The sequence below is a fragment of the Thalia democratica genome, chromosome 4, assembly GCF_965202585.1.
Source record: "Thalia democratica chromosome 4, ktThaDemo2.hap1.1, whole genome shotgun sequence".
Lineage (NCBI taxonomy): Eukaryota > Metazoa > Chordata > Thaliacea > Salpida > Salpidae > Thalia > Thalia democratica.
In genome coordinates, this window is record NC_139168.1 from 21329742 (window position 1) to 21382920 (window position 53179).

Here is a 53179-nt window from a genome sequence, read left to right on the forward strand (position 1 = left end):
ACGTTGTTGTGAATGATAAGTAAAGAAGCAGCTACAGAAGCATCAACGTCTGGTGTTTCATATGTGCAACACTCAAGAGGGCATTTAATCACAGGCATTGTAGATTCAATTCAGCAAGATTTTATCATAAATAAATATACCTTTCTTTGTTGAGTTTATTTACAAACTATTTAAAAGAATGATAAAATCTGTACAAGAAAACATAATGAAAGCTAGGTAAATACTTATACACTACATACTTAAGCTAACTCTATGTATTTTTTTTGTAATCTCAAAATTTCATGCACCTCTAAATGAGGTTCGTGTTACCTAAAATCTTCGTGCACCCAAAAAAAAGTTTCGTGTACACTAGTGTGCACCAGTGTAAACATTGACGACCACTGGTTTAAATTACTTTTATTCCTTACTTTGAAATAATAGTTTTTAAAATTTTATTTATATTCAGTCGTTGTAAAAACTCAAAAAATAAGTTTTAGTTAATAAAAAATGACTTCTAGTAGTTTCTAAAGTTGAAAACTAAGCTTACTTGACAAAACTCAAGAACGTTCGATTGTATATGGAAAGTTACAAAAAAAACTTTTATGTAACTCTTCTTTACATAACTAACAAACTTAGCTTTTTGTAAAACTAAAGCCATTATAAACACAAATTGACTTTAGTAACTATCACATAAAAACTAGAAATAATAAGTTTTTGTGTTAATCACTAATAGCAGTTCTTTAAGGATTAATACACAATGTTTGTTAGATTGTGTTAATTTTTTCTAATATAGACAATGAATATTAAGAAATTATTCAATTAGTGATTACTTAATAATGAAAAACTTATGTTTTTGAAATCTTACTATTTTTTTTTAACTCTAATACAATTTTTTTTTATAAAGTTGTAAAAACTATTTTTCAAATAACCAAAACATGTTACCTAAATGTTTAATACGAAATGTCTAAATTTTTATATCAGAATAATTTGTTTTGATTTTATACTTTTGTTGTAAAAAGTAGCTTAACATAAACAATCTTATTTTAATTGTGAAACTATTTAATTATAATTTGGTTTGACAAATACAAGTACAAGATTTACTTTAACCAATTAAAATACGCAGTTTAAAGTAGATAACTATAAATTAATTAACTATAAAATATAGATAACAGTATGGTTCATCAACATTGCAAAACATAAGTTATTTCAATATATACTTTTACTTAAAAAATAACAAGCGATAACTTTCTATTGCAGTTTTGGCGCTATTAAAAAAACAAAAAAAAAAATAATGTTTAACCTTACAAAAAAAAAAGTTAGTGTAATTATTAGTTAAGCAATTATTAAAAATTAAAAACTAAGCAACAATATACGTGCCGGCTCATATAAAGGACCTTAAAAGCCGCTCGCTTAAAAACAACTAATAAAATCACTACACTGACAACACGTTGGGAAAATGCTGAAAACTTTCCGCTGACGAAAACGAGAGAACGTATGACGTCACTACATTGTCTCTCTCGAATGTGCAGCGTATGAATGAGGCAGCCGGTTATTGTTGTTGTTCACATTGGTGTCGGTTGTGCATGAATAAGTATTGTTTGCCTGGGCATTTAGTAAACACTTCAAAATATTTTTTTTTATTAAATTTGCATGTTTTAGGCTTAGAAATTAAAAAATAAGTTTATTTTGTTTTAGTTTTTTAGTTATTCAAGAAAAGAAATATGCTTTATAAAGTATACTAAATATTTTAGTCTGGTACTTAATTAAGGTTCACTTTCTATAACTATTTATAAAGGGCTCTGTTAGAAGTTCAGTCAAACGTTTATGTAAAAAGTTAATACCAAATGCCGTATTTTTAAAGCTAGAAATTCATTACTTGTAAAATATGTTATTTATAAACAAACTTAATTTATAATTTAATTAATTGTAGGTATTTTGTATATATAATAAGTTTTTTAAAGAAATTTACTTTTGTTTTATCAGACATTGAGTATCTTTGCTGGAGTCAAAATTACTAAAAGGTAGTATATTTTTTAACAATCCATAGATAAATTGATGAAGTTATTAATTAGAAAACTTACTGAACTCAGTAAAACAATCAACTCAAATATTCCATCAAGCATAAAATTTTCAAACTTCACAGAAACTTATAAGTTGCATCACCTAGCTAACAAACCAGTAATAATGCAAGTGAAAAAAGTTTTGTTGTTGGACAATGTGGACCCCACTGCCAAGACCATCTTGGAGGAAAACAACATTGAGGCCACTCTGTTTGCTGAAAAATTGACTGTGGACCAGCTAGTGCAAAAACTGCAGGTATTTATTTCCATATTTCCAAAGTTGCATGTAAACAAGATTTATACTAACACTTTTTGATTTTATATTTAAATTATAAGTTTTAGAGAAGGTAATCAAGCAAATATAAAAAAGTTGTTTTTTTATTTTAAAATAGAAATAACTTATATACTCAAACTCTAAGATTTATGTACTTAAATTAAATAAGAATAACTGAAAAAATTACTAATAAAATTAGCGAAAATGGATGATATATGATTGTAAATTTAATCATATTAAATCTTTAAACTATTTCATTTGTAAAACTACTCATTTTTAATACTTAACAAAATAAAACTTTAAATACTTTAATGTTTTGTTTTTACAATGTTTCACTATCAAGTTTGTTTGCTAAATTGTGTATTATGAGTTGAATACTTACCTTTTTTTTAGGACTATGAAGGAGTTGTTGTGAGGTCAGCAACAAAGATGACTGCTGAGATCATTGAAAAGTGTCCCAACCTTAAGGTGATCGGAAGAGCTGGTACTGGCGTGGACAACATTGACTTGAAGGCAGCTACCAAGTGTGGTGTTGTTGTAATGAAGTTAGTAATTTTGATAAGCACTAAAGTTTCACTAGTTCAAGTATATTACAACACAATAAGTACATATAAACACTTTGTACATTTTTATTAATATTTTTTACAACTTTTTTCTATTTTTTTCTTATTCCAGCACACCAGGGGGAAACACCTTATCAGCAGCGGAGCACACTTGCACCCTCATCTGCTGCATGGCGAGAAACGTCCCGGCAGCCAACATCTCAATGAAGGCTGGAAAGTGGGAGAGAAAAGCTGTTAGTTTTGCTTTAATGTGAAAATAAACTGAGTGATAACACTAGTAATAACATTAAATCTGAAGTTCGTTAATTTTAGACGTTTATTATTCTTTGCACTGTGGAGCTGAGCAATAAAAGTCACACTACCAGCTAAATTAGCATATAATTTTTTTTAATTTATTTAATAGCTATCAGTGCTTAGTTTGATTATTATTTTTTTTTATACAGTTCATGGGTCACGAACTGAACGGAAAGACACTGGCGATCATTGGTTTGGGAAGGATAGGAAGAGAAGTCGCCTCAAGAATGCAATCTTTTGGAATGACTGTAAGTATTAGTTGTGTTTGTAAACAAAAAATGTGATTTTGGTTAAAGTTTTTTTTTTAAACCTTTTATTTTGATACTGCTAGTTTGAAATAATTATAAGGTTTTTTTACAGTGTATTTACATACTCAAGTTTATTAAATGTCGATGACAAAAAGTTTCAACTAGATTTTTATTTACTTGAAAATATACTTTTAGTTTAATCTTTTTCCTGACAATCCTTTGCTTCTTTAAGTATGTAGCACAGTACCTCTATGTTTTATAACAAATTAATTAAACAGACAATCGGATTCGACCCGATGGTGACGAAGGAGAATGCGGCACAGGACAACATTGAGTGGCTCTCATTGGACGAAATATGGCCACGTGCCGACTACGTCACAGTACACACCCCGCTCATTCCTCAGACTAGAGGTAAGCGTCTAATTAGTTGTCTCTTTAAATAAAAGCGTAAAGCTTAAATGAGAAAACATTTTGTTACTATTAGCAGCATTTTGGCTTTGAAGCTGAAACACTTTTGCTATCGTTCAATAAGCAGGTGCAGTATAGTAATTATCATAAAATTTTGTGTTTTTTTTTGCTTCTTTTTTGTTATTAATAAATACAACATAAAATTGTAATATTAAATAGCTATTTCAATCTAACACATTACTCTTTTTAAACTAAAATAAACTGCAAAAATATACAAAGCTGTTGAAACAAACTCAAATCAACCACAGGCCTCCTCAACAAAGCGTCATTCGCGAAGTGCAAGAAGGGAGTGAGGGTCGTCAACTGCGCGAGGGGAGGAATCATTGACGAGGCAGATCTGTTGGAAGCGCTCACTAGCGGGCAGTGCGGAGGCGCAGGACTCGACGTGTTTGTAGAAGTAAGTGCAGTAATTAATACTTATTATTACTTATATATATATATATATATATAACTAATACTTATTAATACTTATATATACTGTTTGTCGGATGCGCTTACTATTGGGTAGTGCGGAGGGGGGAAGGCTTGAAGTGTTTGTAGAATTTAGTAAAATCTAGTTTTTTTTTTGATATTCAATGAAAATGATACTGCTGGTGTTGCTGTTGATCACAATTATATGCTGCTTAAGACTTTTTTGATAGTACTACTAAGTAATGTTGAAATTTTTTTGGAGCAGATATCTATCAGTAAAAGGTATTTTAGCACAAACAATTTTTTAATTTAGTTTTAGAGACTACTTAATTCACAACACTTTAACGAACTGTTTATTGTCACCTAATCATATAAAAAACGTTTATACTTAGCTATCATGCAAATAGACTTTATTGAAGTAATGTTTTCTAGCTTATAAAAGTTCATTACTATTATTTTTTTAATACCTTAACTTTATTTAACTAATTAAACTTCTAGTTTTAGGTGTAACAAAACTCTCCACCAAACAGGAACCACCGACGAACCAGGACCTGGTCAACCACCAGCTGGTGATCGCGTGTCCCCACTTGGGGGCGTCCACCAAGGAGGCGCAGTCCAGGTGCGGTAGGGAGGTTGCCCAGCAGATCGCCGACGTGTGCAGCGGGAAGTCCTTCTTCGGAGTGGTTTGTTGCAGTTTTGTATAAATGTAACAAATACAGTATTTTGGTTGCTTTGTTGGAGTTTGTTTGTTTGATAAAAACTAAATTGGTTAAAAGTTAAAAAAACTAAGCAACTTCAGGTATTATTAACTTTAAACTTTTAACTCGTTATGTTTAATTTTGCTGATGTCTGCAGTGGAAAATGCTTCTTTGGAGTGGTTCGTTGCAGTTTTGAACGTTTGAAAGATTTTGAAATTATTTAATTACAAAAATGTTATAAACACATTGGTTATAAATCTTAAAGTGTTTAGTTTTTTAAACTTTAGGTGTAATGCTGAAATTTGTCAAAAAGCTGTTTATAACAGGCAAGTTATGAAACCTAAAGTAAAAAAAAAGTTTAAAAACCTTATTAGAACAAATAAATATTATTAGATTATTTAACTTAATACCTTTACTAAAATAAAATGAACTGTATGAAATAGGTAAAAATTTAAAGTTTGTCACTAAATATATTTGTTTAGCCAAACTTGTTGGGTTAAATATTATTATCCACATAGTATTATATAATCATAATATATAAGTTAATAATCATGTCATTATGTTTGTTTATATGCACTAGTATCTGTTTACTAATTGAAAATTTTGTTTACTTATGTTTAGCTAAACCTCAAAACTAAAATAAAACATTCTTCAAACCATTTGATTGTTTTTTCCAAAGTTTTCCAAAGTTCAATAAAAATATTGTCTTATTCAATATTGTTATTTATTTTGTTTAAAAAAGCATTAATCTTAATTGAATGATCTACAAATATGCTTTTTTGAAACAAATAAAAGCTTTCAGGTTTTTAAACTAAAATTTAACTTTTTTTAATATAAATTATATGTCAAAATAGTATTTTAGGACACATTAAGGTCAGTTTATACAGTTGTAGTTATAAATTTGGTGTAGAGTTTTTTTTTAATTAGAAATTGATATAGTTTTAAACTTCAAAACAAAGACAGTTTATTACAACAAACCAGCCTAATTTTTCAAATTTTAATTTGCCAGAAATATATTTTTTAATTAATACTAGCACAAAAAGGAACAATCTTTTACCAGTTACATGAAACATAATAGAAAAACTTCTTTTTTAAACAAAACGTTGTAAAGCCATTCTCTTTTGCACTTATTTAACCTTGAATGAGTGAACTTTAGACTTTCGCGCTTGTTGTGTTTTTTCTATTTAGTCTAGAACATGCTCCACATAATTGTAGCTTAAATAAGCCAATAATTATTTTATGTATACCTTATGCAACTAATACACGTCAAAACTAATTAATAATAATTTTACCACTAAATCGAAATTTCACAATAATTTTGACGCAACAAAAAGGTCCTTTAGCATTGCATTATTGCGTCACTAAGTTGATGTAATTTTCCATCGTAAATGCAAGTATATTTTCCACTCTTTTTTATAATAGTACTGATAAATTAGTTTAAGCACATTTTATTTGAAATTTTGTAATTGATTTTTATTACATCATAATAAAAAGCTTTTGCAAATATATTATTATAAAAGTTAATTGAATTCAAAAGATATCCAGAAAATTAAATCTTTAAATATACTTATTCAAAGTAAGTACTAGCCATACTTATAATGTTAACTTAGGTGTTTTTAATTTGATAAACCACAATTAGTTTTGAATAAATTTGAAGTTTTTAAAGTCAAATTTTAATGCTGCATAATACAAAGTATTATTTTAGTGTTAAACTAACTAAACTTTTACTGCTTTTAAAAGAGCTAACATACAATACACAATCTACTTGACTATGAAAGTTGTGTTTGTCAAGTGGCTACGCTTGTAATGCAGTTAAAAATCATTTCTATTACGAAATATTATTAATTTTATTACAATTCTACATAATCTTGCATCAGAGTATCTTTAATAGTTCAAAAATAAAACATTGCATTGGTGAGATAAGTCAATATGAAAAATCGTTGCATCAGATTGCTTTTGTGTAATTGTGAGAAATGTTGCGTCAGAGTTGTCTGCCTTCGCGCTTCATTGATTTTTGTATTGCGACACCATTAAGCAAACATTGAGTGCTTTGCAAAACTGCACGAATAATTCTCTCAACATTTGTAGCTTGACATGATACTCTATACCGGCCGGTTTATCAATATTTATTTAATTTAATTTAAAGTTTACTTTGTTTCTGTAACTCATATTTGAAAACCAAAGAGCAATTTGTAAATACTTTATATATCTGTTTACCGTTTTTACTTGCATGAACAAATAAGCATCTTAGCTTAAACATAAAAAAAAATTACATTTTTAAACGTTTAAAATTTTTTCAAAAACATTTTTATTATTTTCAATTATCAAAACATTGTTAATAACTTTTCAACGATCTACGTCGTGTAGAATTTATAAATTTGCTATATAATGTCTAACGATTTTTCAATAAAAGGTAAAAATCACGTTAGTTGTAAAAATGCATTACTAATTATAAATTAGAGCTTTTAAGAACTAAAATAAAAGTTCTAACACGCATTTTTTTATACGTGAAACTAAAACATGAATTGAAAGGTTACTTTAAAAATCAAATACAATTTCCTTACAGTCATTTTGAACTTTTTGTGTTTATTTCTGTTATTCTCAATTTTTTTTTTCCATTATTTAATAAAATTAATCTTTTTAAGACTTAAAAGTCGATATTGAAAGTTGTAAATAGTCTTGAAGTATTCAAAGTGAAACGACTAAAGTCTACAGTTTTAATCTAAAGTATTTTATAGTTAAAAAATAAAACAACAGTTTTGAAACACTTTTATAGAAAAATGCTTATCGTTTTAAGTTTAATCTGATCTAAACACTTTTCTACTTATAAATGTTGTTGTTTACTTATAAATCGTCACATTTAAGATTTTAGTTCTCTGGCTATCATATCATAAATTATCCTAAAACCCAATGAAAAACACCAAGTAAAACTGCTTGTAAAAACTATATTTATATGTACTCATAATTTTTGTCAATAACCTCAGACTTTAATAAAAACAGTATAGTACGTTTTAACTTTTTACAATAATTTTATTTAAATATTTACACAGATGAACGCACCAGCGTTGAATCAGGTGCAGTCCACGGAAGTCGGTGACAAATGCAAACTGTCCAGGTTCATGTCCTGTCTGTTGGCATCCGTTGCCAAGTCACCCGCTACTGTCAACGTTAAGTTGTCAGGTTGGTGAAATTAAATAATCATGCCAAGTAAATAATGATGAAAAAGAATAAAATTTAATTTTTAAACAAAACCTGATTTATATACCCAAAACGCTTTGCAAATCAGTAAATTTAGAAAGTGTTATTATAATTATACTAATTTTTTTGTTTAAGTTCAAAACTTACAAGTTTTTTCTTCTACTTTTTCAACTGAAAAGATTTTGTCACAAATGAATATAAAGTGTTTACTTATACAAAAGCTTACTTAATACTAAAGTTAAAAGCTTAAAATAGTTATTTATGTTATTACTCTTGACCGTTTAACGTTTATTTTTTTCTTAGTATCTAATTTGTATTCCCCTCAACAGAGAGTGATATAAAGAAGGGTAAGGCAGGGGTGAGCGCTTCAGTCTGCGCTGGGTTGGTTGCTAATAACAACAAGAATGTAAACGTGGTAAATTCCGCCACACTTGCTGAAAAGAGTGGCTATAAGGTTAGTATTATGATTAAAAACAGTATTTTAGTCTCATGATTGCAGTACATAACTTTAAAATAAATATCATTCTTTTTGTTAGACTACCAGTTTTTAAAAACAAATCTTAACAAAAACAACTTATGTCAATAATGCTGACTGATTATTGGGATTTATTAAATTAATTAGCACATCTGTTAAAGAAAATGTTTTGCAAAAACAATTTTTCATTTTTTGCACTTTTTTTCAGGTTAACTTAGAAGCCGGTGCCTCTGACTCAATCGAAATGTCTATGGATTCTTTAAGGTTAGTTGTTGTTTTTCAGAAGTGCTAAACTGTAAAAGAAAAGTATTGAAAACCTATTTCAGTAAAAACAATAAACAAATTTTAAACAATAACGAGTTTGATACCTAAAACTAAATTAAAAAGTTGTCTGAATTTTGAATCATTTTCAATAAAAAGAATTACGTAGATGAATTGCAGTATTATTAATGTTCTATCATTTGAAGAATTAAACTAATTAGTTTACTTTTTGACTTTTTGTCCAGTCAACTAACTTAATAAACTTTAAAAAGATTATTGCTAAAATCATTTAAAATACTCTAAAGTGTGTGTTCTTTTTATAAAAGTAACATTTGATCTGTAACTTTACGTAGGATCAAAAAGATATTTTTTTTTTTTTTCTTGAAATATCCAAAAAAAAAACTCGATGACATAAAAACATCTTAAGTGTTTAATTTTTTGAAACACTTTTGCTATAAACTTCAAACTATCTTTTAGTTTCCAAACACTTTTTACAAACTTTCTTAAGAGCTTGGATACAAACTATATGTAATCAACTTATTTTTTATACCGCTTCAAACTTCAACCTAACCTTCGAAAATTTCCACAGCATTGTCGGATCAACCAAGGGAGGTTTGTTTATGCTGGAATCAATGGACGGATGCAAGTTTGCATCTCCAGTGCACCTCGACCAGAACTTCTCAGTTGTGAAGTCAAGCAGTCCATCCCAAGACTTAGGTAAGACATCGTTTAACTGAGGTTTTAAAACAAGTTTACATTCAAGAGCTTATTTTCAATATTTTAAGTAGAAACGGGTTTCTCAAATGTGTTACTTAAAATTAACAAAAGTCGGCACTTTATTTTCGCTCGGAAAAGTGCAGGCTTACATAAAGATAATATTATACATGGCAAACTAAGTTACTTGGCAATTGCATCTGTTGAGTAGTTTTACAAATTCAGTTTGTCTAAAAATAAACTCAATTAACTAGATTGTCTGAATATTAGCAGTTGATGACTAGTTATTAAAAACATGGTAAGTCTAGTGATCTGAGTGCACAAACAATTTACGTAACGGTGAAACTAACCTTTTTCTACTAACTAATTTATTAAAACTTAAGCTAACAAAGTCAGTTGACTGCTAATATTTTTCAGCAAGTTAAACATACTTTAACTCTAATAACTGTTTTATTAAGTCAAACAAAAACATTAAATAATACTTATCATTAAAAAAAATTAAAATTTTAAAATAAATGAAAACTATTGTAACTAACTTCAAGGTTAAACTTTTAAACTTGTTTTCGATAACGTGCACATCTAACACCTGCTTTGTGATTATGACGTAATAAATACGTATGTACTTTATCAACCACTTAGAAACTTTAACGCTTCATTAAAACTACACTTGTGTTTACTAACTTAAAGTTATTTCATATACGTCTTGAATTAAAGTTATTAATTACCCTTTAAGATTATAAAGTTTTTTTTAGAATGAATCCGTAAATAATTATAGTTACAAGCTTAAGTTAGTTTAGGTCTTAGAGGTATTAAGCTTAATATGAACAATTTAGTATACAGCTTAAAATTTTTAGTTAAGCTTTCTGATAAATTTAGTATTAAAGTTCTTTTTACTACTTTATATCTACTGGCAGGACATCTTGTTTTAAGTTATAACAATGTTTACTAAAAAATTAAATGATGACTTTAATTTTATCTTTTTATAGATTTTTTTTTCAGTTATCCTAATATTCTGAAAAAAACTTTTCAATTTTTACAGTTAACGATAATCTTAATATATTAACTTATAGTTTATATAGTTTGAAAAAATTCCTCAGAGTTTTAAATTAAACTGTCAAAAAATGTTATAAATAAATAAACTTTTGTCTGTGTAAGTGCAAGAAAATCTTAAAATATCTTGTAAAATTACTACTTGTTTTGACTTGTAAACTTTTATTCTAGTAAAAGAATAGTTTGAGATAAAAATACTTTTTAAAACTTTATTAATTATAACTTTTTTTAATTGTTTTAATAAATATTTCAGATAGCTAAAATAGCTATAGAATATTTACTATGTTTAGTTTTACTTATAACTAAATTATTTATTTTTGATTTCAACCAAGTAAATACACTTCTAAACAAAAATTTAAGGCGATAACTGTATGAGATTTATTTTATATGACCAAAACAATCATAATTAGTAAATATTAATTTTCAGCTAAAATTTGTGCATCTGGTAATGTACAATCAGTGAATTTGGCGGGAAACTGGATTGTGTTTAGTGGGGGAAATTTCGAAGGTGCTGCTACTTACACTGCTCATTGTTTTTAAATATTTGTTTGGAAACACTTAAAATACAAATAATTTTTCACATTAACAAGTTAAATTTCAACCGCATCAAACATAATCACATAGTTTTAACTTTTAAGCTTACTCAAAATCTTCGTTGTAGTTGGATATTAATCAATTTATTTTGTCTAGTTCAATATTATACTTAGTCAATACATATATACGTATATTGAAATGCACTTTTTCAGTATGATTTTTATTTTCCTTTCAGTTACACTTTAATAAATAATACTTTTCAATTTTGTTTAAACAAACTTCTTCAAATGTTTGAATCTTCAAAGTAGTTTACTTTATGGTCGCTACTTTTTTTATAAGTTAATAAATTATCAGTCAGTTTTCAGTGTGTTGTTGATACATACTTTATTTAGTTTGAAGTGTGAACGATAAAAAATTTTCATAGCTAATATCTGTATAAGGTTCACAGATTGATATATAAATCATAATGTGCTATGTATACAAAGGTCATAAATTAAATAAACCTATGTGAAAGTTATTATTTTGTAATTATGGAGTCATAAATTTTGTTGGTAAACTTAAACGTATGTATAACTGTAAAAAACACCTTACAAAGATTATTGAGTTATATGATTTAATAATGCAGTCTGTTTGTTAAGTAAACAAGAAATCTTAATTTAGATTCTCTAGCTGTTATTCTTTCTTTCGTTGATATTGACAAAGTTATATGCAAGCAGATTTGAACTGAAGCTTTTCAAAATAAATTTTATAAAAGTAACGATAGAAACACAAGACAACTACTAAAAAATAAGTAATTAGTCAAAAAATAAAAATAAAAAAAGCACTAGCTTTAAATTGTCATACAGTACTAACTAAACTAATTCATACTAATTTATCAAAATTAAACTTGGCAACATCAGCCTGAACATTGTTTTAGCAACTTTAAGGATTTTACTCGGCTATTTAGGAATTTTTTTAAGTATACTAAGCATTACTAAACGGTTTTTTTTAATTTAGTTATTTGAATTCATACTACATCGAGTCCCCTGTTTACAATTCAAGACTCACAGGAATTGTTGACAAGCAACAAAGCTAAACTTCATGTTGTGAAATCACAAAAGTTGTTATTTTTTTGGGCTTTTCTGCACAACGTTGATGGCTTCTATGATGGTTTTAAGTTTCTTTCTAAATTTTAAGAGACATTCGACTTATAATAAATTTGTTATAGCTTTTTGTTTATCAAAAAATACAAATAAGTTGCTCAAGAACAGATTGAATGAGAACTATACAAAACTTACTTTAAATTTCTTAAGGATTTCGCTCAAACTCTGATACTAGGAAATATAAATTAAAAACTCTTGCTTAAACCAATGTGAAATGGTACTTTACATACAGTGTTAGAATGTATAAAAAAAAAGTGCTTTCGAACCTAAAAATTATGAAACATTTTAAAAAATGGTTAGATTTTTATATTTTAAAACTACGGTCACTTTATGTCTTGTTTTAATCTTATAATTTAAAGTTTATAACCTTTCTACTTTCTCAAGCTGATGCACTTAATTTTTTAATCCTCTTTATAAGTTAAAGTCTTATACTACCTTTTTTTTTAAAGCATTTATGACTTAAATTTTTTCAGAGCGGTTTTTATTTTGAAAGATATAAATAAAAAATATTTTATAATTGTTGAAAATAAACCAGCTGTAGCTGAAAAAGTTTTTAGTAAAACTCAACAAAAGTATCTTCTTATCAAATAATTCTTGACTTAAACATTATAAAAGCAATGTTTGTAAACATTTTATTGTAAAGAATTGAATGTATAATAGAAAACTATACAATAATTTTGTAAAAACTCTTTAGAGTAAAGAAAACTTTGTCTTAAAAGTAAAATACTGAGGCTAAATTTAAATATAATAACGTTTTTAAAACGAACTTTACTTAGTTTAAAGTTAAGTTAAATAAGTTTTCAACTAAATTTGAGTAGTACTTGGATTTTATTTTAAACACATTATATACTGTTTCAATTAAAACCAAACGAAGATGGTAGTAGTTTAATCTTTATCAGAATTATCAAAAAAAATCTGTTTAGTCTTAGAAGCATTGCTATTTAAAAGTCATATAACAAAAAAAAGTGATTTGTTTAAAATAAAACAGCATTTTAACTTTAGTTCCGATCACCATCAGCCAATGTGTCAATCCTACAAGTGTCTCCATCATATCCAAGATAGCAAACGCACTTCTTCTGCCCGCTGCTTTCAAACAAACATATTCCCTTGTTGTTGCAGTAATCTTCTGTAGCGCACACGTACTCATTCTTCGGTTTCACGTACACCTTGATCAGTTCGTCGTATTCTTTTCTGTACAATTGTCCCTTATACGAAACTTTCGCCTGTAAATGCGGTTCTTCGTAAATTAAGAAAACCACGTTACCTTGATAATTACTTTACAAGTATAAAAATTATTTAACAGCGTTAGCTTTTTCGAATACTTTTAACCTCATACATTGACAACCATTTAGTATTTGTGCAATTAAAAAAATGTATTTGCTAAAAAAAATTTTAACATAATAAAACAAAACTACCTTGACAGTAACTCTGCAAGTGAGATGCAAAATCATATATATATTATGTATGTATATAACATGTATTTTTAATAATTTATTACTTTTGAGAAAAACAATTACTAAGTTTCACCGCAGAGCGGATTTTCAAATTGTAGATATGTAGTTAAATAATAATGGTAAAAATGACAAATAATTAAAAGTTGGTTTGAATTAAGTTTTTTGTTTACAAAAAAAAAATCAATTAGCTATATTATATACATTTCACAAAGTTAGTTCTTGCCATACAAAGTTTCTGTTGCTTGGCAGTTACTTTAAAACTAAATAACAAGTAAAAAATTACAATTTATCCGCTTTTCTTTTTAATACCAACTTAAGAGAAACTCTGTAAAGGTAAAATTAAAAAAAATATATCTTGCAAACTTGTTTTCATTCAATTTAGCTTAACTGCAAGCGTGAAGTTACAAAAAAAAAGTTTTTAAAATTTAAAATTTTTTTTAAACTAAACTCACCTTGCCGGTCACTTTATACTCGTTAGTGTTGTCTGATTCGTACTGCTTTTAAATATTATAAAACAAAAAACTGAAAGGTACTCTGCAGTTGTGAAAAAAAAAGCTTGCAGTTTTAAATAAATCTACCTTGACAGTCAATCTGCAAGTGTATTCGTCAGTATGCTCTGGTGTTGCCTTCATTCTTAACTCAAATCCTTCCTGGCCCTTGTAAACCTTTATGGTTTCACCGTCAAACGGAATAGGCTTGCCGTTCCTCAATCACTGCATTTCCCACTCATCGTCCTTGAAAGAGGTTTGTACTCTGCATCTTATGATGTCGACAAACCTGGAAAATTACTTTTGTTTTAAATTTTGTTTCAACCTTAAAAGAGGTCTGCATCCTACAAATGATAAAATTGATCCACCTGAATGAATTAATAATAATATATTTTAAAATAGAATAAACTTAATGTTTTATTTTTTAAGTTTATATGTTTCTCAAATAGGTCTGAACCCTACAGATTGTGATGCTGATACATCTGAATCAGTTTTTAATAAACCTTTGTAATTAACCTTAAAAACTTTTTTTTTAAGTTTTCAAAAATATTTTTTTATAAAATAAGTTTACTGAGCGAAACATCAAAAAAATTTTTTTTATTTTTGTTTTAATCTAGCCATACCAGAGGTTAAATAAGCACCAGTTTGTCTTTAAATTTGTCGCTGTAATATGTACTTTTGTATAGCAGTTAAGTATTTTATTCGAAAGTGTTTAGTTATGTATAGTATGTTTGTTTCACGTGTTTATTTTTACAATTTTTATTGCTTCCAATTCTAAACTTTTTTTCTGTACAAATCAAACACAAAAGATATTTTTTAACATTTAAGCTTTTATCAGCGTTAAAACAAAGTTTAAACATAACTAAAGAACACCGGTTAAATATATCTACTTGAACTTGTTTCACTTACCCCTCACTCGGCATTACGGTTCTACACGGCACTCCGATTCCAAACTGTCCGATGTACGGACAGTTACTACCACTGCAGACTCCCTTGTATATGTTCCTTCTCATGTTCGGCATGGAAGTTGAAACTACCGGCTCCAAAAGCTCAAAGTCCACCTTAAGTTTGAGTTTTAAAAATAGTTATCTTCCCAAAGAAAATGAATGTTTTTAATTTCTTCCAAAATTTCCAAGTCCACCTCATAATGGATGGGCATCAATTATGCACACATGGACGCTTTTGCATGGGTTATTTTATGTTTTTTCAATATTTTTTTTTTACTATTCATGTTACCCCTTACCATTGATCAGTAACTTTATTTCCATCTCTTAGTTTTTTATAAGTTATTGTTACGTCTTTTTGTTTTAGCTATCAATTGTTTTTACTTTTTAAATTTACTATCGCTCTTATCCCTAACCCTTACCCTCGGTAGGTAACTTATTTTTCTTCTTTTTTGTTTTTATACAAGTTTTTTTTTCCTTGTTTTGGCTCTCGTGCAAAAAGGTCCCTTTGTGCATATTTAACAGCATAAGTATATACCAGAATTCTTGTACATTTATGAATTTTAATACTTTTCATGCTCATCCTTGTTACGATTTTGTGCTTTGGTTTTTTAGTTCTCTTCAAAGGAACTTGATTTGTTTCGTAAAATTTAACACTTTTCACAGAGCTAGAACTTGAAAACAATTAATTCACAATACACTTTTTCAAAAAACGTTCAAGAAGTATTTTTAAAAACATTCTGATCAAAATTAAACTTGACTTTTAATTTTTTAATTTAAAGTTTTCTTACATATTTGTTATCAGTCAATTTCCGGAGAATCAGGTAATAACGTCCGCCCTCGTCGCGGTATGAGTGGGGCGCGCAGTCGAAGAGGTCCCCGGTAGCCCTGACCGTGAACCATGGGGGCGTGTCGGACACTTCGAGGCCGCCCTTGTAATGGGGCCACGTCTCGAGAAGGCTGAAGCTGCAATGGTTTTTTTGTGATTTTATAAAAAGTATTCAATTTGTTTAGTAATTGCTTATTTGTCCACTCATAGTAAACAAGAAGAGCAAAACTGTAAAAGTTTTGGAATAAATGATCGTTAAAACAACTATTTTTTAATCATTAGTGTTAAAAATTGTTAAGTAGTTGTTTTTAGCAGGCCGAAGCTGAAACGGTTTTATAACTGTGTTAGTGTTTTACATGAAAAAAATTCTTAATTATAAACGGAAACATTTAAAACAATAAAAATTATACGTGTTTTAAGTCTACTATACACTTTTAAGTTAATGTTTACAAAAAAAAAACACATAAGTCTTATTAGCTGCTTAAGTTTAAGAACTTTGTGTTTTATGCAGAGATAATAGATTTAGCTCCTAGTGAAAAATGCAAATTTTAACAAAAAGTGATATTTTTACAATTAATTTTATATAAAAAAAGCAGTTTTATAAGGTTACCAAAGACAACCTTGTTTTATGAACACCTTTTATATTAAATTACAATTTAAGAAAACTATACTACAAATTTAAGTAGTTAATGCTTAAGCTTGAGAGTATAAGTAGTTATTTTTACGTGGAAATTAAAAGTATTGTTTTTTCTGTAACTTTACAGTAAATGAAAGAGGTTTTGGCAGTGACCATAAAAGTTTTTTTGAGCATGTACGACCTAGTAAACAGAAAAAAATTCGGCCTTTATAAAATTCGGCAGCAGCTACGTGAATGCAATATTAAAAATACACTATTTTTGCAGAATCACAAAGACCCAAAATAATCACAAAAATGTTATGAACATGCATGATTTAGTAGTAAAATTTAGTGGCTGGAAGCTTTGCAGCAAATAAAATTTCTAAATATCAAAAATACTGATAAACATACGTGAGAATATCGTATGATCTTTCCAAAAACATAGCAGATACCACAGCGTCAACTTCCGTGTCTGCACTCAAACCTGATAATCTTTTAACTTGCGCTTTCCTAGCGTCTGTTTTCTTGCATTTTCCTGTTGCGACACTAGAAGTTACGGATAGTAGAAGTATCAGAGCGGTTGTAATGAGATTTTTTAATTCCATTAGTCGTGTGTATCGATTGTTTTGTAAAAAATCTTTCTTTTGTCAACTAAATTTTTTGTAAACTAAAAATTTTTTTGAACATAAATACAACAGAAACATAAGTTACACTTTTGTTTAAAGCTGATTATGGTTTTTGAGGTTTAAGTTTTTATTTCAATCAACGAAACATAAGTTGTCTGCTTTGAATAAAGTTGTAAAAGTATATATAAAATGGTTTTATTTAATTGAAATATTTTATAGTTGATTTAAAATAGTTAAGTATTTTGCTTTGTATAAATTTACATAGTAGTTTTTTATTACTTTGTAATTAAAAAACTTGAGCTAAGTAATAAATTTACTTCTTCTAATTTAAACTTTATCGTTAGAAATAACTAAGCTTATATTTTAAACAAAATCATTTAAAAGAAAAAAATATCAAAATTTTATAATCAGCTTTAAAGATTTTAATTTAAGCCTTTTTTATACTTTAAGTTTTAATGAAAAAAAAAGTTTAAAAAGCTGCTCAAACCCTAAGTAGTCTTGCTTTATGAAATTGGGTTTACATCAGGGGCGTAGCGTGGGGAGGGACGCTGGTGCATGCGTGCCCCCCAAAAAAAAAAGCAATATTTTTATCCTTTATTGTTTATTTTTTCTGCTTAAATTGCCTTTTTTCAACTATGGTTTTCTAGTATTAGAAAAGTAAAACGAAATTTCTAATACAAATTAGTGACAAGTTAGGGAAATTACCCAGTATATTGATTCGGTGCGTAATTAAAAATGCGCACCGTTGTTGATGAAAAACTCCATAAGGAAAATTTTTATAACTTTATTAACTTCATAAGAATTTAGACTCAAACAGTACGCAACTTGTTTGTGCACCGAAGTAGTATAACCTTATGACAAGGACAAATGCTAACATTTTGTTAACAAACCGTAAAGCTAAACCTGTTTTATAGTGATAATGATTCAAGAATAAACAAATTTTAGTAAAAATAGCAATAAACAACTGTTAAAAAAATAAAAATAAATTGATAATAAGAATAAAATATATTAACAACATAATTTAAAAGATAAATAACAAAAAACAGAAAAAAATAATTAAAACAAATAATAAACAAACAGTTCAGACTGTGATTACAGTTTTAATCTTACTATACAAAAAGTATTGTTTAAATTATCTAAAATTAAAATTTATATTAAAAGTAGTTTCTATTTTTATTAAGATATCAAACAAATCAAACTTTGTTATTTTATCAGCCTTAAAGTTTAAAAATTAATCAACTTTTGTAGCAAGATATTTTAAAATTTCTTTAGTCACATTGTTGGACATCGACGTGAAAATTTTATTATTTTCGCTTCGATAGTCCAAAAGTCGAGTTTATAAGTAATTTCATATTTAAATCCTTTTCTTTTACTACTAATTTTTAAAATGATTAAAACACTTTGGTTTTTAAAAACATTGTTTCGAAAAATAATAACAACCGCTAGTTGACGCATTTTTGCCATGTAGAATTAACTACCGATCACACCGGGTTTCATGCTTTAATCAGCATGTTACATCATGCAACCATGTCTTGACCAGGCGATTGTTATGTAAGAAAGACGTATATAAACAGCAGAGCAAACGAGAAAGCAGATCATTTGGATTTCAACGTTAACAAGAAGCACCACTACGCCAGTTTCCAGTCCGAAGCGTAAGCCGCCATCTTGGAAAAATAGCTGAACTCATGGAAAACTTTCTCTTGGCGCTGTGAGTGTAAGTCGCCATCTTGGAAAATCTAGATGATTTCTGGTGAAACATTCTTACTCAAGTATTTGTTTTTTTGTCTGAAACATTTACTTTGTACTTAACTTCATAACTTCGTAGTTTTTATATCTTGTTCTATATACATTTTGTATACCTACTTTAGCAACGTCGACGGGGCGTACAACTTGATTTAAGTTGTTAACGTGCCATACTCATAAGCCTACGCATACTGCAGCAGACAAGCAGCAACAACTTCATGTTTGGATCATTTTGAACATTGAACTCGACCCATAAGCCCAAGCATTCGGTGGCATAAACTTATTATTCTTATCTTTCGTTTTCTTTATTTAAATATTGTATCTTTTTATCTCGCGCGCTCTACATCCAGTGTCAACGAGGAAGTATAAGTCCCTACTTTCTGAACCAGTAAACTGTACGAGCAACCATTTGTTACAACTCAACTAGAATTGTGAACTGCAAGAAGCCTTCTCATATAATAACTTTTATTATCGTTCTTTGATTGTATTGTATAATAAAGCATATAGATACTTGCTAGTCTATATTTAAACTTAAACTATAAGTAGAATGAGAAGGGTATTAGCTCTTACACACTCTTGCACTCGGTCGCAGACCGAGGTAGCAACTAAAGATAAAGATGGCCCTGAAGCTACTGCTAATCTGGCTCCTGTCGAAACTGCCGAACCTGTTACAGAGGCGGTTTCCCACAAAGCTAGAGACCGCAGTAGTTCGGAGTACATCAATGGCGTCCTCTCCAGCTCTTTCACACCAACCATTGAAGACAACACTAAAAGAATAAATGAGCTAACTAAAGTAGTAGAAAATAAATTTGATGAAATTTTAAAGGCACTCTATTTACAGAACAGTCAACCAATCAATACCTCTGCAAGAAGTGTGGTAAGTTCAGTTAATGATTTTAATTCACAAATAAACTTGATAGACTCGCCCTCAGCTAGTAAATACATGATGACCAAAACAACGGCTGCTAACAATCCTACGCACTTTCAAGATTCTCTAAACATAAGAACATCGCATATATCCAGCTACCCAGTAATATCTGAAACAGAAACATTCCTTACTACAAATATGAGCCCAATTAATACACCGTTGGACAATTTTTCACAACCATATTGTCATCAACAAAATCCAAATTCTCACTTAAACTCTGATCAAACAAATTACAGAAAATTAAATAACATTTACGGCAATAATTTAACTATTGAGCAACTTAAACGACAGATCGACATTCTCCAAAATAAGATAAACAAAAATCCTGAATATTTTAGAAATTTGAATCAAATTAATGGCAATTATATTTCTGTCAATCAAGAATATTCGCCCGAGAATCAAAACTTCCACCAAACAATAAATTCAAGACAATTAATTCGTTTTCCAGAGCAAATGTTTAGGAAAATTAAAGGGAAAAACCCTAGAGAAGAATTCAAACTCTTTGAGCTTCAGTGTAAAAGCCAGGGCATTTTCGATGATATAACTCTGTTTGAAATTATAATCCGAATATGGCCAATTGATGATGTACTTTACTATTTAAAAGTTGATAAACCATCTAGCTATGTCTGTTTCAAACAAGAAATCTTAAGCATGACACCATGCTTACCGGATATACACAAACCTCCACCTATTTGGAGTCATACCCCAACTTTTAAAGACATTCATCAGTTGGTATCGAAAAGTCTTACTTGCTCACCAGATGACCTCTATAAACATCTTACTATTAATTATAGTCCCAAATGGGCGAGTAAAATTCTAAAAAAAGACCTCGAACTTCCTATTAGAAAGTTTAAGAACCGCCTTAAGTGGGTTGATAGAACCGCCCAACTGATTTGAAAATAAATTATAGTAGTAAGAAATCAAATAACCAATATAAGTCAAATAATAAATTTAGAAGGACATTTAACCAAAATCGAAATAAAAATTGTTCGCAACTTGATCAAAACATAAACAACTACTCAAAAGACTATAGACAATATCAAAGTAAATTTAGTAATAAGAACCTTAACAGATGCTGCTATCATGTTCGTTTTGGTGAGAAAGCTAAAAATTGTAAAGGCCCGCAATGTAAAATGTACAAAAAGTTTGTAGAAAATAAAATGAAATATGTTAAACAAAAACCAGCAATGTTAAAACAAGCACTTTTTCTAGAAGAAGCGTTGGAAAAGGAAAAATTGAAGTGCACATGTGAAGATAAATCAATGAGAATCAAAGAAGCAAATTCGGGCTCAACCTATAAAACACTTAACGAAAAACTTAAACAAAAGTCAACTGAACGAAAAAGAACATATAGCAAATTTCGAGAAAATAAAGTACTTTGTGACACAAAGTCAAATATAAGTACCAAACTACTAGTTATTACTGATAAAGATAATAAAATACCTTATTTATTTGATATCAATGCACAACATTCAATTATTTCTAAGGCAATAATTAGTTCATATAAAGAAGATGAATTAGCACCTGAAATTTGTGACGTGAGGGAAAATAAATTAAAAGTTTTAGGATATACAGCTCTAAATGTTAAAATTGGTTTACAACAAGATTTATCTCACAATTTTTATGTAATAGATTCAAACAACTCTTTTGTTATTCTTGGCATAGATTTTATAGTAAAAAGAAATTTAATAAACAATGCAAAAGAAAAAATAATAACCAAAACAGAAACAGGAGTTAACCTCGAACTAACAAAAACTTTTTGTAAAACAACCATAAAAAGTGAAGTGAAAAAGCTGAAAGAAATTGTAAAAGAATCAAGTTATAAAGAAAAACTTAAGCATAAGCATGTTCTTGATATTAAACTTAAAAATGAAAGCGTGCCTCGTCGTCAAAAAGATTTCATAACAAATGCAATAGCATCAAAAGAAATAAAAAACAGCTTCAACAAGTTGTCAAAAGGAAGCATTCCAAAAAATTTTAGAAACGTTAACAAGAACCTCCAAATATCATTTTTATCAACGGTCGAAAATTATGCAAACAAAACAAATATATTATATAAAGCTGTGAATTTTTTTTCTAAAAAGTGGAACAGTATTCAGAAAGTAATTTCGTTACATAGTAATCAATCTCTTAGTTGCCTAATAGAAACAAAGAAAATTACAAGAGACAACTTTTATCATCAACAAAAAAACGAACTTAAAGACTACACCCATCTAGTCGTTTAACGATGATAAGACAACAGGAGTTCTGTCAACCGGACTAACGAAAACTCTTAATCCTGTCACATTTACGTTCATTTTTTCAAGTTTCTTTTATCAGTAAATAAGGAGATATAAGTTTTAAACTCAGATACATTACTCTTATACTTTTATATATGTATATATGTTTATATTAATTTCATTCTTTTCATAACATGAAACATGACATAAAAAACACACTTTTTTTTCCCCTTTCTAACAATTTTTTGCGCTTACACAATAACCAAACCTAATAATCAAGTTCACAAAGTTGATAATTAAGTATCTGTTCTTGCAATTTTACAAATTTATATTTTTCTCGCGCAGCTCCACGATGAAAAAAAAGAGAATTAATGATTCTTCAGTCTATTTTAAATTAAATGTCGGAAGCGTTCAAATAATAATGTTTCAAAATCATAGATATTGTTTTTCTAGTTTGAATTTAACCACATCTTATTAAGCATTCACTTCTTAATAAGCGTTTGGTCTTTCTCTGTTTATAATTTTAAGTATCTAATTACTCCGATCGTGCTCTATTAAGAGTGCGCAAACACACTAACCTAAAAGCAAAAATAAATAATTATGTACTTGTCGAACTCCTATGTTAAAAGCAAGAAAAAAATATTTTTTAACTTTAAAATTGATCTATTTTGAAGTAAAAATCTTTGTAAAGAAAACATTGTTTTTCTGGTATATATTTTCAATAAATTAAACCACTTAAATCATGAACAAATATGTGATTTTAAACCAAATCTCGATCTGTTCTAAAGTAAATCAAAAAAAAACTAATTTAATTAACACAAATATAAAGCTGATTTTCTTTTTTTCAAGCTTACTTACTCTCTCTTCCTTTTATGAACGTAACAGCTGCAGCGATAATATGTATTTCAAAAATATATCAAAAAGACACAAAACACTACGTTATAAATGAATGTTCTCACCGAAATTCTTAAACATTAACAGGTGACATGTATTTCTAAAATAAATTAAAAACACAACAAATTATGTTATAAATAACTGTTATCGCCGCAACTCTCAAACATTAACAGGTGTTTTTGTTTCCATTATCACATTTTACGACACAATTTTTTCTTAAAATACAAACACGTGCAATCAAAACTAACTCCCTAGAGTTTAATTATTGCGCTAAGCTCACTTTAATAACTTTATCAGAAGCTTCTGTCAATCAAGTTAATTTCCCGTACTTTATTTCATCACTTTTGCTGTTCAAAAAGAAACTTAAAGTATAAATAACTTCCAGATGTTAAGCAAAAAAAATGTTTTTTGCCACTAAAGAATCTTATCAAAAGGTTCCGTCAATCAAACTGCTTAATCTAAAGGATTTGGAATGTCGCTTTTCCATCTATCTCTAATTTCAAGTTTTTCACTGACAGTGTGAAAATGAGTTTATAGCATTTCTCATAGATCAGTTATTCAATCATTTTGAATAGAAGTAGAAGAACCATTAAAATTAATCCGATAAAGTCAATTACTAATAGCTTTTAAAACAACTTAAGTCAAACATAAAAGTCTACAGTAACACAAAAGGAAAGTTTAATTTTTCTTATTAATTAAAGAAAAACTCTTTTGTTAATATTCATAATGAACAAAACTAAAAACTATATAAATTTTTCTTTACTGTATAAGTATTTTTTTTTTTTAAAGAAATGACTCTTCGTTAATTTGTTTCAACATTTTACACTACTTAAGTGGTTTTATTGAAGTTGTCAACTAAGTTTTTAATCTTTTTTTTTTTTTACTGCATGAGTTGAGTGGTTGTAGTGCAAATATTTCAAACTAGTAATTAACTTAACAACGTCAAGTTTATAAGCTCATGGTATCAACAAGTTAAATAACAAATTGTTTACTCTATGTAATAAATTAATTTTATTATTTTGTTAAAAAGTAAAAAAAAACATTTACTTTTATTATTACTTTTGCCTTTTTAAAACATTAACAGTTACATGATAAAATCGTTTTTAATTTTAATTTGCTTAATTTTATTTAATATATAAACAAAACCAAAAAAAAAAAAAAACTATGCTTAATAAAGTGAGTTTTTTGATTGTTAGTTTTATAAAATACAGCTGCATTGTAATTAATAATCTTAATATCTAAGCCAGCAACACTCAGATTTTTATAGAATTTATGTCTAAGAAAGTTGAAATTTTAGCATTTTGTGCTGACATTAGTTTTTCTTAAAAGTAAGTTTTAAATTAAGTATATTTTCATTAAAAAAATATTTTTTTTTAAACTAAACTGATATTACTTTAATAATTCGATAAATTTTTCTAACACAATCTTATGCATTGCTTCATATTTTATCTTCTATATTTTCAATATGTTACATGCTTTACTTAAAAAAGTGCACAGTTATTCTTTTTATATAAAACTTCAACAAAAACAATTTTACATATATGAATTCTAAACATAAACATGTCTTATTAAACTTTTTTGCAAGCTACTTTGCTAAAAATATTTTTTGTTAACCTTTTACTTCATCTAGATTTAAAAATATTGTCAGTAAACTTTTTTTCTGACTAACTCTAGAAAAAAACATATATACATATTTCAAAATTTAAAAAGTATTAAATAACAATACAAACTTTTATGCAACTAAAAAAACAAACTTATTTTGTCGTGTAATGCAATTTATCTTTCACTTTTTGTTAGTATGCGTACAGCTTATTTTCTGGATTTTACATCCTTCTTTTTACTCTTCTGTCACCAATTGTACTTAAATCTTATTTTAAAACTTGTATATTATATATAGAACAACTTTTTGACAGGTAGGAAGCTATTTTCCTTTTTTGTTTTTTAAAAAATTTACTTAATTAAAAAAAAAAGAAAAGAATAATTTTTTAGCAGGGTCGATGTTGGACATCGACGTGAAAATTTTATTATTTTCGCTTCGATAGTCCAAAAGTCGAGTTTATAAGTAATTTCATATTTAAATCCTTTTCTTTTACTACTAATTTTTAAAATGATTAAAACACTTTGGTTTTTAAAAACATTGTTTCGAAAAATAATAACAACCGCTAGTTGACGCATTTTTGCCATGTAGAATTAACTACCGATCACACCGGGTTTCATGCTTTAATCAGCATGTTACATCATGCAACCATGTCTTGACCAGGCGATTGTTATGTAAGAAAGACGTATATAGACAGCAGAGCAAACGAGAAAGCAGATCATTTGGATTTCAACGTTAACAAGAAGCACCACTACGCCAGTTTCCAGTCCGAAGCGTAAGCCGCCATCTTGGAAAAATAGCTGAACTCATGGAAAACTTTCTCTTGGCGCTGTGAGTGTAAGTCGCCATCTTGGAAAATCTAGATGATTTCTGGTGAAACATTCTTACTCAAGTATTTGTTTTTTTGTCTGAAACATTTACTTTGTACTTAACTTCATAACTTCGTAGTTTTTATATCTTGTTCTATATACATTTTGTATACCTACTTTAGCAACGTCGACGGGGCGTACAACTTGATTTAAGTTGTTAACGTGCCATACTCATAAGCCTACGCATACTGCAGCAGACAAGCAGCAACAACTTCCAGTTTGGATCATTTTGAACATTGAACTCGACCCATAAGCCCAAGCATTCGGTGGCATAAACTTATTATTCTTATCTTTCGTTTTCTTTATTTAAATATTGTATCTTTTTATCTCGCGCGCTCTACATCCAGTGTCAACGAGGAAGTATAAGTCCCTACTTTCTGAACCAGTAAACTGTACGAGCAACCATTTGTTACAACTCAACTAGAATTGTGAACTGCAAGAAGCCTTCTCATATAATAACTTTTATTATCGTTCTTTGATTGTATTGTATAATAAAGCATATAGATACTTGCTAGTCTATATTTAAACTTAAACTATAAGTAGAATGAGAAGGGTATTAGCTCTTACACACTCTTGCACTCGGTCGCAGACCGAGGTAGCAACTAAAGATAAAGATGGCCCTGAAGCTACTGCTAATCTGGCTCCTGTCGAAACTGCCGAACCTGTTACAGAGGCGGTTTCCCACAAAGCTAGAGACCGCAGTAGTTCGGAGTACATCAACATCATGAATAAATTTATAGCAACTTATAAAACAGAATTTTTACAATCAGTTTTTAGTCTAAAAGACATAATTTATTAATTTTAAATTTAAATTTATTTAGTTTTAAATAAAATTTTAAATGGTATTTAAAAGAATTTTCTTTCTATCAACTGTTTTTAGTATTTAAAAAATTCTATTCCCTAAAGATCTTAGAATAACTGATTTTAAGATGAGTGAAAAGTTATGTTTCTTGTGTATTTTTAAAAGCATTGAAATGGGTGACCTTAAAAAAATTATCTTTTAAACATTTTATTTTGCATCAGAAACATTTAGTAAAATCTTTCTACACACTTAGGATAACTCAGGATTTTATAAAATTTTGGAAAACTTTAGTATGACTCAGTAAAAATCAGGATAACTCAGAATGTTTTAAGTATTTTTAAGCTCAGGCTGATTAAGGATAGATTTGTTTTTTTTCCTTTAACTTAGGGTAGATTTAGTGGTTTTAAAAGCTTTGTTATAAAGCCTAGTTTCTATTAGTTTAAAAACAATAAAAAAATTCTTTAAAAGAATTTAAAATGCTTATGATGACACATGACATTTTAAAACTAACTCAGGACAGTTATTTTGACTCAAAGAGTGGCAAGGCAATCCTGATATCTTCAAAGTTAATTGTTTTTTTTTTACAAAATATGTTTTATAATACTAAAGAAGAAGTAAACATTTGTTTTCATTGATTTTTAGACTATTATTTTAAAAATATGCAAAGTAATATTGTATGGAATGTTGCAAGTCTAAAATATATATCAGATAGGAAAATTATCTGAAGTTCAAAAGCTTGAATTGCAACACCAACACCAAATATTGCTATTACTCAAGACTGCAGTTTAAGTGGTATGAAACTTTTATTTTTAATTTCTTTTACATTTCAGATTTTCTTCATTTGTTAAGATTTATTTTTACAGTTTTATATTGTAATAAAAGTAAAAATGAAGAAGTTAAAAAAAAAACTAGATCTTTAGATTTCTTCTACAAAAAAATTAAAACTTTCAATTTTAATACTGAAGATTTAACATTTTTATATAAAAGATAAAGATAGTATACTAAAAGCTTCAACGAACTAAAAGTATGAGTTATTTTGAGTTTTATACAATACTTTTTTGTTGATATAAAATAGATATTGAACATTATTTAGAAATTGCACAGAGAAAAATGTTTTGAGGTATTAATTGTTATACTTAGTTGACTATTTATTAGTAGTTTAAGGCCATAGGGGGGTAAGCCATGTTTTTTAGAAGTTGATCTTATTTTAGAGATTTTTTTTAAGCTCTAAGATGCTTTTTATTGTTTTAAGAAATTTGAATTGTTTTTTGAGATATGACAAGTCAAAGTCGGGCCGCATAATAGGTTACCTATAGGAAGGGAAAACTAAAACAGCGAAAAATGACTAGTTTGTTTAAAATCTATCTCCTCCTACATTTTTCAAGCAATCTTATTCAAACTTTAACAATTTAATCTTTATACAATAACAATATAATATTGCTTGTTAATTTAAATATTTGTAGTAAATTTTTTTTTTAAAGACTTTTTTTTTAATTTTTTTTATGAAATTTTTATTTAAATTATTATTAACGTTTTTTTCTGTAATGTAAGGAAAATTTTCTAAAATTTGAAGAAAATTGCTTGAATTATGAAGTAGGAGATAGATTTTTAGTAATTTTTTAAATTTTCGAGAAAATTGACCCCGAAAAATTTGCGGCCTAGAAGTTTTAATTTAGGAGATTTTTTGAGAAAAAAATTTGCGCACCCCCTAACCAAAATACCACGCTACGCCACTGGTTGCTAGTATTCGGTTCAGGACTGCCGACTACTGAACGATTGGAAATATTTTAATCAGTAGACAACATTCTTTTGCTAGTACTTTGATGTTGTGCAACATATGAATCATTCTCTATATCACTAAATTTTCCAGAATCTCTAAAACTATCTTAAAAAGCTGTTTTATTTGTTGGCACAACTTTGCTTTGAGGATGTTCTATTTCTAAACGTTGCTCATTTTCATTGATTTCAAGATTTCGATACAGAGTCTTCAGTCTTAACCATATCAGAACTAACTACAAATTCACCAGTTGAAGAATTTTTAGAAGTAGTGTGCTCAAGTTTGACACGTGCAGTCTTATCAGTCTTTTATAACGCAGTGCTAGTATTTCCACTGACAGAGATACTTTCTTTACTTTTATATGTCTCTTTGGGATATGTTGGCTTGTTTTCCTTATCGCTAATTTTTACAAAATTTTCAGTACCATCCCTTACATGGTTGTATTAAAAAAAACATGTGGCTGAAGATTTCCATATTCCTTATGTTCACCATCATTGACATTTTCAAAGGATCCAAGCTTGATCAGTTGGTGACGTATTGACAACAGACTTATTATTAGCTACTTCACCAACTTATTCTCGGACACGCTTGTTTTAGATGAACCATGCTTGCTGTCAGACTTTTTCTCACAATCTTAGTTCGTGCCAATGACACCGTTTGAAGCTTTGAAAGTTGCGTAATCATATTTTACTATTGAACCATATTTTTTCACATTTTGTTTGTTACTATCGTCATTGATTGTGCGCATTGGTGCATGTTTATGTACACATGAACATCTTTAGGTCAGATCAGCGTAAAAAGAATTTCTATCACCAACAGACTGTTTGTTTTTGGAAAAATAACGAACAACACTGACTGTTGCTGACAAACAAATAAATATTGTTGTTAATTTACAAAAACTTGTATCAAATTTTAATGAAATCTTATCACTTTATTTGCCAAGATAATGTGTAAAAAAAGTTATTAATTTATTTAATAACTACTAAGGAATTTTAGACATTCAAAATGTCTTGTTTCTAAATCTATTTTTTTCTATTTATAAAATTTTCTTTAAAATGGTAAAAAACTTGTCTACCAACGATTTTAGTCTACTGAATGATAAAATTATGCCCATTTGTAGGTTACTGTGTACGTGGTTAATTAAACATACAATACAATTTACTACACAAACAATGCTAGACAATATTAAATGAAACTTTGTAGATAGGTTGTTTAAAGAAATAGATTTTATTTAATTATTTTATTAAGGTTATATCTGTTTTTTTTCTTTTGAGTTTATAGTAATTGACCAGCAAGAATTTGCAAAAATTAAGTTAAAAGAGACATTTAAAGTACTACCATATATTTTTTTGAAATTTTCTTTTAGCAAAATGAAAAATTTATGAATAAATAAAAACTTTACTATATGTCTCGGTTATAAACAATATTACTTGAAAGGGAATTCATTAAGAGTCATTTCAAAAGTCATAAAAACAAACAAATATATATACTAGAACATAAAACAAAATCATGAAGGATTTTGTTTTGTTATAACCTTTAAGTGCTTCTACTTTAATCATGTTATAAAGTTTTGTTTTTATACAGTTACATTTTTTTATGGTTAAAATCATTAGGCTTACATCTCCCTCCATTTTGCTTCTTAAAATTAAATTGAATAAATATTAGTTTTGAATTTTTTGTTTAAGTGTAGCTAAGGATTTGGCAAAGTTTTATAAGCAACGGACTTCATAAACTTCCTATTCAAAATTACTGTAACTTTACTGTAAGATGTAAGATGATATAAGTAAGTTTAGTTTCTAAAAAGCATAAGTGTTTATGTTGATGTATAGTTTATTTTTTAAATTAAAAGAGTTTTCTAATCAACTTATTTAAGATGACAATCTTATTTCATATTATTAAGTTCTTTCAGAATTTCTTTGCAAGTACAGTGCTTATTCACTTATCCGGACACGTTGGGCAAGATTTTTCTGTAAACGTAGCCGGATAACCAAAATTCCGGATAAGTACAAAAATTCAATTTTTTCATATAATAATATAACTGCTACATATAATGAAGTGCATAATAAAAGTGTTATAGTAAAATCAAATACATAGTAATTGTGAATAATATATATTTAAATGATAAATAATAAAGACTAAATTTGAGGTTAACTAATTAGTTTTTTTCGAAGGTAGACAAACATCAGATTTATTAACCCTTTGCAACGATATAAGTTTTTTGAGGGTCAAGCAAGTAAAATTCATCGTTTGTTGTTCCACCTGCCTTAACTATTAATTTCAAAGAAAGATTAATTTTTGTTTAACAGAAACATAAATCAAATTTATTTTCAAAACAAAAAATAGTGTAGACCTATTTTTCTAAAAAGAAAAAAACTTTTTAAACAAAGAAAAAAAAACACACATAAAAAAAAGCGAAACATTTTGACTAAGTTTAAAGTCGATTTAACGGAAACAAAAGACTACCAACAAATTAGTTTTTATTGGAAGTTTTACTAAAATAAGAAAGAATAGACGTTTGTTTTATAGTTTTTTCACATTTTTCAGCAGAAAACTTACGGAGATTAATAAGTTGTGAAGCTTTTTCTGGCGTGGCTTCTTGCTAACACCGATAATAAGCTAAAAAATCATCTAATAACTAAACTAGATTTTTGATAACTAAACAAGTTTTGATTAAAGATAGAATGTAATCTTTAGTAGTATTAGTACGTCATGATAATAAACATAGTTGTAGTTTTTAAAAAATTACTTAAAATTTTCTTACAGCATGAAAGCTTAAATATTTGTATCATAAGTTTAATATTGTGTTTAATATTTTAATATTTAATATAAGTAAATTAGTGTTAAATATTGAATTTTTTTTTTGAGTTTTCCTCTGACCGAAACTGTCCGGATAAGTGAATAAGCACTGTACAAAAATATAGTAAAAGTGAAACTAAATAGCAACTTTCATATGCTAATAAATGTTTAGAATATTGAACCTAAAGTGTTGTGAATATTTGAATGTTGAGTGCGTAAATGAACAAAAGAGACTGGTACCCATACAAAATACTGATACAACTAAAATAAAGTAACAGTAAAGAGATTTTTAAGAGTCTGATGCAACAATTCATGCACATTGAACAGCCATATGTATACTCATCAGTTTATGCAGTAAAAAAGTCAAGCCACATCCTTTTTTCAGCTAGTGCCAAGTTTAACATGTAGTTTCAGAACTGAACTTGATTATTTTTCTTTATAGTTTATAAAAAAGTTTATATTCTAAAAGTGTTTAATGATTAAAAATTATGTTAGTTAATTCTTAATTCAAACTAAACATTTCTAAAGTTATATAACTTTAGAAATAGTACATGTGTAAAGGTTTTAATTCCTTTGTTTTTTTTTTTTAAGGAAAGGGTTGCCACTTTACCTGGAAACCTGGAAAAACCTTGAAAAACATGGAATTTGACAATTTAGGCAAAAATAACCTGAAAAAACCTGGAATTTGAGAAATTTTGAAAAATAACATGGAAAAACCTGGAAATTTTAATAACTTTAACACTATCAGCAGTAAAATTTTGATTTGACACAAAAAATCTATCATATAAATAAGATTTTTTTGTCATCATCAAAAAAATATTTTATTGAAAAACACAATTAAAGATATTTCACAGTATCTTTTCAATGTTTTTATATTATTGAATACAGTTTCTTATATAGAAATTAACCTAAAACTAAAAATAAACCCAAAAATGTGTACTTTTAAAAACCTGGAAGAAATTTTGAAAACCTGGAAAAAAATTTGAAAAACGAGGGGCAACCCTGTAAGTACAAAGATCCTTTTTATAACTGATAGATACTAGTTTGTGTGTATATCTTTATCTTCTTTAATAATCACTAGATTACAAATTTATTGTACTTAGTTTATTTAAGTTGCTATAGAGTAGCATTTCGTATTGATATAATTCAATATTATTTATTAATGGTAGGTTAAAATAAATATAATAGAAACTTCTGTCTGAATGAAATGCTAAAACAAAAACCACACACTTAGGATGCTAATGATACTCAGGAAACTTTGATTTTTTAGGATAACTTAGGCTAGTTTGAAATTTTTCAAAAACTTAAGATTAACCATGCCATTTTTTAACACAAAATATTTAAAATACTTTGTAAAAATTTCAGTCTAGTTTTAAATTTAGATCTTTAATGAGATTTAATTGTACCACTTTCAGTTTTTTCAATTAAAAAAGTTTACTTTAACTATGTTAAAGTTTATTTAAGACTTTTTCACAAGGACTTTTTTTAATCAGGACGACTCAGGATAGTCTACGGTTGCCACACACACAGGAAACTCAGGGATTTTTTTTTCTTGTCTCAGGGTAGTTTTGGTTTTTTCTTAAAATTTCACGGATAATTAGTCCCATAATTAATTCCGAAAACTGAAATCTTGTTTGTTTTGAATTGAAATATCATTCTTGAGTATAGAGTATTTGTATGGCAATTTGCCAATAATAATTTTGGAAACTTTGCCTAGAGTATTTTGAAAATTAAGAAAAGTAACCAACTAATGAATTGTTAGTATGAGATATTATATCTCAAAAAAAAAGCTATTTCAGATACACATGAGTAATAGCAATTATTGGATAAAAAGAACTAATTTTAGTGATTTAAATCAAAAACAAAATTAAGATAATAATTTTATAGTCCACAAGGTTGAAATATCTTAAATCATGAAAATTATATAGTTTTAGGTTTTATATTTTAAAGTTTAAATGTCTCTATGAAAAAATTTAACTGTTTTAGAATTGATAGTATTAGAAATTCTTAATTCTTTATAAAATATAGCTGTACTGATAGTTGTATGCGATTTTTTAAGAAAATAAAAACTTCTCTCTAGTAATGTTGTGGTCAAATAATTGAAATGACATGGTCAGTTTTAAGTGAACTATAAGAACTTAAAGTTTAAAACGTAATTATTACATAAGAAACTCATGCAAAAAGCGTGTAGGAAACAACTTTAACCTAATTCTTAATAATATATATAATACAAATATGCTCTACTTAAGAATAACAAACTATACAGTGCCCTTATTTTATTACACTGACATATTTTTCTGTGTGTTAACGGATTTACACACTTCAACTGAAGTATGAACACGAAGAAAGTTATATTTACATTCCAGTGAACTTGTTTCGCTAAGATCTTCTGTTAACAAATGCTTAATTTTATATTTTAAATAATTATTCAAAATTTATTAGTTTGTCTGTCTTGGAAACAAAATATTTTTGAATTTTCTAAACTTATTATCAAAATTTTTAAAAATGAAATAATGTTTTTCTTTTGTTTGACTAAAACATTTTAAAACATAAAAAAAAACTATAATTAATAATTGCTGTAATGTTCTAAAAATTTATTTTTAGACATGAAACGAAATTAACAAAACAAAAACAAATTACTGAATAAAATAAAGTAAAACATAGTTTACACGCCTCATTTACGCTCGCACGCCCCAGACCTTTTGTTTTTCACTGACCTTTTTTTTTTCACTGACCTTTTTTTTTCACTCACCTTTTTTTTTTCACTGACCTTTTTTTTCATTGACCTTTTTTTTTCACTGACCTTTTTTTTTCATTGACCTTTTTCACCTAATTAAAAAAAAGTCGCTCGCAGGCCGCAGTTTGCCAACCTCCGGATAACGTCTTAAGTTTTACTTCAGTTTAAGATTACGGCAAGTGGAAAACTTTGCACATCAAAAGTATAGACTGAAAATAGTTTTAGAGTATTTCTGTTGAACTCTGTTTATTTTTTTTACAAATAATGAGTACGGTACACTTTTTTATTTTTTGCTTCTCTTAATCACAATATTGTGTTGTGTTTTTTATCATTTTAGTGTTTAAATACATTTCAATTTTGCTTTAGTTTTTTTAACAGGAACAACATCTTTTGTTAAGAGTGTTTTTTTTATTATGATTACAGTCAGATCTTACTTTTTACTTGCAAAAAAATAATATAGTGTTTATGTTGAAAATTGCACCTTTCCTGTACTGATTAATTTTTACTTTATTTGGTGTTCTGCTTAAAAAATCTTTAAAAAATATTTTGCTTTATAACTAAAGTATATTTCAAGCTAGTTTAGTTATTAATTATAGTAATGTTACAAACATAATTTAAGAACCGAGAGAAAATTGAAAAAAAAAAAAAGTATTTAAAAGCCATAACTTTGCTTAATTTCTTCTTAAAGCAAAACAATCTATAACTTTAATAGTTTTTTAATTACATAACTTAAGCTTATCGATATGTTTTTAGCAGAAATAAATAGAAAAAAAAAGCCTTTTATTTTAAAAAAAAGTCTTATACCTGAGAGTATTTATTTTGTAATGATGTTGTAGTGGTTGTTTGTCAAAATTGAAAGGAAATTTAACTGAAAGGTTTATTAATCAAACTTTATATAAGTTAATGTTTATACCTAAAGATCTAAAGTTTTGTATTTTTATAATGTATAGTTAAAACATTAAAACTGTAGCCTTTTCGGTAGTTTTTTTATTCAGTTTATTTTTCAACTCAAATGCATCATATTTAATATTTTATCTAAATTAAAAAATCTTGCTTTATTTAAGTATTATAAATGTAAACAATTATATTTTATGTAAAACTTCAGTGTAATAAAAAATAAATAAATAAAACTGCTTTGAAGCGAAAACACAGTTTAACGGCAGATGATGCCCAACAAGTTATACCAGCAAAAAAGCGAAAAACTGAAAATATTCAGCTAAACACTTTAGATTGCATGAAAACTAATTGCGGGTTTGTAAAGTTGAATTATAAAAAGGCTTTAAACTTATTAAAAAATGCACTTTAAGTACCTTCAACGGATATCTTCAACGACGTTAGTTTATATTCTTTTCTTTTTAAATATTACAAAGCTTTAAACTCCACAAAAAAATCATTTTACTTCACGTTAAAAAAAAACTTAGTTTATGCCTTCTTACTACTTCTTGGACGTTCTAATATTATTTTTGGTTGAGTTACCTGAATTTCCAATTAGCTAAATAAAAACATAAAGTTTTTTTTCAAACATACTTACAAAATCCATGATAGTTATCTGCATGCTATCTTTGAAGTAATTTTGTATTATATCATAAACGGAGAACAAAAACCAATTTTAAATTTACTAGTTAAAACTACTTAACTTAGGTAATAAACTTAAGCCTTAATTTGCTTGTATTTTGCTAGACAAAAACTTTTAAGCTAATTTAGCCTATAGTTTTTAATAAATTTATCTTAAGAGGAAATAAATATTTAAGGTCGTTTGTTGTACGAAAAGAACAAAGTGATTTGCGTCTTAAGAGCTAATAAACTTTTACAAAATAACAATATCGAAATTGAACTTAAGGATTACATCGGAGACAAATTAAAAGTTCAAAGTATTTCGACCTATCTTGGAGTATCAAGTATATTCAACACTCGTCGACTTGTAAAAGTGATTTCAGATTATATCCAACGTTGCTTTACAATGGTCGTTGAAACTGATAATTTTTTGGAGCTGGACTTTGAGCAAGTTGACAGAATAATGTCCAGTTCTAAACTGAATGTTTGTTCGGAAGTGGAAATTTTCTTTGCGGCAAACTTATGGTTAGACCACAAGGTTTGTGAACGAAAAAGGTACGCAAAAGCGTTGTTTTTAAACGTTCGCTTTCCTTTGCTGTCTGAACCTGTTACAAAGAGCATATTAGGTGAGAGGCATGGTTTAAAAACTTCTTCTTTTTTTCGTGAAAATTCTGACTGTTGTGTGCTGATAGATAGAGTTCTGGAAAATAAAACTGAGTTTTACAAAAACAAGTCAACTAGTTACTACACAAACAGGTATTGTAGCAGCAGCAATTGCAGTACACTTATTTGTGGCGGTATATACCAAACATCTAACAAACAAATCATTAACCCTCATGTTTACGAAACCGAAGTAAGAAACTTGAAAAAAGTTCAACTTTTCACTGGGATATCAAAAGAAAAAAGAAATTGACAGCGTAGCTCTCATAAAAGGTGAACTTTACTTCATTTGCTTACACAGAGACAAAATCACATGTGCGCTGTGTTATTCAATTAATAAATACTCACCTTGTAAAAAGACGTGGAAACATTTCCCTTTCAACCAGAGTACAGGTCAGAGTACTGTCACTGCTCCTTCATGGATGGCGTCTTCATCATGGGCGGTTGTCGCATGATGAACCCCAGTGAGCACACCGACGTTTGCGTTGAAACAAACGTGGTCGGCGAAAGTTGGCGGGAAGCGGCCCGCATGAGCCAATCGAAATACGCGTCTGCTTGCGCCGTTCTTCAAGGAAAAGTGGTCGTGCCCGGGGGTAAGCACCGGAGTCAGCCCGCTTTCAACACCGTTGAGTCCCACGCAGCTGACAGCTGGTCACGCATGCCCGACATGGTTTACGGGAGAAGCTACCACAATTTAATAGCCGTCAGCAACAAGCTGTACGCGGTCGGGGACAGCACGGGCGCTTTCGAAGCTCACGACAGCCTCAGTGGAAAGTTCAGCGCCTTGAAGCGACCCTCGGTTCCGTACACGAATCGCTGTTTCACCATCGGCACCGTTCCGATCGCAGGTAGAATTTTGTTTTTCAACATCGACACCACGAAGGTTGTGTTCTACAACATGAAAGAGGAAGAATCACATGAGCTTTTAAGACACCTTTCAGAGTTTGTTTGTTTGAAAACACCTGAAGCAGAGATGCTAAATCGCAGAGCACAAAATCCCCGCAGTAAAATAAAAAATAAAAAGCATGGCAATAGAATTAAAATTTCTTATGAAAGCAAAAGCTGTATTTTACAAGTTGAGAACATAAAAGTTTCATATATTCAATTACACCAACATATTTAAAAGCATATTGTTTTTATAAGTATGAATGCCTTAAATGTAAGTTTATGTTTTTTATTTTCATAAGGTTAATTTTATTCACTTTATTGTTAATTTAATCATAACTACCTATTAACCTTGTAGTAGTAGGTAAAGTTTGGTTAGAAAAATTAAAGAAAAGTATCTTCCACTTATTTAAATGGTTAATAAACTAAAAACATTGTAGCTTTAGAACTAATCGATGTTAAATTAATTTATTATTTGATTTTTTTTTCCGAAAATTAGATGCAATAGACAAATTATTTTTTCTTATATTCTACTTTTATCAAATTATTTGAATTTTTAAACTTAAAAATAAAGTTTGATTATTATAATTTTTTAAGATTCATTATAAATTATTTTATTAAGACATAGATTTCACTTAAAAGTAATTTGAATATAATTTATTATTTTTGTTTACAAACTTGAAACTACTATTTGCTTAGATTAAATCTATTTAAAATTTTTAATGTGACAAATTTATTGAGTCTTTTTTTATTATAATTAGGTAGTTTATCTAAAAAAATATTATACTTGAAAGTTTTAGTGTACAACTCAAGGTTTTTAAAACTAGTTTTGTAAATTAAGCAGAGTTGAAACAAGGTCAGGAAAAGTCAAAAAACTCAGGAAAAGCAGAAAAAAAAGATAAATAACAAGAATAGTAAGGTTTTTTTTTTAAACAGTCAGGAAGTTTGACTAAATATTAAAAAATACCAGATTTTGTCAGTTTAAATTCACTGAATTCCTTATATTCAAAAACAAGTCTTTGTTTGGTAAAAAATTAATTTAAATTCTTCAAAGTGTGATTAAAATTGAAAAAATTTCCAATAATTTTATAAAATTACTTAATGCCTTCATCTGGTAAAATTAAATGAATATCCTTTATAAAACTGCAAAATGTTTCTATTAAAATTTTTTTAAACTATCCTACTAGAACAAACAGTTTTTGTAAGCAGTTTGATAATCTGTAGCATTTTTTAGTAAAACAATGATAATACACATAAGTTTGTTTATCTAGCATACTTTAGAATTGAATTGTTTTTTGTTTAAGTAAATAAATAATTTCATTTTAATTAAACACTAGGTTTAGTGTTTTGGGTAATAAGTTTATGTTTATAATTTACCTCATTATAATTTTTTCAAAATTGTTTAAATTTTTAAAATAAATTATAAAAGAGGTGAACTTCATGGTTAAGTTTAATTATTTATAGTTTATTGTAGAATAGTTGTTTTTTAATATTTTTTACATAAATAAGGGTAAAATATTTACTACTAATTTTATAAATATTGATAAACTGAAATATAAAATTGAAGGCTTTATTAATTCCAAGTGTTTGAATATGTATTATATTGTTTGTTTAAATTGATAATTTGATTTAGAAAAGTCAGGAAAATTGTAATAAAAAGTCAGGAAATTGCTTAAAGAGTGGATATTAACTATAGGGTTGCTATTTTACCTAGAAATTAAAAATTCTGTACTTTGACAATTAAGGCAATTAAAACCTTAGCAAAGCTGAAATTAGATATAATTTAAAAAAATCCTACATTTTTTAACAATAAACCTAAAAAACCTGAAATTCTTAACAAGTTTACATAGTTCGGTAATAAAATTTAACTTGATTCAAAAATATTTCATATAAATAAGTTTTTTTTTATCAACAAAAAAAACTTTTTTTCATAAAACGCATTTCAATAAACTTAAGTATTTTTCAATGGCTTATGCTATCAGGGTTGCCACTTTACCTGGAAATCTGTTTTTACCTGGAAACCTGATACTTAACAACTAAGGCAAAAAAAACTTGGAATTTGAGAAATTTTTAACCAAAGACTTAGAAAAACATTCAGTTTTTAACAATTTCAGCATGTTAAGTAGTACAATTTTAACTTGACACAAAAAAACTATCATATAAATAAGATTTCAATTAAAATTTTTTAGTTATAATACACATTTTAATTAACTTTATAGTACATATACAAAGTTTTTTTATTATTTAACACAGTTTTTTATATTAGACATAACTTTAAACTGAAAATAAACCAAAATACATGTAATTTTAAAAGCCTTGTAGAGATTTGAAAAACCAGGAAAAATTTATAAACATGAGTGGCAACCTTGTACTATTCCAAACAGTTTATTACAATAAATTTAACTTTAAACTAAAGCTAGACTCTAAAATGTGTATTTTTGAAGATTTTTTGAAATCATGTAAAAAATTTAAATAAAAATCAGGTGGCTATTCTCAGGGTTGCCACATAGTCAGGAAAATTCAGGAAATCAGGAAAAACTAAGAAAAATGACAAAAGTCAGGAAAATTCAGGTCAAAATGGGGGGTTTTTGAAAAAATTCAGGAAAAATTCAGGAAAAAAATTTATAAAAACCTCAGATATTGTCAGTTCAAATTTATTTATTTCCTTTTATTTCAAAGCCTTCGATTAGTGAAAAATTAATTAAAAATTCTTTAAAGTCAGACAGACTAAAATTGCAAAATGTTCCTTAAATTTTACAAAATTACTTAATTTTCAATGCCTTTTTTAGTAAAATTATAGTAAAAAGTCAGAAAAATCTTGAAAAAAGTCAGGAAAACTTTAGTAAAATGTCAGGAAAAAGTCAGGAAAAGTCAGGAAAAATTTCTCAGCTTGACTTGTGGCAACCATGCTATTCTGTAGTAGTTAAGGTAAGTCTCTAATGGTTTTTTTTTCTTGGATTTACAAATAGTTATTAAGTTACACACTAAACACATTACTTTAGCAGTTACATTTTCGTAGGTAACAACCGTTAAAATTATTTTAGATGAAATTCCAGACCAAGAAGATTTACCAACTTTAGATTTTCCACCACCTAAAAAGATGAGGTACCAGAAATCTTGGGAATCTGTTTATGAGTTAAAAGGTTTTTTTATCTCTAACAATTTGTAGTATTTAAGAATACACATTTGAGTATTTCAATTTTGAATTCAACAACAATTTTTTTTTAATACTGAGCTTTTTTATTAAATATTATAAAGGAAAGTTCTCATGTTTTTATTAAATTAAATTAATTTTTCCATTGTAATTTTTGAAAAAAAAAAATTTTTAAATAGTTTTTAAAGTATTTTTTGTAATTTTATTTCAATAATACACAAAAAATTTTATCATCTAAAGTCAAAAATTCCAATTCACTTTTTACCTAAAAATTAACATTTTGTTTTAATAATTTAATAATTAACAATACTTTAGCATGACATTTTTTTTACTTTAGTACTAACCTTTGACTACTTTATTTAAATAAATATACTTAAAATACATTTTATAATAACAACACACAAATTAAACTGTTAATTTTATTATAAAATTAAAACCAAAATTTGTTAGTATAAAACAAAGTTCGCTTCATAGACAAAAATTGAATTTCTAATTTTATTATTTAAGTAAAATGGTTCATAGAGGCCATAAGGCGGTGAGATAGGCAAATTATTTATTTACAACAATTTTTTGGTTTTATACCTTACAAATTATCATGATTTTTGTTTGTTAAACAAAAAAAAATTTTTAATTTTTGTCATAAAATACATTTATTTGAATATTAAAAACATTTTTCTGACAAATGGTTTGTGGTAATATCAAGAATTCTTTATAAAATTTTTTAGTATATTGCTTTCAATTACAAAAAGAAAATTTTTATTTACTATTTTATAAATGCTAAGAAGATTAGCTTTGACTGATTTAATTACTAGACAGATCTACTTAGTTTTTTTATTTCAAAAAAGAATTATTTCACTGCATTGATTAAATTTATATATAAATTTTTGATAAAAGTTGTGATATAAATAACAATTTTGTTATAAGCAAATTTATTATCCCATTTGTAAGCTTAGATTTATAAGATAGATTTAACTAAAGCTTTTATTAATTGAGAATAAATAAATTAAAAAAAAAATGTTATTTATTGATCTTGTAGTGAAACAAAACTTTAAAAAGCACGTTTTAAAAGTAAATACATACTTAATTAGCTCAAGTTGAACTGTGATGCTTACATCAGGCTAGCCACTTTACCTGGAAGCCTATAATTTGTCAAATTAACCCAAAAAAAAAACCAGGAATGTTTGTATTTTTGAAAAAAAATCGGAAAAACTTCAAATTAAAAAAAAACTTGGAAATTTTAACATTTTAAGCATTGTCAGTAGTTAAATTTTCGATTTGACACAAAAATTTATAATATAAATAATATTTTTTTTCTTCATCTAAAAATTTTTTATCTACCAACACATTTATTGTAAGTTTAAAGTATCTTTTTAATGTTGTCATACTGTTTAACACAGTATCTTACTTTGAACCTAATTTTCGACCAAATAAAGATTAAAATTGTGAACTTTTAAAATTCTGTAAGAATTTTGGAATACTTTGAAAAAAATTTGAAAATACAAGGCAACACTATTACATCTATTAAACTGTTTAGTTTATTGTGAAACGTTTTTGTTAAACCATTGAAATCTCAATTGTTCACTTATTAATAAAATAAATATTAGATACACAACTTATTTATAAACAAATATAAATAGTGTTTAATGTTTTATTAGTTATATCTGTTATGTCAACTATGTGTAGTGCTGTTTTACTTATTAGATTGGATTGCTCCAACAAATTGTGAAACTAAAGCTTTTTGCAAGTGGTGCAATGTAGAACTACAAGCAAAAAAGAGCAACTTAAAAGTTCATTCTTATTCTGACCGACATAAACGCGCATCTCCAGTCACAAATAACCACAACTCAATAAATCAGTTTAGGATGGAAAAATCTTTTAAACAGCAATTCAACAATTTCCTTAAAGAAAACGTACGCCAGACAGAAGTCCGGTTAGCATTGCAACAAGCTCTTCACGGGAACTTGCTAGCAGGCGAACACCAGATAGATGTCATGAAGACACTTGGGACAGCTCACGAATCAGCAACGCTTAAAAGGAGGAAAGCAAAAATGATTCTGTGCAATACTCTCGCACCAATTTGCAGAAGACTAATCATAACTGATTTTATGGTGAAGCATTGTTCTTTCTATCTGGATGAGAGTACAGATACTGCTGGACAAAGTTTTCTAGGTAAGAAAATAACTTTTAAGCTTTGTTAATTTAATTAAGTTTAAATTTGTTATTTGTTTACATACATTCTGTTGAATATAAAAATATTTTAATACTAAAAGCTTATTAAATTTAAATTTCAAACATGAAATAAGCTTTAAACACATTGTTCTTTGTTTTATTTTTTTAATATAGATTAATTCTTGTAACACGTTAGCTGTAAAAGAAAATATTTTGTTATGCAATGAGTTGGACATTTTTAGATTACTCAGATGTAAGTAGGTTTAATGACAGTTAAAGGAAAAAGTTTTTATTTTACAGAATTTAATAGGTTAATAAATTAAAATTTACATAAAATTAAAGTTAGAATTACTATGATTTTTTTTAATAATTATACAGTAAACTCGTTCTAGTAAACTAAGTCAGTTTCATTTCTAACATATATTTGATTTTTGTGTTGACTTTTATTTAATAGTTTAAGAAATATGTCAAAATATTGTTGATTTTATTTTTCTAATAAGGAGAATGATTTAATTATTATAATATTTATTAAACAGCAAAAATTTTAATTAATAAAGAAAATAATGAATAAATTAGCAATTTGTTGCTTTAACGAGCAGGGTTGCCACTTCACCTAGAAACCAGGAAAAACATGGAGTTAAAATTTTAGGCATAAAAATACCTGGAATTTTGTACATAAATCTTTAAAAGACGTTGAAAAACCTGATATTTTCAATAATTTTTACTTGTATAGTAATAAAATTTGGATTTGAATAGAAAATTATACCCTATTTTTCAAAGTTTTTTGTCATCATCAATTTTTTTTTATTAATGAACCATTTATAAAGCAGCTTTAGTGTACCTTTTCCATGTTTTTATACTCTTTAATACAGTTTTAACATTAAACTTAACTATTAACTTTAAACAGACCTTAATATGTGTAATTTTAAAAACTTGGAAGAAATTTAGAAAACCTGGAAAAAATTTTAAAAATACCGAGTGGTTAACCGGAAGCAGTTTATGTTCAAATAATTATAACAGTTTTCCTTTTATATACAGCGGTTGTAATTACAGTTAAAGCTATACTTTCTTAAACTTTTGTTCTATTACCTTCAGTTGTTTAACTAGAACAAAGTGGTAGTCCTTTAATTTCACAGATTTTATGTACTTAAAAGTTCGACTATATTTGGTATTTTTTAACGTTAACTTTTGGAGCAGTGTTCGCGTTGAATACCAAGAACTTAAGGAGTTAATGATGAAACTACAAACGATACCTTTTAGTAACGCGCAAATCGAGCGAGACTTTTCTTTGATGAATATCTCGAAAAACAATAGACAATCTAATATGGGCCATATTTTGTTAAACTCCTTAATGATTATTAGGTAAGTAAAAATTTAATGTATTTGGATTTATGTCTTTTTATTTTAACCTATTTATTTCATAGAAATGAAATTTTAATGTGTAATTTAAACTGTAAAGTTTTTAATCATTATTTAGATTATTTAATTTTAGTTAAAGTTGGGTATGCAACTCGATGACCGAGAGGTCTTTTTGTGTACCCGGATCCTTGAAACAAGAAATTTTTGAATTTTGTTTTGTTATTATTCAACAAAACTTATCATTTTGATTTTTACTTTTAAAAAACATATTTTATTATAGGAGACATAAAGGCCCTATTAATAACTTGTTTTTTTTAATGTAATCCAATTAAATTAATATTTTGTATTACAACGATTTGTTTTATATATATTTTTTTCTTTTATTTTAAATATAAGGGAAGAATAAATGCATAATAAGAATTGAAACATTTTTTTGCTAAATTTATCGGTATATTATCAGTAAAGTTCAATGATATATATCACTAGTAAAAGTTACTAGAACTTTTTTAACAAATTTTAGTTTAGGTAGTTTTTTAAATTTTTTATTCTAATTAAAACTATTTGTACAAGGTTAAAAAGCTTGGCGTTTGCTTATTATTTAAATATTATTTAGGTTGTTGTCTTTTTTAGATAAAGTAAAGTATAGTGTTAATCTGTTTGTTGAATATATTTATCATAAATATAATATTGGTAAAGTACAAAATTATAACTCAATGTATTGTTTATAAATTACTCTTTTTCATTCAAAGGTTCAATTCAAACATTAGTAATAAAAAATTCCTACAATTACTTTTTACATTCTTAAGCCAATTATTACCCAAAATTATAATAAATTCTATTTTTCTCAGATCAACCTGCAAAAGAATGGAGTTATGCTGTGACAAATTTCCACTTTCAGATACATTGATAGAAGAAGTTGGTAAGTCTAGTTTGTACAAACCAAGAAGCCAAGATGTCAATGAAATCTTGACAAACGAAGAGTACAGCAAATTTAAACCTTCAAATTTGACAATGTTTGCAGCAAACAATGTAATATAAAATTTCAACAAAATTTTTGCGTGTTAAAAAGCAGTTAATTTAAAAAAAAAAAAAATGCTTTTCATTTAAAGTCAATTCACTATTTTAAAAACACTTTTACTTGAGTGACTGTTAAAGCATTCTACTGTTTAAATTTGTTGTGACTGTATTTTATTCAAAAATTTCAAATTTGTTTATTTACAAAGTTTTGTACATAAATTGCTAAAATTTCTTAGACTATTTGTACTTTTTTACACATTTTGTAGTAACAATAATAAGTTCAATAATAATCCAACCGTTAATCGCGCTAATTTTTTATCATATGAGTATTATGCTAAATTTCTTTTGCCTAACAAACTTTAAAATTTCTCATTTTCTTAGTTTTTATTAAGTATTTTTTAATACTTAAAATTGTTATTTTAAATTTCCGTATTAACTTTTGTATTTTTTAAAATTTTCATATAAAATTTTAGGTTTTTAAACAAAACATTTTTACTTCAATTCAGCTTTTTTTTTAAACAATTTTCTTTATTTACCAATATAGTTTTTTTTTTAATTGCCATAACTGCTAGTTATTGCAATACAAATTAGTTTAAGTCATAGTGCTGTAAACTGCCCTTATGTTATGCACTTGTTCTTTTATTAATAAACATATAAAATTAATCCAAGCTCTTTATATATATATCAAAAAAGTATGTAGAGTATATAGCTTGTATTAGTATAATATTTTGTAGTGTCGAAGGTTTGTATAATTTTTTTAATTACAATATATCCTAGTTTTTATTTTTTCACAAACTTTGAAACTTGAATTAAATGAATAAACCTAGAAGTACATAAGCAACTTACAAAAATAAATTACTTTTTAGTTAACTATACTTACAAATTAAACATTGAAAATGGTTTGAAACTTAAAGATAAATGAAATAAGTAATACTAGTAACCTTTTAGATTTTTTTTCTCTTAAATAAAGTTTTATTTTATGAAACAAATTAAAGTAGTTTAACATGAATTCCTTTAAATGTACAATTTCAGTCTTTGCTTTATATCATAGTCATTATTATCTAATAAAATATCTTTTCACTAAGTTAACATTTTTAGCTGCGAATATTCTTACTGCAAAAGCTTTAGTATAATTAGATTGTTATAAAACTTATAGCAGAAAATATTTTAAATTTAGTTTAAAAAAGTAAATTAAGCTTAAATCTTTAACAAACCAGTTAAACTGACCTTATTTTTTTTCATTTAATAAAAATTTAAGGTATATAAACAAATTAATTTTTGATAATAATTTTCATAAGAAAAAAAATGTTAAAATAAGTAAGTAAATTGTAAATTAAACACTTATGTAGTTTTTCACTTTAATAAAATTTTTGCAGGAACAAAAAAAAATTTTGACTTTAAGAAATATAAGACAAGACGTGAAAGTTAGTTAAAACTTAAAAAATTAACATGCATTATTAAAGTTTTAAAATTAAGTGAATTACTCAAGCGTACGATTTTGGCTTATAAATTTCTTTTTTCTTCTAGCTCTCTCACTTTTGCGCTAAAACTTTGCGTCTATTTGTAAAGTTCTTAAATGAAGAGAATAACTCGAGCACGCTCCAGCGTACCACTCACTTTTCACTTTACTTTCTTTTATTTCTCCAAATTTCTCTCAATTTACTATAGAGCTTTAAAGCGCGTGTTTACAATTAAAACAGCTGTATTTAACTGCCATCTTGATTATACCATGTCTGACCTGAAGCGTTAAATAAACTGCACTAATGAATGGTATTTCAAACATCTTTTTTTTTTTACTACAAGTATGTCTGTGACCTTGAATTAAAGTTTGAAAAAGAGCTTAGTTTTAAAACAGGTAAATTTTACTTCTTACTGTTTGGTCAACTTTATTTTTTTTTTTAATAAGTTTTTCATTAGTTCTAACTTTTAATAACAGTTGCTTTAAGCCATAAACTTAGTTGAGTTACAACAAAACCTAAGAGTAGTACCAACTTTATGTTTGTTTTAAATTTATTAAATAAAATGTACTTCCTTCATAGCTCCGTTGAAGTGTGATAATCCGTTAACACACAAACATGTGTTAATGTGATGAAGAAAGGATACTTTATAACTTTTTGTTATCGAATTGATTGTATACATAAAAAAAAAATTTAATGCGTAATAGAAAACTTAATAGTCGAGTCAACTACCTTTTATCTTTTTATGGTTCTTTTGTTTAGTATTCAAATCGCTTTTTGTCTTTGTTTACACTTTTCAACATATTTTCCTCACCATTTCCGCTTCTTCTTTCATCTTCTGCTCGAGAAAAGCTTCCTTCTCTTCCTCAGCTCTCTTCTGCAACTCCTCCTTGCACCTTTCCTGCTTTAGTTCCTTTAAATTTTGTTCTTTGTTTCAGATCCTGTTCTTTAAATAAGTAAGAAGCTTTAAAACAGTGTCAATTGTTATAAAAGATTGTAAAGGTGATCCATATAAAATTTAAGTATTAAGTACGAACGAACAGTTCATGAAAAACATCAAGAACACTTGAATTGAAATTTATTATGATTTTTATACTTTGTAGAACAAAGTCGAAAGTCAAGCTTTTTAGTAGTTTTATCAATATCAAATACGTTTTTATTGATGACATATCATTACTTATAAATAATTTCAAGTTATTAAAATTAAAATGTTTTAAAAACAAAACACATACAAATTTTTTAAAAGTTCAAAAACTAACAAACCTCTAAAAAGATTGCTTTTAACTTTTTATGCTTTTAATGTCGCAACCCAAACAAATGAAATTTGTATTGACAAATTGACAAATGTGCTTAGTGCATAAAATATTCTTAGCGAAAAAGACGGTGTTTGTGCTCCAATCGTGATTCTAGTAGATTGCTGGATTTCTTTTGCTTATAATATTGTTTTTTGAACGATAAAAAAAGCGCTCACAAATTTTTGTCTAAGGACCTGGTGTACAAACGAACCTTTTGGTTATCGAGTCATACACCACATGCTTATAAAGTTTCTTACAAGCTGTTGCACATAGTTTTTTGATCATTTGATTATTTAAATCTTTAGTAATAAGACAATCAGTTAAACTAAATTAAAAAGAAAAGAAAAGAAAACTAAACAAAAATTAATGAATTTTGTGCTTAATAATGTAGCATGAGTCTTGTTTAGTAACATAAGAACTAAATAATATATATAACTTTAAATTAACTTTTAAAAAGAGATAAACAAAAAGTTTTTTTGTTGTGTCCTTGGATTAGCATTTTTATGTTACTCATGCAACTATACGCTAACTTACAGTTGCTTTTGTTATAAACATTTAATTAAGATTTTTTTTTATACTTTTTCTTTTTAACTTCTTTTATTTCAAGTTTAGCCTAATGTCTTCCCACTTGTTATTACATAAATTTTTACAGATTTTAAACCACTGAAGATCTCTTTTTTTTAAAAGAGTGAAACATTGTATTATAATAAAATTTTAAAAATTTATCATTGATCATTCTCCTTTTATTCAAGTCGAGAACTTTGATTGCAACCTTTAAAGTAAAAAGTACGCAATAATTTTAAGAATAATGATATTATCAACAACAATTTTCCTTCTATTTTAAAATATACTTTTTTTTTAGAATTCTTGTTTAATTCTATAACTGTAATATTAGAAAGCAAACAACATTTGCAAACATTTAAAAGAAAAAAATATTTTATTTTCTCAAAAAAAGAGATTTTTTAACTTAAGTCAGCTTGAAACAGTTATCTCAGCTTACTATTTAATTACTTTAATTTCTGCTAAAGTATAAACATTTATAAATATTTTTTTACATTTGCATGCTAAAAAAAGTTTGTAGGCATAAGTAAAAAATAAACGTTTTCAAGTATTCTGAACTTAATTCAAAATAGTAATCTTAAAGAATAATTTTAAAATATAACCAGATGAAAATACTAAAACCTAGACTAAACCAATGTTATTGTAACCAAACAAATCAACTTCACGAGTGCGTAATGATGCGAAAGGTTACTGTACTGAATATACGCTGCAGAGTTATAAATATTATTTTACTTAGTTACTAAACATGTATCACTCTATATGATTTGTGTTCAACTTTATTTATTTTGGAAATCAGAAAAATCTAAACGCAAATATTTAAAAAAACAGAAAAAGCAGTCGATAACAAATAAAACTCAGTATTATTATAACAAGTTAAAACACAAAAAGTTCAATCGACTGATACTAAACGCACTTTGTTTGAAAGTCGCTTTGGTATTGACGGCTGAGCGAGCTTTCGCTTTATTATTTATTTAATTGTTTAATTCAATTATTTAATTAAAATCTGAAAATTTTAACATAATACCTACTACTAACATGTACTAGATCATTAAGTAATTAATATTTTTAGTTATTTTAGTTATTATCTAAACTTTTAGTTATTAGTTATTTTAATTAACACTTAGTTATTTCAGCTGATTATTTATCTTAGCAACCTCTTTTTTGAGATCTTTTTCGCAATTATTTTTCGTCAAACCTTCAAGCGAATCGTACACTCTTTCATATTCAAAATTTCCTGCAATAATATGTAAACATTGCTCAGTCTTGTTAAAAATTTTTATCAAAATGTTTGTAAATGTGTATGTATATGTGTTTATACTTGTATCATTACGTAAATGGAAAAATATTATTAATTTGTTTTATTTTATATTATGCATTTTTTAAATGTTTTATAAGTCAAACTGAGATAATTCTACTAATTTTACAGTAAGATAAAGCAATGTACAACCTACGGGCTAAATAGATTTGTAAACAAGTTATGCATAAAACTTATTTAAAGATAAAATTTTTAAGTTATATTCATTTATTTTTTTTAATTCAAAAACCTTTAATAATTTTATCCATTCGACAGAAGGTTTCATTTCCAGTGAGCAAAATAAGAAGAGGGAAGTCTTCTTTTATAATTTTCAACAAAATATCACAAACATCTTTGTTGAGTGTCTTGAATTTATCCAAAAACCTATAAGATTATTAACTTATTATTATAAGATTGTTTTTACTATCCATAATCTTGTTTTTTACTTTTAAATTAAAAGATCGTTTATAATAAATTTAAAATTTAAACTTTTTAGTACTTAAATCATTTTTTATAATTGACGTTTTCTCATTTGTTAATAAGTTAAGTCTACCATACAATCTTATTCAAGCCACCGTAACAAAAAATATATAATTTTTTATAAGTTTTAATTTTTAAGGAAAATTTAAAACTATTTGTCTTAATTATTTATTAAATTTTAATTAAGTTATTTACAATACAAAAAGCTAAATATAAAAATTTGTTTTCAATTTATCTTATTTCTTTTTTAATTACTTTTATTGTTTACACTAATTGTTTTTTAAATTCTAAACTAATTTATTTTCACAATTAACCCATTACGGCGCTTGAGCTCCAACCCTGATGCAAGAATATTGCTGTAAAATAAATATTGTTGTTTAAAGTCTGAAAACATAGGTAGTTAATTAAAAAAGTAGTTTTACTTTCAAAGTATTAAGCGTTACACGGATTTATATTTGTTGCAGTAGTCTAAATCTACTGTTAATAAATGAATATTTTTTTAAATTAGAAATTTGCTGCATAATCAAAATATAAGTAGTTTTAATTTATTTGTAAAGCTTAACGATCAAGTGTATTAAAATATAAAAAAATATTTTCAGTTTCTCAAGGAACCAAAGTGCATGATGTATTTTTTATCAACTAAACGGGATTTTAAAAATATGTAAACAATCAACTCTGAAAACAAATGTAAGGTTTGTAAACTGCCTATCCCTTTTCTGATTGGTCCACCAAATGCTTCTTACATCTCCGCACGGTTTGGTAGAAAAATTGGGTTGAAACTTTTTCATGCTGAAGTACATCTGGAACTCGGCAACGAACCTTTTCATAGCAGCCTCTTCATTTTCTTCATTTTGCACTGTCAAAGGTTCTGTCAAAATTTAAGTCATTAAGTTTGAAACTTATAGTGCAACAATTTATTCTACCTAGTAGTAGTATTTTTTTAAGTTTTACTGATTACAGTAACCTCTCGCTTATTTACGCACATTGTGTCCACAGATAAAGTGCGTAAAGATATGAGAGATCGTAAAGATACGAGAGATACCAAATATACTTACTATAATGGTTGTGTTTTGATATTGCTTCTAGTTATAAGCAGACTGGAGACTTTTCCACTTTTAAAAATTTGTTTACTTTGTTTATAAATATAAAATATATAACTATACATATACTAAAAATAGACTTAAATTTATATAAAATAATAATACTTGTAGAAAAATTTACTAATTTTATTAATAATGATAATAATAATAAACAACTGAGATTTGTGTTAAGTGTAAGCTCTAAATTTGTTTAGTATCACTGCTATTTTTTCATAGGAAATTTCATTAGATTTATTTTTTAGATATTTATTCATATATAAAGTAAGACTGCTGTATTATTTATTTGTGTTTTAAACTCTCATTATTTCATTATACTTTCATTATTTAACACAGTCATATTTTTTCAGAATTTTAATTTAATCTCATACTGTTAATAAAATTTCTGATATACTTAGGTATAACTAAATGTTTATCAGTTAGTCAAGTAACATAATTTTACTAAGTCTAAAGATATAGAGAGGTGAGTTAGTATTTAAAAACATATTTTCAGTTAAAAATATACAATAAACCTAACTTGTGCAATATTAAAACAAACTAAAATTTTTATTTTTTGAATTCTTAGAATTCCAAAATGCGTAATTAAACGAGAGTGCGTAACGTCACGAGTGCGTAAAGATGCGAGAGGTTACTGTAGTGCTAATTATATACATTGAAAAACTTTGGGTAATGATGTATTTGTATTGAAATTGCTTTTCAACAAATAACAAGAGTTAAGCTTCAGTTAATAAATGATTGAAAACTAAGATTAGCAAGGGAAAGGCATTTAAGCTTTTTAAAATGTAACAAGGAACAAAACTATTTAGTTTTGCATCAAATAATTTTCTCTTGTAAAATACCTATAATAAAGTAGGTTTTCAAACTTAAAACTCACTCATACCTGCTGTCTCCATTGGCTCTTCTTTCTCATTAGAAGCATCCATTAACTTTCTTGTGTTATTTAGCAGAAAAAACACTCACTGTAAAATTTGATACTTTAGAAAACATTTGTTTATTTAGTACTACATCAAGGTATTATGTAATTCTAATATTAATACATTAAAAAACATTATCTACAGTTTAAATTTAGACTTTATGCTACAGATTTTTTAAAAGGGCAAATGAATTAGCAGCCTAAAATGAATTTAGAATTTGTACATTACTTAAGAATTATTTGGTTACTAAAAATTCATTAGTTTCTGACAAACTTATACTATCATTTTTGATGCTAGATAGGAGTCTTTAGACTTATAAACATTTCCAGAAATAAGTGAAAATTTCATCATTTGATTTTTAATTTGTACGAATACCTTGAAGTTTCAGTGTTCAAAAAACAATATTACTTTTTAAACGCTAACATACTAGACGTTCTTGAAAGAAATATAATTCAGCTAATTGTAGTTGTTTAATTAAACATTTTTATTTTACAAAAATTTAAAGGTTATTTTTGTCCTAAAATAAGTTTTGAGAAAATACCTAAAAACAATAAAAATATTTTTTGTGGCAACTCTAATACTAAAAGTATAATTGTATATTTTTATTAATTAGCTTAGCATTCTAACAACTTGAATAAACAATGCTTACAAAATATATAAAATTAAAAACATTAAAATATTAAACATTCAATTATTTCAATTTTTTTAAAAGTAACAATAAAACAACTTTTTTTTATTACCAAAGCACCTATTTTGAAAAAATAGTTCAAATTCCAATTTTGCAACAAATAATTTAAATAACTCTTAGTGAGATTATTTTTTGTTTAGTTTATCATAGTACATGATACTACTACATTTTTTGTTTTTTATTTATGCTTAAACAAAGCATTAAAATTTACAACTATTACTTCATTTTGATATAAGGCTATTTCAAGATTAAAATTTTTGGATAACAAATTACATCTTTAAGATTTCATACTATTCATATTGAAACTATATTCTTTAAAATTCTTCAATAAAATAATTTGATTTCTTTTTTCATATGAAAAAAAAAATGTTTAAACTATTTATAACTTCGTTAGTAGGTATAAAATTGTTGAAACTATGATTTTGAAATTTGTTATTGCTATAGGTGTTTATTTATACCGAAAATATAAAATATAATAAAAAACAAACAAAATTTTTGTTTTATGTTTATAAGAATAACGGATAGTTGTTTAATTTTAAAATTTCTCTCATAGACAAGATCTTAAAAGGTATCCGTAGTGTGTGACTTGATAACCGAAAGGTTCTTTCGTGCACCAGGTTCTAGGATCAAATGTTTTGAGCGTCTATTTTTGTCTTTTAGGAGTCTATAGAAAATAAAAGTATTTTTTTAAGCACTCTTTAACTTTGTTAATACAATACTCTTAGTTTTACTATTAGTAAAAAATTGTTTAGACTCTGTAGTAAATAAATACTTACTTTTTGTGAAATAACTAAAAAAACATTTTATCCAGTTTACACAAGTGTCTCATTGAGTATAAGTACAATTTGTTTTTTTATTATAAAAAAAGCTCAAAAATATTTTTTCTTGTTGAGTTCAAACGTTAATT

The 53179-nt window shown here is 26.7% G+C and overlaps 3 protein-coding genes across 4 annotated transcripts; all 3 read left to right on the plus strand.

Moving 5' to 3' along the window:
• Nucleotides 1–2126: 2126 nt before the first annotated feature.
• LOC145833789 (D-3-phosphoglycerate dehydrogenase-like) lies at nt 2127–11591 on the plus strand. The gene is made up of 12 exons (XM_082940973.1): nt 2127–2295; nt 2707–2858; nt 2989–3109; nt 3320–3418; nt 3697–3829; nt 4135–4283; nt 4828–4980; nt 8046–8175; nt 8523–8647; nt 8877–8932; nt 9519–9646; nt 11121–11591. Exons 1-12 carry the CDS (start codon nt 2164–2166, stop codon nt 11231–11233), a joined length of 1491 nt encoding a protein of 496 aa, XP_082797099.1. The 5' UTR covers nt 2127–2163; the 3' UTR covers nt 11234–11591.
• Nucleotides 11592–35648: 24057 nt separating this feature from the next.
• On the plus strand, nt 35649–37155 carry LOC145833127 (kelch-like protein 28). Its single transcript, XM_082940329.1, has 3 exons — nt 35649–35868; nt 36262–36844; nt 37146–37155. Exons 1-3 carry the CDS (start codon nt 35649–35651, stop codon nt 37153–37155), a joined length of 813 nt encoding a protein of 270 aa, XP_082796455.1.
• Nucleotides 36929–44525, plus strand: LOC145834758 (uncharacterized). 2 transcript variants are annotated; one of them, XM_082942268.1, is made up of 4 exons: nt 36929–37061; nt 39832–39930; nt 41643–42110; nt 44318–44525. In XM_082942268.1, exons 2-4 carry the CDS (start codon nt 39888–39890, stop codon nt 44374–44376), a joined length of 570 nt encoding a protein of 189 aa, XP_082798394.1. In that variant the 5' UTR covers nt 36929–37061; nt 39832–39887; the 3' UTR covers nt 44377–44525. The 2 variants fall into 2 exon arrangements, with proteins under 2 accessions (XP_082798394.1, XP_082798395.1); XM_082942269.1 differs by lacking the exon at nt 36929–37061 and adding an exon at nt 39539–39715.
• Nucleotides 44526–53179: the final 8654 nt, after the last annotated feature.

Bases quoted from the DNA above. Each gene is read 5' to 3' on its own strand.
- LOC145833789 (XM_082940973.1), top strand. From the start codon at position 2,164: ATGCAAGTGAAAAAAGTTTTGTTGTTGGACAATGTGGACCCCACTGCC. The intron at 8,648-8,876 runs GTTAGTATTATG...ACTTTTTTTCAG, and splicing joins CTGAAAAGAGTGGCTATAAG to GTTAACTTAGAAGCCGGTGC. The intron at 8,933-9,518 runs GTTAGTTGTTGT...AAATTTCCACAG, and splicing joins ATGTCTATGGATTCTTTAAG to CATTGTCGGATCAACCAAGG.
- LOC145833127 (XM_082940329.1), top strand. From the start codon at position 35,649: ATGGTCGTTGAAACTGATAATTTTTTGGAGCTGGACTTTGAGCAAGTT. The intron at 35,869-36,261 runs GTGAGAGGCATG...CCTTGTAAAAAG, and splicing joins TGTTACAAAGAGCATATTAG to ACGTGGAAACATTTCCCTTT.
- LOC145834758 (XM_082942268.1), top strand. From the start codon at position 39,888: ATGAGGTACCAGAAATCTTGGGAATCTGTTTATGAGTTAAAAG. The intron at 39,931-41,642 runs GTTTTTTTATCT...TTTACTTATTAG, and splicing joins ATCTGTTTATGAGTTAAAAG to ATTGGATTGCTCCAACAAAT. The intron at 42,111-44,317 runs GTAAGAAAATAA...TATTTTTCTCAG, and splicing joins TGCTGGACAAAGTTTTCTAG to ATCAACCTGCAAAAGAATGG.